The 72,089-nt window shown below is 38.2% G+C and overlaps 1 protein-coding gene across 2 annotated transcripts; it reads right to left on the bottom strand.

Annotated features, from left to right (window-relative positions):
• Positions 1 to 39,264: 39,264 nt before the first annotated feature.
• On the bottom strand, positions 39,265 to 57,818 carry LOC149848696 (OVARIAN TUMOR DOMAIN-containing deubiquitinating enzyme 6-like). 2 transcript variants are annotated; one of them, XM_090012189.1, is made up of 8 exons: positions 56,942 to 57,818; positions 56,515 to 56,676; positions 49,775 to 49,852; positions 49,176 to 49,254; positions 48,917 to 49,062; positions 43,650 to 43,715; positions 41,237 to 41,414; positions 39,265 to 39,646 (listed from the first exon to the last, which is right to left on the bottom strand). In XM_090012189.1, exons 1-8 carry the CDS (start codon positions 57,656 to 57,658, stop codon positions 39,405 to 39,407), a joined length of 1,668 nt encoding a protein of 555 aa, XP_089868315.1. In that variant the 5' UTR covers positions 57,659 to 57,818; the 3' UTR covers positions 39,265 to 39,404. The 2 variants fall into 2 exon arrangements, with proteins under 2 accessions (XP_089868315.1, XP_089868325.1); XM_090012199.1 differs by lacking the exon at positions 39,265 to 39,646 and adding an exon at positions 40,331 to 40,466.
• Positions 57,819 to 72,089: the final 14,271 nt, after the last annotated feature.

Below are 72,089 nucleotides of genomic sequence, written 5' to 3'. Positions count from 1 at the left end.
CAGTGACGTATGAGAAATTTCTGAAGCTTGACCCCCCGACCTTCGACGGCAAGCCCGACCCAGATATGGCTGATAACTGGGTGAAGTAGGTAGAACGAGTGTACGAGGTCTTGTCAGTACCCGATGACAAGAAGACGCTTTTCGGGACCTTCAGGCTGAAGGGGAATGCCCGCAGTTGGTGGGACATGGCGCGGGGTGTGCAGTTTTCGGGAATTTCGCCCATTCCTTGGGAAGCTTTCAGGAAGGCTTTCTTGGAGAACTACTTCCCACCTCACGCAAGGGAGAAGAAGAAGGTGGAGTTCTTGGAGCTCTGCCAGGGCAATTCGAGTTTGACGGATTACATCGCCAAATTCCAGAGTTTGGAACCCTACTGCCCTAACCTGTTCGCGGATGATCGCGAGCGAGCAGGAAAGTTTGTTCGGGGGCTGAAGGAGGGACTCATGCATCGGGTCCTAACGAGCATGCCCTCGACCTTCTCTGCGGCAGTTGCTGCCGCTACCGTTCTGAGTGAAGCATGGGAGCGCACTAAGAGTGCTCAGGGCAGGAGGCCACCCGCTACGGGTGGTGAGCCGAAGACACCTTCCGGCGACTCAGGCAAACGACCGTTCCTTCCTGTAAAGAGCGAAGGAGGAAGGAAACGATATCCTCCTTCGAAGCGTCAACGGCCACAGGGCAATCCTCCAGCCAGGCAGCAGGCTGGCAGCGTATGCCCCAGATGCCAGCGATCTCACTTTGGGCAGGCGTGCCCGCTCGACACAGGCGGATGCCTGTATTGTGGCAAGATGGGCCACTACGTCCGTGATTGCCGCAAAAAGGCGGCTGATGATTCCAGGCAGACCAGCGGAGCACCTTTGCTCCCTCGGCCACCACTGCCGCAACAGCAGTATCAGTCGCCACCACCACAGACGAGCGGTCAAAAGAGGGCGCCGGGACGTGTCTACTCAGCCAAGGCTGAGCAGTTGACCAAGGGCGACCTAGTGCAAGGTACCCTTTTTGTCGCTAACCAAGCGGCCTTTGTGCTTTTTGATTGTGGTGCCACACACTCTTTTATTTCGGTAAATTTTGCCGAGTGTTTGCACATACCTGTAAAACCCTTGCATAATACTCTTGAAGTGTATAACCCGATTGGGAAAAATACCATTTGTGCGGCCTACGTACCAGAGTTGGACGTAGTCTTAGCAGATCGGCATTTACCGGCTTGTGCTATCCTGCTAGTGATGACAGAATTTGACGTCATCCTAGGCATGGATTGGCTGCACAAGTACCATGCCAAGATTTTCTGCCGAGATAGTAGGATTGTTTTATCTCCACCAGGAATGCCCAAGATGGAATTCAAGATCCTGAAACCCGTTCGGGCGAGCAAGTTGATTTCGTCGTTGAAGGCGCAGAGCTACCTGAGGAAGGGATGCACTGCCTTTTTGGTCAGTGTCATCCAGTCCGGGCCGACGCAAGTCCCGATGGGAGACTTGGAGATTGTTCGAGATTTCCCAGACGTCTTCCCGGAGGAACTGCCAGGCCTTCCTCCACCTCGCGAGGTGCAGTTCAGCATCGAGTTGCTGCCGGGTACTGCGCCAATTTCTAAGGCTCCATATCGGATGGCGCCAGCCGAGCTCGCAGAGCTCAAGAAGCAGTTGCAGGAGTTGATGGATCAGGGATTCATTCGCCCCAGTGTCTCGCCCTGGGGAGCTCCCGTCTTGTTCGTGAAAAAGAAGGACGGATCATTGCGGTTGTGCATCGATTATCGGATGCTTAACCAGGCGACAATAAAGAATAAGTACCCGTTGCCGCGCATCGAGGATCTGTTCGATCAGTTGCAGAGGGCCAGGATCTTCTCAAAGATCGACCTTAGATCTGGGTACCATCAACTCAGAATTAAGGGAGATGATATCTCCAAGACGGCCTTCCGGACCAGGTATGGGCATTACGAATTTACGGTTATGCCCTTTGGACTCACTAACGCTCCTGCAGCGTTCATGGATCTCATGAATAGGGTGTTCAAACCCTTTTTGGACACCTTCGTGATCGTGTTCATCGACGACATCTTGGTGTATTCAGATAGCTGGGAGCAACATCGTGAGCACTTGAGAGTTATTCTCGAAACCTTGCGAAAGGAGCGGTTGTTCGCTAAGTACTCTAAGTGCGAGTTTTGGCTCGAGGAGATCATGTTTTTGGGACATGTCATCTCCAAGGAAGGTGTGTCCGTGGATCCAGCGAAAGTTGAGGTTGTACTCAGTTGGCAGCAACCGAGGAATATTCGTGACATTCGGAGTTTTCTTGGATTAGCTGGGTATTACCGAAGATTTATCCAGGACTTTTCTAAGATCTCTCTACCCTTGACGCAGCTCCTGAAGAAAGAAGCTAGGTTCGTGTGGGACGACATGTGTGAGAGCAGTTTTCAGAGGTTAAAGGAACGTCTTACGACTGCTCCCATTTTGGCCTTACCTTCGGGTCAAGGCGGCTTCGTGATTTACACAGACGCTTCCGGGACAGGTTTGGGTTGCGTCTTAATGCAGAACGATAGAGTGATCGCCTATGCATCGCGCCAACTTAAAATACATGAGAAGAATTACCCGACTCATGATTTGGAGTTAGCAGCGGTAGTCTTCGCATTGAAGATATGGCGGCATTATTTGTATGGGGAGCGGTTCGAGGCTTTTACAGATCATAAGAGCCTAAAATTTTTGTTCTCGCAGAAGGAGCTGAATATGAGGCAGCGACGTTGGCTGGAATTCCTCAAGGATTACGACTTTACCTTGTCCTACCACCCAGGAAAAGCGAACGTTGTGGCCGACGCTCTGAGCCGCAAGTCTCCCAGCGTTTCCGTAAATTTGTTGTTTGCGGGGTGGAAGCTGGTCGAGGATCTGATATCGTGGGAACCGTTTGTGGTCACTCCAGTTTCGATCAGTCTTTCCAGCATGGTAGCTCAGCCTGAGCTATTGTCAAAGATCTTTGTCAGTCAGAAGATCGATGCGCAGTATGATAAGCTGAAGGCTCTAGCGCAGCGGGCCGATACCCCCTTCCGACTGAGTGAGGAAGGAGGTGTATGGCGTAAGGATCGTCTCTGGGTGCCAGAAGATCCTTTTTTGAGAGATGAGATTCTCACTGAGGCCCACAAGTCCAAGTACACGATCCACCCGGGCGGCACAAAGATGTTCAAAGATTTGCAGCGCAGATATTGGTGGAACGGAATGAAGCGGGACGTAGCCGAGTACGTTTCGAAGTGCTTGACTTGCCAACAGGTTAAGATCGAGCACCAACGACCAGGCGGAGTGGTGCAGCAAATGGAGATTCCACAATGGAAGTGGGAGGACATCACGATGGACTTCATCGTCGGTTTGCCGAGGACGCGGAGGAAACACGATGCGATTTGGGTGATCGTAGATCGACTCACTAAATCGGCGCATTTCCTCCCTATACGGCTCAGTCAGTCACTGGATAGCTTGGCAGACCTCTATGTCAGGGAGATTGTGAGATTGCACGGTGTTCCTGTGTCAATCATCTCCGATCGTGACCCGAGGTTCACCTCCAGGTTTTGGGGGCAGCTGCAGTTGGCCTTGGGCACAAAGCTAAAATTCAGCACTGCCTTCCACCCTCAGACTGATGGACAATCTGAACGCACGATTCAGACTTTGGAAGACATGCTGCGAGCGTGCATGTTGGACTGGAGGGGAGAATGGGACTCTCATACTGGGTTGGCAGAATTCGCGTACAATAATAGTTACCATGCCAGTATCGGTATGGCCCCTTACGAAGCCTTGTACGGGAAGCCTTGTCGATCACCCGTTTACTGGGATGAGGTTGGTGAACGGATGCTAGATTCACCTATAGTGCTACAGCACTATACTCAGCAAGTGCAGATGATTAGGGAACGTCTGCGTACCGCGCAAAGTCGGCAGAAGTGTTACGCCGATCGTCGACGTAGAGAGCTCGTGTTCTCAACAGGAGATATGGTTTTTGTTAAGGTATCTCCTACCAAGAGCGTCTTCCGGTTCGGGAAAAAGGGGAAGCTGAGTCCGCGATTCGTCGGACCTTTTGAGATCCTGGATCGGATCGGCGAGGCGGCTTACCGCGTTGCGCTGCCTCCTCAGTACGCTCAGATTCACAACGTCTTTCACGTATCCATGCTGAGAAGATATGTTCACGACCCATCGCACATCATTCATTATGATGATGTGGATATCCATAAGGACTTGACGTTCGAGGAAAGACCAGTAGCAATCGTTGATCGTCGAGACCAAGTGCTCAGATCGAAGACGATTTCTCTTGTAAAAGTACGTTGGCAACACCATGGAATTAGTGAATGTACATGGGAGCTTGAGTCGGATATCAGGGATAAATACCCCGACTTGTATTTTGACCAATTTATGCTATAGAAATTTCGCGGACGAAATTATTTTAAGGAGGGTAGGATGTAATATCAAAAAAAAAAAAAAAAAATTTGGTTTGGGCCGGATCCGGATCCGACCCGGACCCGACCCGGGCCACCGCCCCTCGCTGTCATTAAAAGACAGCGAGGCAGGCGGGAGGAGGGTTACGAAACCCCCCTCACCGCCACTCGCTCTCTGTCTCTCTGTTTCCCTCTCTCGCTCGTCCACGGTCACCGACGCCGGCGACCCCCGACAGCCGCCGCCACCGACATCGGCGACCCCCCCCCCTTTTCCTTCCGGCGAGCTCCTCTTCGGCGAGTTCCTCCGAAAACCCCCTGGTACGCCATCGCTTCTTCTTTCTCCCTCTTTTCCCTCTCCGTCTCTTCTCTCTCTCTCCCTCATTTCTCTGTGTGGCCACGGGAGGGGTCAAACCCCCTCCCTTTGCCCCCTTTTAGCAGGGGAGGGGCACGACACCCCTCCCTGCTCTCCGTTTCGGTAGGGGAGGGGCCGAGCCCCTCCTCCCTGTTTTTTTTGCTACGGCAGGGGAGGGGCCGAGCCCCTCCTCCTTGCCCCTTTTTATTGTACCAGCAGGGGCCATCGGCCCCTGCCTTTTTATTATGCCAGCAGGGGCCGATGGCCCTTGCCTTTTGTTATGCCAGCAGGGGCCATCGGCCCCTGCCTTTTGTTTGTGCCAGCAGGGGCCCATGGCCCCTGCCTTTTTATTATGCCAGCAGGGGCCGATGGCCCTTGCCTTTTGTTATGCCAGCAGGGGCCGATGGCCCCTGCCTTTTTGTTGCCAGCAGGGGCCGATGGCCCCCTGCCCTTTGTGCGCAAGCCGATACCCTTGGCCGACAAGCCCGGGGAATCTTTGGAAGCTATATCGTGATGGGGACAGATCATTACAATTGTTGGTCTCCAACGAGGAATTCCTAGTAGCGTGAGTCATCTGTTCGCATTTGACTACACCCCTCTTTTGGCAGCTAGAGTCTTTTGATCCTGCCCCATCTTCTTTTCGAGTCAATTGGGACGGTTGGCCCCAACCCTATGTATCGGAAAAGTCGAGTCTTTGCCTTGCTTTTGCTTTTGTCAGAGTTTGCTTGTTAATATCGCATATTTGCAGCTACGACGGATCCCACTCGCGCTCCGCGACCCGAGCCGTCAATCGTGTACGTCCGCAGACGTCAGCAAGCTCGTAACCCTCCAAGGTAGGGGAAAATTGCACGGAAGACTTGGATATTTGAATTAAGTTCAATTGAACTAAAAGCGACCATTGAATATATATATATATATATATGTATATATTTATACGAGTATCCACTTCACTCAAGGATGCGGTTTCGCAAATCCTTGCCCTTTACCTTGCCGTCGCGCTCTGCGCCTAGCCTCTTGCTTTTGCATACGTGTTGGTATTGCCTGGCTGTTGCAGATGACGTGCAGGTTCTTGCTCTTTGCGGATGCCTTAAGGGCATCCTCGTGGAGGATGCAAGGAGCATTTACCACTCTCCCTCTTGCGACAAGAGTTTAGTCGGGAGCGAGCGAACTTCTTAGCGGGTGTTCTGTTGAGAAACCCGTATCTCGTCTATCGAGGCCGGTATCGAGTCATGCGAGACATGTAGATACCCCGATAGCGGATGTGATTCGAGATAATCACATGCATCATGTTGGCACAAGGTACTGCTGTTTCAAAAGATAGAGTAAAGTTGATAAACTTTACATCTTTGTGAAACACTCCTGTTGAGGCTTCTATTGAGGAGCTATACCCCCTTTATCGTAGAGTACTTATAGTCGTGCACGACACGTCTAGTACTGCGATGATCGGATGAGACGGTCGTGCGACCTCGAACAACGCTAAATGCAAACTGTTGTAATCACATAAATGGCCTCACATTCGCCTTCACAGGCAAGATGCTCGAGTGGTTTAAAGACCACAGCATAGAATGGGTCGTTAGTTAAGCAACCCCTAACGCACCCGTTCGCTTCTGGTTGTCTGTCAAGGGAGAGGACAGATCGGTACAAAAACTCCAATGGACAGGTTGTTAACAACCACCCCACGGGCAAAGATCCGGCCTCCCCAGTCATTGGAGTTAGGGGAAAGGGGCTACAATAGTTAGCTTAACACTTCTGCAGAAGTTGGATGCATCCGTGGCACTGCTTTTCAGCCTCTGGGGAATCCTCTCTCGGCTAAAGCCGTCCCCTTTGGAGCGGACTCAACTAGCTATTCGGGTTATTGAAAATACATAGAATAATAGACGCCCGAACTAGTCTCAGTTGTTTCTATGTTTTGCCTGCGCGTACCCGCAGGCCAGTAATATCGGAACATAAAGTCTGTTCACTTTGGTTGCTGGGCCGTGAGATTCGTTGCACTACTGATTCGCTGCACTACTGATTCGTTGCACTACTGATTCGCTGCACTACTGATTCGCTGCACTACTGACTCGCTTGCACTACTGATTCGCTGCACTACTGATTCGTTGCACTACTGATTCGCTGCACTACTGATTCGTTGCACTACTGACTCGCTTGCACCACCGACTTGCTTGCACTACTGATTCGTTGCACTACTTATTCACTTGCACTACGTATTCGCTTGCACTACTTACGCGTTTGCACTGGTTATCTGCATGCATTGCTTACATGTTTAACTGCATATTTGCTTTAAACTGTGTAACTTACTGAATTAAATTGCATAATTCAGATCCTTGTAGTCTCTCTTGTGCGCCTACTAGTTTTTCGTGAAACTAACCCATTCTATGGGTACAGGTGATGATTAGGTACACCACAGGCGATGGCGCGATGGCTAGATGGCTCCAAGACGTTCTTCTTCCTGCTCTTAGCTCGCGTCCTGTTGTTTGGGGTTTTGTAACGGATTTTCCTTGGGAGATCCTAATTTTGTACTATTTGGAGAACTTCTTAAATGAAAGTGGCTTTTCCAAGTGTCCGCAAGTAGCATGTGTTGTGCGTTTTGGTTCTTTTAGCTAACGCGCTCAAAGTTGTCAGCTTGCCTTTCTGAAATTAATAAAAGTATAGTCTTCCGCTGATTTCGTAAATCATCTCTGAGATGAAGAGATTCCTTTTTAGTCTCTTGTCTTTTTTTTTCTTTTCTTCTTTTTTTTCGAAAGGTTTGCAAGCTTGAAATTTTGGGGTGTTACAATAAGGCTTTGGGAAGTTGGTTTTTGAGAAAATAGATGTCTTTATCAAAAACGGCTTTACAAATGGGTAGAAATCAAATGCAAGCATGAAGTACGTTGTTCTACAACATGTATATAATTTTTATATGATTGTTATGATGAATCATATGTTAGATTAGATCTGAAAATCATATGTATAATGTTTGATTTGTTTCTTGCATGTTTAAGCTAGATTTGGGGTTTTGAGGATCCCTAATTGGAAAATGGATTTTTGGTTGGATGGATCAAATTTAATTCAAAACATGCTATTGTAAAAATTATTGTTTTTATGTTTTATGCATGCTAATTAGTGTATGAATGCACTTATATTTACGTTAATCATGATTTAAAGTAGATTTATACATTATTGGAGTTTATGTTTATGTGTTTGGAATATGACTGGATTCTGTCCACGTTTTTTAGCCTGTGTGGTTTTGAAAAAAATTATGTTTCTCCTAATTTCCCTAAACGATTGATAAAAAAAATAGTCTAATATTCTATACATCCGGGGCATGATTCTGGAACTTTATTTCGTTTAAAAAGAGTCTGTTTTGAAGGAGATATGGTCATTGCAACAGAGGCCAGAGTTTTTGCCCTGTCTGCAGACCAGATTTGACCCACGCTTTGAAAAAAATATGAAGTTAATAGGAAAACGATTTAATTGGTTTTAAAAAAATTTATGGTGATAGTTCTCATGTACGAGAACAATCCCCCAAAGGAGTTTCAGCAAAGGCGTTTTGACAGAATCGCTGCCGATAGGCCACAGAAATTCGTCGAAGTTGGACTAATTTTTGCAGTCCCCAAAATTTTGTTCTGCCATGACTCAGAACAGGGTACCAGTCTGATTTTTCTCAAATTTTAGAAAACAATTTTGAACCTGGCACTTGGGGGTCTGGTTCTAGACATGTCAGGACACCTTTAGAAAAATCGAAAAGTTTAAAACCCCTGATTTCGATTCTTAGTGATTGTTGCAAAACTGGACAAACTGAAACTTTGTGTTTGTAACCGGCTGATTGAATATGATGCATGTAAATGTACAAATTATGCTTGTTATGTTTGCCATTGCTATGAATGAATGCACATAAATGTTGATTAGGGCATATATGATATATGGGATGTATGAATGCATGCTCATGCCATATGGATACATGTATCTGATGTGAATGCATGCTCATGCCATATGGATACATGTATCTGATGCGAATGCATGCATACATTGTTGGTGACTTATGTGTAGTGCTACGTTAATTTTTTTCATGCGTAAGTAATGATGTGGACTGAATGGGTAGGGAGTCTAGGGACTAATCAAACTTATGAATGACTGTGCCACATTTATTTTATTGCCTATGAATCCTATGTGTGTGTGATTGTTTGGCATTAGCACTTTGATAAGGGAATTAAATAAAGAAAAATTGTGAATTTAATTCTCTTGTGGCTTGCCAAGAGAGGGCAAGCAGGTAATTCTAGCTCTGTAGGCATGTTTATCATTTTCGAGCACGGAAGATTGCTCTTATACTCTCCCTACGAAGATCGAAGGGAACTACCATGACTTGTCCGCGGTGTGGTAGGTAAGACTCATGAAGAAAAACCATGGTTGTTAATCGAGGAAGCGGGAAGCGATATGGGAAGCGGAAGTGGGAAGCGAGGGACTTTTAAAATTTTAGGAAACGGGAAGCGTGGGATGACTTAGGAGCGAATAAGGAAGCATCTCAGAAGCAACCTAGGAAGCGAGGGGGAAGTGAAAAAAGAGAAAAATAAATAAAAATAAATACAAAAAAAATGAAAAAAATGGGGGAAGCAAGGGGGGAGCTCTTCATTAATGGAGGTTCTCTCTCCAAAACGTGAGAGGGAGAGGTGTGAAGAATCCTTGCAAACAATCAAGTTTTCAAATAACTTGATACTTCAAATACTCAAGACACAAAATAAATGCACAATGTTTATAAGTTTTACACCACAAAAGAAGTGCAATAAATGCAGAGTGTTTATAAGCTTAAGGAGACAAAACTCCTTAATGTAATACATGTGTCCAATGGGCTCACATAGCCCTTATTTATAAGGCACACTTAAAGAGTCGTTGGGCTATTCCCAACGGCTCTTATTAGAGACGTTGTGAATCAGCCCAACGTCTCTCTTTTTAAACTGTGTACAACAGTCAGTGGCTGACTGTTGTACACTGTACACAGTTAACTACTGACTGTGTACATAAATATTACACAAAAAGAACAAAAATAAGAAATAAAAAATTACAAAAATAAGAAAAATTAAAAAGGAGGAATTACAATCATATTCAAAAACATGAATATGGGTAAAATATAGAAATGACTAAAATACCCCTACAACTAATACAAGAAAGAAATATATATTATATATATATATATATATATATAAGTAGATGGATACATGTATATATATATATGAAATATATATATGTATATGTATCTTCTTTTATATATATAAAATATATATAAAAAATACATTGTCTTATGAATTACAATTTAACACCCCCCCTCAAACTTAGGGCATAATGACCGAAAGTTTGCCAAGAAAAAAGTTGAATCGCGGAGAGCACAATGATTTGGTGAAGAAATCTGCCAGCTGATATTATGAAGTTACATATGAAAGATTTATAACTCCTTTCAGATATGCTTCTCGGACATAGTGGCAGTCCATCTCGATGTGTTTGGTCCGCTCATGAAATGTGTGGTTTTGGCAATATAAATTGCATTCTTATTATCACAGCATAGCTTGGTGGGCCCTTCTACATTAATCCACATATCTTCTAGTAGCGGATGAATCCATACAATCTTCATGGTAGTAGTTGTCATGGCTCGATATTCAGCTTCAGTAGAGAATAACAATATCTTTTGTCGTTTCTTACATCTCCATGAGATTAGTGAGTCTCCTAAAAACCTATAAAAGCCAGTGGTTGAGTGACGGATCACCTCCCCAATCAGAGTCAGTATAAGCTATTAAATTTAATTCAGAGGAAGAGGATAAAAATACTCCCTTATTCAACGATCCCTTTATGTATCTGATAATCCGTAGAATTGCACTCATATAAACGGATGTTGGTGCATGTTGAAATTGGCTGACAGTATGAACTGCATGTGAAATATCTGGTCTAGTAATACTCAAATACATCAAGGAGTCTAAAAGTTGTCTGTAGGAAGTGGGATCTTTAAGAAGAATTTCATCATCAATTTTCATTTTGGTTCTTACTATAGCAGGAGTTTCACAAATTTTATCATCTGTAATACCTGACCTGTCAAGAATCTCAGAAGCAAATTTAGTTTGAGATAAAAAAATAACCTCTATGTGAGTATGCAACTTTAATTCCCAAAAAGTAGGTCAGAAATCCAAAGTCAGACAATTCAAATTTGCCTTTTAAAATAGATTTTATGCTCTTAATTCCTTTAGAATCGCTTCCAGTTATTAGCATATCATCGACATATAGCAGCTATATTACTATTCCTGCGTTGGATTTTCTGACAAATAAAGCGGTGTCAGTAAAACATGAGGAGAAACCATTTTTCAACATTACAGAGTTAAATCTGTCATACCAAGCCTTGGGGGCTTGTTTTAGTCCATAAAGTGTTTTCTGGAGATGAAGTACTTTTCCTTTAGGAGTCTTCATTCCTAGAGGAGCATCCATATACACTTCTTCATTAAGATCGCCATTTAAAAACACATTTTTAACATTCATTTGATAGATGTTCTATTTTTCAATAGAAGTGATGGTAATAAGGCATCTGATAGTAATCATTCGTGCAACAGGGGCAAATGTTTCTTCATAGTCAATCTCGTATTCTTGACTATATCCTTTGGCTACTAGACGACCTTTATATCTTTCAAGAGATCCATCGCTCTTGGTTTTGACCTTAAACACTCATCTACACCCTATGGTTTTCTTACCCTTATGAAGATCTTGAAATTCTCAGGTCTTCGCTTTTCTAAGAGCTCTAAGTTCATTATTCATAGCTTCTATCCATTCAATACTTTTTTTGGCTTCTTCAAAGTTTTTAGGTTTCACATATGAGTGAATGGCACTAAGGCAAGCTGTATGTTTAGGTGTGAATGAATCATAAAAAATGAACCTAGAAGGGACTTTTCTATTTCTCCCAGTTCTTCGTGGATTTTTCTCATTTGAAGAGGTAGTTCCACTAGATTCGTTATATTTTTCTATTGTACTTCTAAAACTATTTTTATCTCTATGAGAATATGTGATAGGATCTCTAGATATTCCTTCATTAATATGTTGATAGGTAGGTGGGTGTAATAAAGAGTTATTTTCCTCAACTTCATTATCACTAGAGTCATTATGTGGGAACTCATCATCACTAGCATCATCATTTCTAGATAATAACTCAAATAAAAAGGAATAATCCATATTTTCTTTATAAGGTTCACATCTTTTAAAACCACTAACATTTTTTTAGAAAACTCACATTTCTGGACACATAATTTATCGTTTTTAATATCGTAACATCGAAACCCCTTTTGAGTTTTTGAGTAACCAAGAAAAGCACATGTAATAGCTTTTGGTGAAAGTTTGTCATTCTTGTTTGTAAGAACAAAACATTTGCATCCAAAAATTCTTAACCTATTATAATCAGGTTCTTTTGTGTACAACTTTTCAAAGGGAAAAATTTTGTTTAAATTTTTTAATGGAAGCCGATTTATGAGATAGACAAATGTGAGAGTTGTCTCAGCCCAAATTTTTTTTTTTATGTTTTGCGAAATGAGAAGGGTTCGAGTAGTTTCAATAATATGTTTATGTTTTCTTTTGGCTAATCCATTTTGTTGAGGTATTTTCAGAGAAGATTTTTGATGGAGAATATCATAACTCTCAAGATATCTTTTGAATTCATTTGATAGGTATTCTCCTCCAGAGTCAGTTCTAAGAATTTTCAAGTCACCATTAAATTAGTTTTTGATCATCATATGATATGTTTTGAATGTCGTAAATACTTCATGTTTGTGCTTAAGAAAAAACATCCAACAATATCTAGTGTAATCGTCAACAAAAATCACATAATACGAAAACCTTCCTTTTGATAAAACAGGTGTCGGTCCCCATACGTCAGAATGGACAATTTCAAATGGTCTTGTTGCAAACATAGATCTTTTATTAAAAGATAAACTTCTCATCTTTCCAAGAGTACAATCATTACAAGTGAAATCACTTTTACAAAGATGTTTAACAAGAGGTAAATAAGAAATTTTATCAATATTGGGATGTCCAAGCCTTATATGTCATACATTAATATCTTTATGTTGGACAATATTACAAAAAGGGTTTTTTGGAATTTGAAGGAAGTCGACATAGTATCGATCTCCCTTCCTAGAGCCTTCCCCAATCAACCTCCCGGACTGGCGATCCTATATCCAACATTTATCAAATGAGAATTTTATATCACATCCATGGTTCGAGAGTTGAGAGACTGAAAGCAAATTTAAGTTCAATTTTGGTATAAATCTAATTTTTGGGATAAAAAAACCTTGTTTTTCAAAATTCTCAATTCCTTTGATTTCAAGAGAAGTTTCATCCATGGTTGAAACAAAGGATGAAGATGAATTTTTTGAATATTCGGAAAAAGAACAAATACTTGGAGACATATGAAAGGAGGCACCCGAATCTAAGAGCCAAGAAGTCTTATCGGGAGGAGAGAAAGTTGACATGACGGCTCTAAAAATTGCCCCCTTGAGAAGAGGTTGAAGTGCTTCTACAATTTGATATAAAGAGAGAGGTTCATTGGAAGAAGATGAACTTTCTTCCTTTTTGGGTTGGGATGTGGTAGCCATGGCTAGCAACTTCTTCCATTTTGGACAAACCGGTTTGATGTGCCCCGGTTCCTTACAAAAGTGGCACACAATTTTGCTATAATCTTTTTTTCCGCCTTGCCCACTATTTTCTCTTGCTCCTTGATTTTGATTTTTGAAGTGGGGAGGTTCGTAGGTTCTCAAATTGTTTCCCGGTCTTGAAACGGCATTAACACCTTCACCTTCTTTTTGGTTGGAAGGTATAGCAAAAAAACTTGCATTATTTTTACTTATACCCATATGAGTCTCTTCCTCACTTAATTTAGTAATTACATCTTCAAGAGAAGAGGAAGTAAAGGCGGATAGAAGGGAGGATCGTATTTGTTCAAATTTGGGTCTAAGCCCATTTAGAAAGTTGAAAAAGTGATCATCTTCTAATTGTTTATGCCTAAGCTCAATGGCTTCACCACTCTATTTTGGCTCAAGCATGGCAAACTCATCCCAAATAGAGAATAACTCCGCAAAATACTCTGTAATAGTCATTTCGCCTTGTTGGAGGGTCAAGGCCCTTTTTTGAATATAGTACTTATGGGACAAGTCTCTTGAAGTGTATATTTTTTCAAGATATTAACATGCTTGAGAGGCTTTTTTGAATTTGATAATGTTGGCATTGATTCTTGTTTCAACGGATGAGAAGATCCATGATAGGATTTTAAAATTTCTCATCTCCCATTCCTCATGTTTCTTACTATAGTCTTCAAGCGCTTTGATTCTCTCTTCACCTTCAAGAATGTTTATTTCTCCTCTTTCTACCAAAGTAATCATTGGTTCCGGTTCCGGTTCCGGTTCCGGTTTCGGTATTGAGCCTTAGACATATCCCCAAAGCCCTTTACCCTTGATATGTGCTTCTATATTACCGACCCAAATATGATTATTTGAGCCATTGAGTTTGAACCCAAGAGAGAAGTGAGTCTTTTTCCCTCATTTTGAAAAGAAGGGAATATAGAGTGAAGAAGATCTTACCACAAGCGAGTCTTTAGAGCTTACTTGATATGTTATGATTCTTTCGATATATATTGCAAGTAGTCTACACGCCGAGGATCAAGAGAAAGGTAGGTGCATGCTTTTCGAAGCACACGATCTTCTTCAATAATCTTTACCACAAGCGAGTCTTTAGAGCTTACTTGATGTGGTATGATTCTTTCGACATATTTTGCAAGTAGTCTACACGTCAAGGATCAAGAGAAATGTAGGTGTACGCTTTTCGAGGCACATGATCTTCAATAATCACCTTCCTTCTTCACTAATTCCCAACGACTCTGATACCATGTGAAGAATCCTTGCAAACAATCAAATTTTTAAATAACTTGATACTTCAAATACTCAAGACACAAAATAAATGCACAGTATTTATAAGCTTTACACCACAAAAGAAGTGCAATAAATGCAGAGTGTTTATAAGATTTAGGAGACAAAACTCCTTATTGTAATACATGTGTTCAATGGGCTCACATAGCCCTTATTTATAAGGCACACTTAAAGAGTCATTGGGCTATTCCCAACAGCTACCCAACGGCTCTTATTAGAGACGTTGGGAATCAACCCGTCTCTCTTTTTAAACTATGTACAACAGTCAGTGGATGACGGTTGTATACCATACACAGTCAGCTACTGACTGTGTACAAAAATATTACATAAAAAGAATAAAAATAAGAAATAAAAAATTACAAAAATAAGAAAAATTAAAAAGGATGAATTACAATCATATTCAAAAACATGAATATGCGTAAAATATAGAAATGACTAAAATACCCCTACCGCTAATACAAGAAAGAAATATATATTTTATATATATAAGTAGATGGATACATGTACATATATATGAAATATATATATATATATATGTATATGTATCTTCTTTTGTATATATAATATATATATAAAAAATACATTGTCTTATGAATTACAATTTAACAAGAGGCACAAGGGAGAGTGAGATAAAGAGAGAGATGTGAGGGATATGAAAGGGAGGGTTGTGAGAGTGGAGTTATGTGGGAGAGTGGTTTTAATGAGAGAGATTTAAGAGAGAGGGTTTATAAGAGAGGGGGGTTACACCAAAATCGTGAGAGGGGGTTATGCAGCCTCCTCTTCTTAACTCACAAGAAAGACTCTTCTCATTCTCTGTTAAAATGTAAACTGCAATATATATATATATATATTATTTAATATTATTATATTTTCTTTTATTATTTTCTTTTTCTATTTTTTTATTTTCTTTTTTAGCATCTAGTTCAATAGAAACTAGATATTTTGATCCAGTCAAGTTCCTGTTGGAACTTGACTGTGCAAGTAGCTGTTGGACTGTAGTCCAACAGCTATAATAAATGTTGTTGGACTATAGTCCAACAGCTATAATAATAAATGATGTTGGACTGTAGTCCAACAGCTATATTAAGAGACGTTGGAATCCAACGTCTCTTTTTGGAGAGCTCAAAATGAGCTCTCCTCTCTCTCCCATTGTTTTGTATATATAGGGGTGAACCCCTTCAATGTAAATAACCATGCTTCTTAAGCATTTTGTTCATGAATAAAGTATTATTTATTTTTCAAGTGTTCTTCCCTTTATACCCTTTCAAGGGTCATGCTTGTAGTGTCTCCAATAGACACTTGTTTGTGAGTTATTTGTGCATTTGTTGAAGACCACCATTTTATTACATGGTATCAGAGCTACGAAATCCTTAGATCTTGAAGTGCTTCCGCCTCGATTTCCGTGCCACATTTACAAAAGGTGTTTCATCACCTTGTTCTTGGCTCAAGAAGATTTGTTTGAAGAAAGGCGAACTTGTGCTACAAAAAAATTTGGTTTTGTATCCTCTCTTATTCCTTTGTCTACTCTTTTTCTTTTCTTTTTATTTTTCTCTCTCTCTCCTCCTATTTATTCCTCTCTTACCCTTGTAAAAGATGGATGACAATGATAAGATCACCATCATTCCTATGAAGCTAAATGATACTAACTATGTAATGTGGGCTTCGATTATGAAGCACCACATTTGGGGAAAAGGTTTATGGGTATAGTGGATGGTTCCGATTTGGAACCTAAACTATCTCTTACCAAGAAAGAGGGTGATAAAGAGGTTCCTCTAACGGAAGAAGAGAAGAGTAAGGCGTTAGCCACTTATGAAAAGAAATGGAAAGAATGGAGGATAGGGCATGCAAAAATTATGTCATGGCTCATCAATAGCATAGACATTAAAAAATGCTCTAGTCTAGCTAAGTTTGAGCATGCTCGTACTTACAAGCCGCCTCATTTTGGAAGGCAAAACGACGACTTTGATAAAAGAAAAGTTATTTTTCATCATTGTCATGAACCGGGGCACTATAGGCCTCAATGTCCAAAGTTAAAAAGAAGAGAAGAAAAAAGAGTTGCATCTGTTGAATCTGAGTCAAAAGATCAAGATGCACCTGTGTCTATGGCTCAACTGATGGAAATCCTTCAACCTCTTCTCAAAGGGGTATCCTCCTCAACCGAAGCCTCAACTGGAGCGGCAGTTGCATCTTTCTCCGGTCCAGGTAACTTTCCTTGGCTTTTAGATTCTGGTGCTTCTTTTCATATGACCCCAAATGTTAATAGTCTATCCAAATGTCTTAAAAATGACTCAAGTGTGTCAAAGGTTTTTACAGCCGATGGCACATCTCTCGAAGTAAAAGGAATAGGATGTTTTGAAAATCTTCAAAAATCCAAAAGATTTTTTATCCCAGAAGTTAGATATATCCCTAAACTTAATTTGAATCTCTTATCTGTCTCGCAAATATCTGATTATGGATGTAATATCTCCTTCTCTTCTCATGGTTGTTGGGTACAGGATCGTCAGTCAGGGAAGCTGATTGGGGAAGGCCATAGAGAAGGAAGACTTTATTACATGGACTTTTTGGAATTACCCAAGAATGCATTTTGTTATAATATTCAGAAATTAGAATTGGATTTATGGCACAAAAGGCTTGGCCATCCTCATATGTCTAAAATTCAATATTTTCCAAGTTTGGAAAAATTTTGTAATTCTGAAAATTTTTCTTGTAAAGACTGCATTCTTGGCAAAATGAAAAGGTTACCATTTCTTAGTAGAACTTTTGTTTCCTCACGGCCACTTGAGTTAATACATTCGGATGTTTGGGGCCCCACACCAGTTATTTCCAAAGGTGGTTATACATATTATGTCATTTTTGTTGATGACTTTTCTAGACATACTTGGATTTATTTTCTTAAACATAAATCTGATGTCTTTGCTAACTTCCAAATATTTCATAAAATGGTTAAAAATAAGTTTCAAAATGATATTTCTGTTTTTCGCACTGATTCAGGGGGAGAATTTATGTCCAACGAATTCAAAGACTATCTCAATTTACATGGTATTACACATCAAAGATCATGTCCACACACTCCACAACAGAATGGCCTAGCCGAACGCAAACATCGGCACATTATGGAAACTACTAGGACATTGTTAATTGCAAATCAAGTTCCAAAAAGTTTTTGGGCTGAAGCGGTCCTAACTGCCACCTACCTCATTAATAGGATGCCATCTTCCTCATTAAAGAATACAACTCCAATAGAAAAGCTTGTTAATTTAACTCCAGATTATTCTAGATTAAGAGTCTTTGGATGCAAATGTTTTGTTTTCACCAACAGAAATGATAAACTCTCTCCTCGTGCAATCCCATGTGCCTTTTTAGGATATGCTGATAATAAAAAAGGCTACAGGTGTTTCGATTTTCAAAATGACAAATTATATGTGTCAAGAAATGTATCTTTTTTGGAAAAAGAAAGCTTCTTTGAATTTGAAAAATCCAAGGATGTCACTAAATACTCGTTTTTAATTGATCCAACTTCAAAATCCAATGAATGTGATGTTGGATATGACCTTGACAATGATCAAAGTCCTATTGTTGTTGAAAATGATGATAATGAAGAGCAAATCCATAGGGATGTTAGTCTACAATATTCAAGACGTAGAGAGCAAAATCTTCCATGTGCATTACAAAAATACTCTGAAGTCCCACCTAGAAGAACGTCTAGAATCTCTAAACCTCCAGAAAAATTTGTGTCTTATGAATCTTTTTCACCCACGTATAGGGCCGTCATTACATTAATACAATCATATGTTGAACCATCATCCTATTCTCAAGCAAAAAATCATATAGAATGGATAGAAGCCATGAAAATAGAATTGGATGCACTAGAAAAGGCCAATACTTGGACGATACAAGATATTCCTCCGGGTAAGAGACCTATAGGTTGTAGGTGGGTATACAAAGTCAAAACCAAAAGTGATGGGACCCTGAAAAGATATAAGGCCCGTTTAGTAGCAAAAGGATATGCCCAAGAGTACGGCATCGAATTATGAAGAAACATTTGCTCCTGTGGCCCGTATGACCACTGTTAGAACTTTAATAGCCTTGGCCTCCATTAGAACATGGCCTATCTTTCAATTAGATGTCAAAAATGCTTTCCTGAATGGGAATCTCGTTGAAGAAGTATACATGGAAGCCCCACCTGGTATTAGTATCCCTAAGGGTAAAGCTCTTCGTCTAGAAAAAGCTCTTTATGGTCTTAAACAGGCTCCAAAAGCCTGGTATGACCGATTTAGTCATGTTATGCTTGATATTGGTTTTCAACCTTGTTTAACTGACACTGCTTTGTTTGTTAAGAAATCTGATGCAGGCATCATTATTCTTCTTCTCTATGTGGACGATATGATCATCACCGGAGGCGACAAACAGGGAGTTGCAAATATCAAATCTCTTCTTAAAACTCACTTTGAAATGACTGACTTAGGTTTATTAAGATATTTTTTAGGCATTGAAGTTGCTTATTCCCGTCGGGGGTATTTGATATCTCAATCTAAATTTGCTCTTGATATCGTTTCCAGGTCTGGAATTACAGATGATAAGAAAGTAGACACTCCAGAAGTTGTCAATGTTAAAATGAAAATTGATGATGGAGAACTTCTTGATGATCCTACTCCTTATAGACAACTTGTTGGAGCTCTTTCTTATCTTTCCATTACTAGGCCAGATATAACTCATGCGGTTCATACAGTTAGTCAGTTTCAGCATGCTCCCACCTCCGTGCACATGGGAGCGATTTTGCGTATTATTAGATACTTAAAATCCTCTCTTTCACGAGGACTCTTCTTGTCTGCTTCATCTTCATTAAATTTAATTGCATATACTGATGCTGACTGGGGAGGTGATCCCAATAATAGACACTCAACTACTGGTTTTTGTGTGTTCCTAGGTGAAACCTTAATCTCGTGGAGGTGCAAGAAGCAGCAGGAAGTCTCTCTTTCCTCCACCGAAGCTGAATACAGAGCCATGGCAACCACCACTATGGAGGTTGTTTGGCTCAGACGATTGCTAGCAGATATGGGAGCTAAAGCAACGCAAGCTTCAAAGATGTGCTGTGACAACAAAAGTGCGATCTACATTGCAAGCAACCGGACATTCCATGAGCGCACTAAACACATTGAGATGGACTGTCACTATGTCAGAGAGGAATACTTACATGGAACCATTGATCTGCCATATGTTACATCAGAATATCAATTAGCAGACTTCTTCACCAAGCCTCTCGCTACTCCCAGATTTCACTTCCTCTTAGATAAACTTTCGCTCATTATACCGTAAGTTTGAAGGGGAGTGTTAAAATGTAAACTGCAATATATATATATATATATATATATATTATTTAATATTATTATATTTTCTTTTATTATTTTCTTTTTCTATTTTTTTATTTTCTTTTTTAGCATCTAGTTCAATAGAAACTAGATATTTTGATCCAGTCAAGTTCCTGTTGGAACTTGACTGTGCAAGTAGCTGTTGGACTGTAGTCCAACAGCTATAATAAATGTTGTTGGACTATAGTCCAACAGCTATAATAATAAATGCTGTTGGACTGTAGTCCAACAGCTATATTAAGAGACGTTGGAATCCAACGTCTCTTTTTGGAGAGCTCAAAATGAGCTCTCCTCTCTCTCCCATTGTTTTGTATATATAGGGGTGAACCCCTTCAATGTAAATAACCATGCTTCTTAAGCATTTTGTTCATGAATAAAGTATTATTTATTTTTCAAGTGTTCTTCCCTTTATACCCTTTCAAGGGTCATGCTTGTAGTGTCTCCAATAGACACTTGTTTGTGAGTTATTTGTGCATTTGTTGAAGAGCACCATTTCATTACATTCTCCTCTTAAATGGTTTTTAAAAACTAATTTTTCTTTTTCAAGCTTATTTTCATTATATTTTTAATTTCACCTTATATGAATATATTTATACCTAAATAGATATATTCCAAATATATATATATATATATATATATGTATACATTCCTTGTGAAATTAATTTAAATCTAGTGTCAAATTATAGATCTAAATAAATCTACCTAATTCACAGTTAAAGATCCAATTTGGATCCAAATCTCCATTTCTACTTAAATGTTAACGTCTTTCCACTTATTTTCTTAACTAAATCTCCAGATGAATTATTATTATTATGGATTTCCAGTCCAATTGAGATCCAAATCTAAATAAACTTCCCAATTTATCAATCACAGACATAAAAATTCACCTTCTCGAATTTTTAAATAGCAGAGAAAAATTGCCGATATTACATTTACGAAGGACAAAAATCAAGGATTTACATATACAACGTGGGTTAGAGTGCAAGAAGTGTATGGAAATGTTTGGTTTTCATGATAACAAATCAATGCTTGGGATCATTCTCCGTGTAATGAAGAAGCACTTTCAGATAATGCAAGGAATCATGAATGCTGGTGGATATCAAACTAATTTGGATATGAAGACTGAAGTTGGCATCTTAGTTTGTTTTTTAGAATGTCAACTATTATGTCTTGAATAGCATTTAAGTGACAATCCAGTCACTTTAAGATCACCCCCCATTTTCAATAGATTAAGAAACAAGAAGCATACTCTCCAAATGTTTTTGCATGAACATGGATTTGGATAAGTACATGAAATGACAATTAGATCATATCTGAATCTACATGAGAATCCCATCTCATGGCACCTTTTGGCACTTGCCGACAGTGCTGCCAACAGGTCAGAGCTAGGGTCAGGTACCCAACCAACCGTAGTCCAAAATTGTGTGTCTGCATGGTGTCAATGAGTCAAAACTCATACACGCGAGTCATTTCGTCTCAGTCTGACACTGTAGAGCGATCTACATGTTTTATTTAGTGAGGATCAGCCCCTGGATCACAGGATTCTATTGTGTGAACAGGTTTTCCGGTAATTGAAAAACCCAACGACTAAAAGTGTTTCAACTCAAAAAGATCTATTCTTTTGTCAAAAAAACATCCAAGAGCCGATCCTTGGCAATTTGACCATGTTGAACACATCTATGGGTCAGATTGAATTGAAATGACTTGCACGTATGAGTTTTGACTCATTGACACTGTGTTGGATATGTATATAATGAGATTCAATCTGGGCCTTATTATACGCAAGTAATCATTGCACCATGTACTCATCGGCAAAGACAGTTAAAAAGTTTGTATGACTGCTGGTAAGAAATTAAAAAGTGTAATTAACTAATGCTGCATGACTACTTAGTCTTTAACTTGATCCCCTAGTTCTGGCTGGTAAAGTAGGGTTTGGGCTGGGTTGATAAGATAGAAGCAGGTGAGGTCCACAGTTCGACCCAGAACATATTTATATATTGGTAACAAATACAAAATCAGGATTTTTGGAAAAAAGAATATGGATGGGAATGATTTTTCCTATAACTGACTTTACTGTTTGCTGAATCTGAACCCAGCCACATCTACTGTAAAGCCACTACTCTAGTGACAATGTCCTAAACTGCTAAACATGTAATAGATGTGATAATTGCACAAAAAATCGAATGCCGGAGTGATGTAATGAAGCAAGGAACAACAATAGAATATCCTGAAGAAATGCTTCACTTGATCTCAGTTACACAGGCTGATCAACTATAAATATTCATGGCAGAAATAAAAAGGACATAATAGAGACTATCAAGAGAGGATGGCGCTTTGGGATGATAGAATATGTACCACTTGCAACTAGAATGTTGTGCATAAAATAAGCTGGAACCATTGGAAATATTATATATGCCATGAATTAAAGATCGCCACAACCAACATCAAAATTATTAATGCAACCTCTACAAAAAAACGTCTCACTGCAACTAAGACATCAGGAGCATACCTCTAAAGATTGTTTCTTATTACGTAGATTATTGTGAGCCTTAGTCAAATCAAGAAGCAATCTCTCCTGTCATAACCAAGTGAAGTTCAACTTATGTAAGAATAAAAAGTAAATTAAGAAAAACCAAGTCATTGTAACCGTTGATCTCCAAAGGAAAATGATGATCCAAGTAAAAGGCATACTTCCACACAGAGAGCACTCCGAAGATCTAAGAGTTCACCATTTTTTGAAGAAAGGGTGTTGTTACAGATGGCTAATTGTTTATTAAGGTCCTCAATAGTGTTATTGCACCTTCGAAGTTCATCATTGTGAATCCTTTGAGCCTCCTCAAGGGAACTTTCCAGCTGTGTAATTCTACTTTCATATTCATATTTTTCTTGGAGTTCCTCAATTAGATTGCTGTAAGCACCCTTCACTGATCTTTCAAAATGCTAAATAATTGCCATAACAAAAGAAACCAGCATTAAGTTTGTCAAACAATATTCAAAAAAATGAAAAAGAACAAAATGAAAATATGTGAAAGTTTGATCAACTTCTAAAAACCAAGATGGCAGTTACATCATTTAATGAACAAGAAATCAAAGTTATGAACCGACATAAAGAGTAAGTACGTATGCAGGAACACAAACACACACAGACAATATATATATATATATATATATATATATATAGAGAGAGAGAGAGAGAGAGAGAGAGAGAGTACGGTGTAGCTGCCTACACCGATCCGTGCCTACATCCATCATACAGGGCATTTGGGTTTTTTTTCATGTTTTTCTCAAATCTGCACAAATGTGTTTCTATTGCTTGATTGTATAGGAACCGACTCTTGGATCGTCTAATTCCAACACCAGGGTAAGTTTTTATAGGTTTGAAAATCAACAGTCTAAAACTTTCATAAATATTCAAGGTTTAAAAACATGTTTTTTTATCAAAAAACATGATCCAAGTGTTATTTACTAGCAAATCAACCATACCAAACACATAACATGATTCAAGTGCCATTTCCTAGCAAATCAACCATACCAAACACATATGCAGGGTCAGATTTGCGAAAAACATCTTCAAGAACTCCCTTTCGCTCACCGTAGGTGCCTAACTTTTGTTAGCACCAACTCTCTCTCTCTCTCTCTCTCTCTCTCTCTCTCTCTCTCTCTATCTCTCTCTATCTCTCTCTATCTATCTATCTATCTATCTATCTATCTATCTATCTATCTATCTATCTATCTATCTATCTATATATATATATATATATATATATATATATATATATATGGGTTAATGTTTGCTACAGTCGATTGTATTTACAATCGACTAAGCAAACAGCATTTTTTTTTGGTTTTTTCCACATCTAACACCATAGATGTGATCTATATGTTTTTATTTGTGGGAACCAGCTTTTATATCGCCAGAATCCGACTTGTAGACAGGTTTTCCCAGCGATCCAAAAATCAACGGTTATGAATGCACGGATTCTTTTCAACTCATAAAAACATGTTTGTTTGTTTTTTTGACAAAAAAACATGATCCAAGTGTCAACTAGATCGAGCATGCTGAACACATCAATGAGGTTAGATTGAGTCAAAACAACTTGCATCATGAGATCCCAACTAGATTGTGGGTACAATCGATTGTAGCAAATTTATATAATCAAGTAAAAAGTTCTAAACAGCAAAATGGATATAAGAATTGCTACTTCATCTAGCAAATATTTCCTCACTATGGAAACCTCTTGCAATGTTTTGTTCCATTCCTGGTGAACTTCATTGAGCTTTTATTTCAAATGGAGTTTTACTTTTGATGCCTCTTCTTTTTCAAGTGGAACTGTGGATAATTGGTCCTAAAATTTATAGAAGTAAACATCATTAGCTCATATGATATGAGAATCAAAACAATATCAGGAAAAGCCAATGACAAAAATTAAAAGGGAAAGCCTTATCGTTAAGTTTCAGATAAAAAATAGTTAACTTCTGTGAAGAAGTATATTTTAATATATTCTAAGGATAGATTATCTAAGGGGACTATAGCAATTAGCATTGAATATGTTTAATATGATAAACAAACAAGATCTATTCTTGGTTGAGAAGTAGAGAGAAGATTCCCTCCAGCAACACATGATAGACACCCATGATCGAGGACACTGCATGGTGTTTGTATGTGTGCCATATATGTGTGTGTGTGCAACTGTTTAGATGTGTTTCAAGCGAATAAGCATGAGTTTCAAAAGTTCAAGCTACAACTTAAATGGAAATTCCACATAAATTAAAGGAATGAAGACCCTCATCATCCTGTAAGGATTGCCTTGCAGGCCCATACTAATGGAATGTCAGTGGTTCAAATTTGTGCACCTTTTCAAGAATGAGAGTTTTACATTGATTTTAGAGAAAAAATAACGACCAGCAGGTATTGTCTTATCTGCTCAGACATGGGTTTATCACAGACTAAAAATCCACTGTCATGAAAACAACTCTCTTAAGCCAAACTTTGCCTAAAATGCTGATCTTAGCCATCAAATTTAGGCAATTCTTGTGTCATGGTAATTTTATTTACTAGTGCATGAGATCATCCAATTAAAAAAAAAGTCAACATTAACTCAAGTTTTACATACAAGATGGAGCCAGACTAAGCCTTGGAACTTGCACACGCGTTTGCACAAGCTAATACATGCATTTCAGGTTCACTTTTTTTTACATGAGGAATTGCTGGGGGAAGGCCCCTTACCCTTATTAATATATACAGTGATACACAAAATTTACATCAGAAAATCTGTATCATGGGTTACATCCCAGTCTGCCAGCATATCATGCCAAAAAATCCAGTCCTCTATACCAACACTGAAATGTAGTATGAGACAGAACACAGACGGGTTACCTTATAGGACCAGACACTTTGAGGCCATGTTCACGAGATGAATATGCTCTCAATTGGGAGATTGTCTGCTGGATATGATAGCTCTTAACCAGGTCCTGCTCATGTTATGGAGCAGGAGATCGACATTAGCTCCTCTCGAGTACAAATTTTTGACAAGATTTCATCAAGGATAGTCACTTGTGAAATTAGATCTGTGTTTCTCAAGGTCACCCCAGCTAGAATGTGCCTCCCCAAACTGTCCTGGATGCTAAAGGCTAAGCACAAGCTCCCTCCTATACGTGCAACTGCTATTTGGATGGCACGCTCTTGAGCACGATCTGGTGGCAGATGCTATTTGGGTTCATTTGATTGTATAACTTTTATGAAGAAAAATCACCTTGCCTATGGCACAAGAGCCAAGTGTTTCTCCATGATTTTTTGGAAAATAGCAGACGCATCTTATCCTTTCATAATCTGGGTACATGACCTTTGTTAAACAGCTTGGTAAATTTTAATTTGCAGTTCCATATTGATGGTTTTCAAGTCTAAAATAAATTTTAAGAACCCATTTCAAACTACGTTGAGTCGTTGACTTCAGCCTTAAACTCTTGAAATAATTGCAACAATATAATGGAATGATAAAATTTTCATAATAGATGTTTCCCAGATTAATGCTGCAAGAACACTCATAAATCCGACAATTTCCTTAGTGACAGACTTGTCTAAAATTAGATTATCATGTTCAGAGATAGTATATGAAATGATAGGAGAAGCTCAGAAAAGCATAGTATTGTCTTAAGCTGAACAACATCAAGCCAATTGATAGCAATAAGGTCAAACAGGAAACAAAAGACATCCACGGGAGGAATATGGGCTTTGGAACTAAAACTATCTGCAATTATAATGACAAAATATTTAATTTATAATTTCTGCAACCCAGATAAAACTCAAAGAAAAATTTAGCAACTAAAGTTCCAGAAAGAGCATACCCTTAGTGACTGACACATACGAGATAGATCTTCTTTAGCAGCAGACAGATCACCAACTAGTTGCTCCTATCATTTAGACAAAAGAGATGTTTAAGGAAAAATATTCTGAAAGTAATGAAAACAGAAACATTCACAGAGATTTTACCTTTGCTTCACTTTCAGCATGTTATTGAGAGCTTAACGTTCTTTGCATCTATTGTGTTGAGGCAGTTTAGTAATTTTTCATCAAGGACCTTAATAATGTCATTGCACTTCTGAAGTTCTTCACTATTGGTCTTAGCCTCTTCTTGGCATAAAATTGCTTGCTTCAAAGAATTTTCCAGTTGAAGTATTCTAGTTTTCTGAAATTTAAAATTTGCTTGAAGCTCTTCAATAAGTTTTGTATCAGGGCGCATCTTCTCCACTTCTTCAAAATACTTGAAATTTAACAGCAGAACTAGCTTGAATTTCAGCTCATGAGTGCAATCAACTTTACAAAATTAAGTGTCTTTGACAAGTTAAGATTAATGAAAAAAGATTAGTAAATCTACAGTAAGTAGCATAGTATAAAAATTTTAACATCAAGAGAAGTTAAATGACCACATCTGGTATGTACTCACAGAAACCAATACATTTATGTCTATGTGATGAAGATACAACTTTAGGGACTAGTTACAACACAGCTAGGTTGGTATGATGAGAAGCATGTGTGCAAAATAATCCACAAGTATAATTTTATTTGAAACATTTCTGTTATGTTGTATAATTGAAGATTCTTTGTACTGCAATTATATCTTGGAGCCATATATAGCTTTCACTTAGTTCTACATGCACTGTTGTGATAACTGTCACTATCTCTACTAGGGTAATACACCCTTATTCACAAACTATGGTAGGCTAAAATGTTTCAGTCATCAGTTCCTCTCATATGGTAGTAGGATGCTAGTTTTATCATTTTATCCTTCAAATCTCGTTCTTTTTTTCCGTGGCACATCAGCCTCGTAACATTTTTAATTACGTGCTTGTCCTTCCGAAACAATCTCTAGAAGATACAGAACTGTCACATAGGTATGGGTGCAGGTACATAAGACACGTAAATTTCATAAAGCATATTGAAATGGCTTTTCATGTCAGATCAGAGTTCTTAGCAGGTTCAGTATCTTTTTTTGTATCTTCACAAGTAAAAAGTAAAATCATGGTTTTCACCAATTCTCACTGACATCCCAGTTGAACTTAGTTTAGTCCAGACTTCCAAATTCTCCAAATTTCTCCTAAAACATGTAGGGAGTTTGTGGAAGCAATGTATACATGTGCTTATGAGGATAAGCTTGGTTTGCAAGTGTAGGTGTCCAATGATGCTGTATTCACTATGACATTCATCCAAAATGAACATGGCAGGGATAAGACTGTCCTTGCAAGTGGCGTAGCTAGGATTCATGTGAGGGGGGCGGGGGGGCAAACAGGGGTGTAGCAAAAACAAAATATTTGTGTGATAGTTGGGGGTTCGGGGGCAGCGCCACCAAAAAAAATTTTTTGAGATAAAATAAAAAATGGCTACAATTATTAATAAAAATCTATTTCATATGGACAAATCAAACTATTTGCTGCAGTCAGGGCTGGGCTGGGCAACAAAAATGGATAAAAATCTATTTCATATGAAATCAGGGCTGGGCTAGGACTGGGCTTTTATATATATAAAAAAAAAAAAAATTAACTGTTTCGGGAGGCAGGACTGGGCTACAGCCCAGTCCTGCCCCCCCCCTAGCTACGCCTTGCAACATGGTTTCACGTAAATCAAGTTGTCCATTATATTATCAAGCACAAACTTGCAACACACACACAGGAACTGTACCTTATCCACGAAATGTTTCTGCAACTGAGAAACCTCTTGCAAGGCTTCATCCCATTCATGGCAGACATCACTGAAGCTTTGTTCCATACGGAGCCTTCGTATTGCTGCATCCGTTTTCTCAAACATAGCTTTGAATAATTGGACCTGGATTATGTGAAACAAGAAAAAGTGGATTATAAGAGACTCAATCAAATATAATAAAATCATATAAGAAGCTGCTAAATGAAAACTCTAACACCAAATAAAAATGTCTCAAAAGCTAAATATTGCAGTTGCAGTACACATCATTAGGTGATTGTCATCAAAACTTACAAAGCATAACCGCTATGTCCATCCAAAAAATGAGAGGTGAGTTTGGCACAAGCCACCTCAGCAAGTCCTTGCCAAGATACTATGAACTAGCAATGAAGAACCATGATCCTCCAAACAAATGCTTGTGAGTGAACAAAAAATTTCTAACTATTCATGGTGCAAGAAAGACAAGGAGGGAAAAGGAATGGAACAATAGTGGGTGAAAAAGACAATGAGGAATTTCCCTCCATGAAACATGGGCGCATCATGTGATTGAACATAACTTCATATAAGAACCTCCTAGTTTCCTGTGAAATTGCATCTTGACATAGTTGAGCAGAGAGCATGAGAGGCATGTCAGCCAGTCACTAACCCCTTTAGTTGGTCCCACAATCTGCTGCATTTTCTCCAAATGTACAAGGCATAAGAAAAAGAAAGAAATAGGCCATATAACATGTACATCCGCAAAATGGCAAGGATTTCTAAAAATAGCTAAATAGCTTTTGTTCTTCTCTTTTTTCTTGGTTATTTTGATGAAGTCTTCATGGGGGGGGGGGGGGGGGGTATCTTACATATCCATGAGTCAAATAATAAAGAAAAATTATGGATGTTGAAGAGGCAAGGTAAAGTAGCAGAAACAAGAGAGCATTGTATGACTAACATAAAAAGGCAATTGCACTCTTCCGATTCATACATGAAGTCGAGGAATTTCTTTATATTTTAATCGCTATTAATATTGTTTGCTACTTCCTCACTCAAATCATTGTTGAAATCTCCTCCTTCACATGAGGGCATATTATTAGTATTTCAACCAAATTACCAACCTATGAAAAAGTGGTAGGAAGAGAATTTCCAAACACGTGATGCATGGGCACTTCCTCAGGCAATTCCCAAGGTAGTGTTAGATATTCTTGGAATTCCAATTCCCAGCCAGCTTGCTGCTCCATTCTGAATTGACTCAAAAGAATCTAAAAACATTCAACCCAGAAATTTCCAAGAAATGTCCAACTTCCCTATTTAACTCCCACCAAAATAGGTCGGAATTACACATCCAGGACTTCGTTTTCCATATGAAAAACTCCCTGAATCTAACCAGCCTCACCTAGACATCCACCCTTTCAACACAACCACGTACTTCCTCGTATATGTGCTCGTAGTGTCTAATTCCTAGTCCCATTGGAAAATAAACACTGTCAGAAATCCGACTTTTGGGAATTTAATGGGTTAGGAAATTCCAATTACAGGAAACGCAAACCAATGCATTAAAAGAAAAAAAACATTGATTTGATTGTTCTCCTTCATTTTACCTGCTAATAACCATCTTAACAATCTTTTGTTTGTTTTAACAAAATCTTTACCAAATAGAAAGAAATTTACAGAGCAATTTTTAGGAAAAATGTGGGAGAAGAAGTTTGGTTAAGAATCCAAATTTTAGAAAAGGTGATAGCTCTCCAAAAGTGAATGTAAATAAAATATAGGGAAAAAAATAGGTGATAAAGAGAAGCATGAAAGTTGGAATTGAGATCAGGTGCAATGTGAGTGCACACTTTAAGTATTCTGCTGCACCTGAATCACCCACCATGTGGCCCACAGCTGACAGACTGTATCTCAAAGGTGGCGGGTGATCAGGTGCACCCACACATTAAAAGTATGTCATCACATTGCACCTGAGGGCTCTTTTCATTTCGTAGGGCTATTTGTGAATGTCAGCAGAAAGGACGTTGTGAGTTTGAACCCACCGGTGTGTCCCTTGCCACAAGGCTCAAGCTGGGTGTATTTCCTGTAGACAAAGGTTTGAGAGGCAATTCTGATTAATCAATAAAAATACGTTCAAATACCGTCATTTTTACACCCCCGAGTGACTGAGGTGGTTTTTCCTGGATCATTTAAAAGAAAAATACATGAAAGTTTTAATGGGTGACAAAATTACATTGGTTAATGTGGTTTCGACCAAATTAAATGAATATTGTTCAAGTTAACGCTAGCTTTAATAGTGTTTTAAAATCACAAAAACAATTTCAAAACTTTGGTCAGCAGGATCCTGTGTCAAGCTGAAGACCCAGATTGAATTCCGGTGGTGCATGGGGCTGCTGTTACTTGATCACAGTTGGGGCACATAAGGCTGAACGGTCATGTCCACAACCCCAGAGTTTTACCTCATAGGAAGGTGGACTCATTAAATGACCCAGTTATTTGTGATGTTTTTTGTCATCAAAAACAATTTTAAAGGAAAAACCAAACACACAAATGATCATGATCAAGGAGCATGAACTGAGCCACAAATATTGTTAAGGTCGAACCCGTGGTGGAACCGATTTTTCAACTAATCGACTCATCCAATCGGATCGCTTCAGGTATATATATTTGAGAAATTTTGCAGAGAAAACAAACCTAAACATATGAGAAATACCTCAATAACAAAGAATGATATTAACCATGAATGGAAACATTTGCTTCTTTTTTCTTCTTTTAATGAATCCTTTTGCATTAAAAGCTCGATCAATGAGAAAGGCAGAGAAGAAACTCACGCATGAAGATCGCGAATCCGATGATGATGGGGATGGTTGGAAACGGATAACTGATCCGATACGAGGAGACTCAGTTACTGGAAAGCCGTCGCCGATGCAGACGGGCCTGCTTGAGGGCACGACCATCGACGACGACTACAGCATTCATCATCCCGAGGGAACTAGTTGGCTTGCTCGACGTCATGGCTGCTGCCTGCTGCAGTGTTGCACCACAATCTCAACTAATGACCCTATTCCTCACATATAACCATTGGGTTTAGGGGTGGAATGAATTATATTGGGTTTGATCGTATAACGAACAAGATCTCATGCATTATTTTCTAGAGATAACTTTATTAAATAAGTTCCCATTGTACCTAGGAGTGCAAATAAATTCTTGAAATTCACGTCTCTCTATGTCATTAAGCACGTGTGCATGCATGTGTGCGATAACTTATGAAGGTTGTGAATGTCACCAAGTTGATGGGACGTCACAAGTTCAAAACCCAAGGGCAGCATCTCTTGCTGCAAAGTCGAAGCTGGGTGTACTCCTTAGTGGGGAGGGGGACCTCAAGAGTTTTAGGTGATTGGGGATTTTCCCTTAGACTATCCAAAAGAAAAAAAATGTAAGGAGCTTGTTCAAAGTTCAAATTTACAAAATAGACTTTGCAAGCCAAACACTAGGTGTTCAATTCAGCTTGGATTAGCTGGTATAAGCCTAAAACAAATGGTCATGTGTTTATGCACATATGGCCTTTTGGATGTGAACTACATGTTTGGATCTTGCTTTTTTCAACTTATATGTTGGGTTTTTAAATTGTTGAAAAATCAACAGCCGGCAATGTATCAAAATTTTCAACTTTCAAAAAGTCACATTTTTATGTTGAAAAAAATATGATTTAAGGGTTTCATTCATACTATGTCGACCATGTTGACACACCGATAGGTCAGATTTGGCCAAAACAACCTCTCTTTATGAGTTCCAACGAAGGAGTTCCTTACCAAGGTGGGTAGCACATCCTTTCTCTCTCTCTGTCTATATAAATATATCTTAATTCTTAATACTTCTTAAAGGTGAATCATGGGCAGTCTTGCACAAATTATTCAAAGCAGGTTATATGTTACCCCCCCCCGAACAGGGCATCTCATGCTCGGGGGTCCCAAAAAACACCACGTATTTAAGCATTTGCATCTCGTATCCCCATGTTTGTCAGCATTAATTAGCGTTGGAGTTTGATGCGATTGCAAAGACTTAAGTATCCTCTCCTCCATTGGTGCAAAAAAAATGATGATTCTAGAAAAGAAGTGGTTGTAAAGACTTAAGTGTCCCGAAGATGATTATTTAAGACTCAGTCTCTGCACTGCAGGATTATCCGAGAAAGAAATCTCCCCTAGAGGAGGCCATGAACATCAACCCTCTATCTCTCTCTCTCTCTCCCTTCTCTTTCTGCTTCTGTGCACATCCAGCATAAGATCCTACATTGCTCCATCAAGCACCGACTGACCTGCACATTGACTGTTGTGGAGCCTGATTCAGAGTTTTTACCCTTACAGGAGGAGGGTTTGGGGGCTCCTCCCAGCGTGAGTTGTGGATCCTGATTTATAGTTTTTACCCTTACAGGAGAGGGGTCTGTGGGCTCCTCGCAGCGTGGGTAGCATCATTCAATTTGAAGAGTTGTGGAACATGATTCAGAGTTTTTACTCTTACAGAAGAGGGGTCTGAGAGCTCCTCCCAGCGTGGGTAGCATCATTCAACTTGAAGAGTTGTGGAGCCTGGTTCAGAGTTTTTACCCTTACAGAAGAGGGGTCTGAGGGCTCCTCCCAGTGTGGGTAGCATCATTCAACTTGAAGAGTTGTGGAGTCTGATTCAGAGTTTTTACCCTTACAGAAAAGAGGTCTGAGGGCTCCTCCCAACGTGGGTAGCATTATTCAACTTGATGAGTTATGGAACTTGATTCAGAGTTTTTGCCATTACAGGAAGAGGGTTTGGGGGCTCCTCCTAGCGTGGACAGCATCATTCAACTTGATGAGTTGTAGAGCCTGATTCAGAGTTTTTGCCCTTACAAGAGGGGGGTTTGGGGGATCCTCCCAGTGTGGATAGCATCGAAACGAACCTTAGTCGTTTCGCCGATGGTGATTCAGCGAAACGATGGTGAGCCGGCGATCTGATGGTGAGCCGGCGATCCGATGGTCATCCGGCGAAATGAACATGAGTCATCAAAAATGTTTGTTTAAACTTTTCATCATCATCTTCTTCTTCCTTCTCTGTAAAACACTATAAAATCCTCTTTCTCTCTAGAGAAGAAATCAAGGGAGGCAAAGAGTTCCCCCTGGAAAAGGCCATGAACATCAACCCTCTCACTCTCTCTCCCTTCTCTTTCTACTTCTGTGCACATCCAGCGATTTGAAATATGACCTTCGGTTAAGGAGATATGGCCATGACAAGTTGGTCCTAATTTGGGTAGCGATTTACAGCGATTTGCTTACTGAATAACACTACAAATCGCTATAGTGATTTGCGAAAGACACTACAAATCGCTATAGTGAGATCCAACAATACTATAAATCGTTGTGGGGCTCGATGAAGACCCAAAAACACTACAAATCACTATAGTGATTTGCGGAAGACATTATAAATCGCTATTGGAAGACCGAATAACACTATAATTCGCTGTGAGGCTTATTGAAGACCCCAAAACACTACAAATCGCTGTAGGAAGGCTTGAAAATACTACAAATCGCTGTTGGAAGGCCGGATAACACTATAAATCGTTATTGGGCTTGTTGGAGACCCGAAAACACTATAAATCGTTATAGGAAGGCCCGACAATACTACAAATCGTTGTTGGAAGACCGGACAACACTATAAATTATTGTGGAGCTCGTTGGAGACCTGACAACACTAAAAGTCGCTGTAGGGGAGTCATTGAAAAAATCATGGGAAAGAAACAGAAAAAAAAATAAAAAAATCGTGGGAAGGGGTGTTACGAAAACCTCAAGCAAGAAACAACCGAAGGAAACATGCGCCCCACGATTAAACAAAACACTTTATTGCTCTTTTTCGATAGTTAAAAGAGGGGAAAAAATAAAAAAATTATACAAGGCCCCAAAAAAATTGGTCTGGGGGGCGCTGCCCCCCAAGCCCCCTGCCAAGGGCGCCCCACCCCTGGACCCCCGCCCGCTGACCGCGCAACGGGATCCGCGTTGGGGGGGGGAGCCCCCGTACCCCCCTCCTGTAAGGGCAAAAACTCTAAATCAGGCTCCACAACTCATCAATTTGAATGGTGTTACCCACGCTGGGAGGACCCCCCAAACCCCCTCCTGTAAGGGCAAAAACTATGAAACAGGCTCCACAACTCATCAAGTTGAACGATGCTATAGTCAGTATGCAGGTCAGTCAGTGTTTGATGAAGTAATGTAGGATCATCTGTTGGATGTGCATAGAAGTAGAGAGAGAAAGGATAGAGAGTGAGAGGGTTGATGTTCATGGCCTTCTCCAGGGGGAACTCTTTGCCTCCTTTGATTTCTTCTCTAGAGAGAGAGATGGTTTTACAGTGTTTTACGGATAAGGAAGAAGAAGAAGATGACGAAGAAAAGTTCAAACATACATTTTTGATGACTCAGGTTTGTTTCGCTGGATGACCATCGGATCGTCGGCTCACCATCGGATCATCGGCTCACCATCGTTTCGCCGGATCACCATCGGCGAAACGATTAAGGTTCGTTTTGCTGTGTAGATTTTGAAGAGTCAACATCATCATCGACTTTCTGGATAGAAGACATGTTTGTCTTTTTTTTGAACCGTTTGTTTTTTTTAATGAAGGGCATTTTTATCATTTTCTCAAACTGTCGTTTTATGAGAAGAATAACAAGAAAAGGTACTTAAGTCTTTGCAACCACACCAGACTTCAATGCTAAGTGATGTCAACATACACGGGAATACGAGCCCCATGTGCTTGTATACGTGGTGTTCATTCAGACCCCCGAACACAGACATACAAACGTGGGATTCAGTGAATCATCGGGGGAAAACATACACCACCCTCTCCAAATTATTGACAGAGTTATACCTTTTTTTTAAATGACATGGGATATATTTTGGTATACACATGTTAATTACAAATTCGAGAGAGAGAGAGAAACCATGCAAGCACGTGTGTATGTGTGTACGAGAGAGAGAGACCACCTAGGAGGATCCTGTAATGATGAGGAAGTTGGTTTGATATTAAATTAACATAAAATAGAATAAAAGAAAGGGGGGAAAGAGACACATAATAAATTTAAAAATGTGTGTTAATTAAGTGCATGTATGTAACCCGTTTGTAAGAACGGGCTGTTCTCTAGTGTATATATATGTGCCATTTGTTCTTGGGATAGTGACTCAAGAATCAACGGGGTTCACTCCTTCAAGTGTGTCGTCCTTATTCGTGCATCCCTCATCTTTTTTTTTCTTCATCCACTTTTTTCTTCTCACCTCTATGGCTGACAAAAAGGTTGTCATCATCGTCCTCATTCAGGTTCGATGAGAACAGCTACAATAGAAGGTTCACGATGATAAATTATGGGAAGTTTTGGACTGTTCAACTTCGGGATCCCAACTTGTACTTACAAAAAATGTAAATGGAGTGGAGGAAGCATTATAAGATAATGAAAGAGAGAAGGCTATATATATAAGACGTGCACATAACATGATGTATTTGCTTGAATTCAATGAAAAATTATAATTTTATAAGCCTTGAAAGTCTATAAAAGTTTTAGACCACGGGTTTCTGAAGCCTTAGAAAAGCTTGCTCAAATGACATAATTGAATAATCCAAGAGTTAATTCCTACTAAAAGGATGATCTAGATCACATTTGTAAGGTTAGACTAGAAAAAAACAATAAGAAAGTGAAATTATTGAAAAATCAAAATCATCCATTCCCTCTTACTCGGGTAGTAAGAACCAATATATATATATATATATATATATATATATATATATATATATATATATATATATATATATATATATATATATATATATATATAGAGAGAGAGAGAGAGAGAGAGAGAGAGAGAGAGAACTAATGTGTGAACCACGTTTTTTTATGGATTTTTTGTTCTTTTCTCTTGAATCTAACGGTATCGATGTTATCTACATGCTTGATTTTATATGGACCCCCTCTTGAATCATCCTATTTTGATGCATAAATGAGATTTTTTTAAGGCTTTAAAATCAATGGCTCATAATCTTTATAAATATTCAAGCATTCAAAAATCACATTCTTTCAATATCGAAAATACACATGATCCAATGGTTAATTCCTAGCAAATTCACCATGCCAAGTACATCCACGTGGTTGGATTTGCAAAAAAAGTGTTGAAATGGCCATAATTCTAGTTCTCATATTTCAGTTCTCATATTCTAGTGATTATATATATATCAAAAAGAGAAGAAGTAAACACAATAGGTTATACTTGTTTTTTTTTTCTCCTTGGACTTTCCTTTGGTTTTTTGAGTGATATCTGTGACCATGGTTGTGACAACATGGCAATAGGGGTATAGGATTTCATCTTTGTGTTCGTGGGGATGCATGCCATCCATCCGATGAGTCATCTATGTCCTATGATACTTGTTGAGGTTGGTACGTAGCAACAATGGAAGATGTTGCCAATTTTAACTCAAGAAAACACCACTTATATCAGCCTATGAGACACTCAAAGTTTTACTTTTGCTCCTAGTAAAATCACCAACGACGTAAGTTTGGGTGGTAAATCATGTATACAAGCAATGGTATTTTAAGCTGATGTTTAAGGTAATTTTTTTTCTTTGTTGATGGTTAAAGTATGTTTTTCCTTGCCAGTGAAAAAAAAAATGTTCTACACAGGCAGCTTGTTAATTTCTAGATCTTGATCTCACCATTTCGAACTTGGGATGAGATACTAAGAACATGTCACACCCATAAACCTATCACCACCTCTTTCATGCTACTCTAGTTTTTGGCAACATACACCAAACACAGTGACGAATTAGGAGTTGAAGGCTTGAATCCTTGAAGTTGTTACTTATGCTTCCAAACAGTAGCAGGAGTCCACAAGGAACACAATTTTCTTGCAGAATAATGCACCCTAATACCCACCAATTCTCGCTAGTTCAACACGGAGCCGTTTGATTGCTTAGGACAAGGAGAAAGTTATCTTGGACAATTTTCCTTTTTACACATTTTGTTGTAGAGTGGGCGTAGCTGCCTGCTCGAATAGCCATCAAACAGGTGTTTTCATGGGTTTTTTATTTCTTTCTTTTTTTAAATTTGTTTATACAAATTTAATACCCTGACTCTTGGATCGTCCGATTCTAACATGAGTACGTTTATAAAATGTTTGAAAACCAATGTTCTTAAATTTTCATAAATATTCTAGGTCCAAAACACATAATTTTCATCCCAAAAAATAACCCAAGTGTTGGTCATTAATAAATCGACCGTGCCCAGCACATCTACAAAGTCACATTTGCGAAAAACACCTAGAAACTCCATTTGATAGCTGTTCACACTTGGGCCTCGTTTGGATTACAGAGCAAAACATCAATTTCTAAAACCACAAAGTTTTGCTTAAAATCAGGTTTATGGAAAACCCAATTTGCCAAAAAACTTGGTTATTTTATTGTTTGGATGACCAAAAGCAAAAAAAACTTAGTTTTTGGTTGTCCAAAAATGAAAATGGTGAAAAAAAAAGATTTGACCATTTCCCAGCCAGCGACCGACCCACTGGAAGGAAGTGGACTGGGTCGGCACCATCCAACATGGTCTACACCAAAACGGCTGTTTTCCAGCCAGTGACTGGCTGTAAAATGGCCAGATAAAAAAGGAAAATTGACCAGCCAGCCACTAGCCCAAAAACAGCAGGTCTAGTGCCTTCATGCATAGTGGGCACAAGACTAGCCGTTTTTTTGCCAGACAAGCGCCAGTCTGGTGTCATCCATGCCACCAAACTATACCAGACCAACCACTTTTCAACTAGTGAATGGCAAAAAAACAGCCGACCAATGGATGTTTTGCGAAAAATAAAAAAATAAAAAGAAACTGTCCGACCATTTTCCAGCGAGCCACTGACCAGAAAGTGACCGGGGCTGCTGCTGTCTGTCATAAACAGCACCAGCCTGGACACTTTCCAGCTGGTGGCTGGCCCGGAAGTAGCTGGACAAAAGTGGTGGGATAATAAGTTAATTGAAGGGAGCCGGATGCATAAGGGTTGAGAGGGGCACGTTATACAAGGGCCAATTATACCTGGGTTTCCAATGAAAAAAACACGTCGAGTTGGTTTTCCGTAAACCAGGTTTTGTCTCCCAAACATATACAAAGCTTACTCGGTTTCTAAACTTTTTTCAGGTTATGGTTTTTGGTTGTCATCCAAACAAGGCATTAACTCTCTCTCTCTCTCTCTCTCTCTCTCTAGGTTTTGGGTGTCATCCAAACACGGCATTAACTCTCTTTTATATATATGCACACGATTGGTCATAATAGTGGATGCCCAACCGCCAGACACAGTTGAACGCACGTCCAGCGTCAGATTACGAGAATTAGCGGCGGTCATGACATGACCACCACTAAAAGTCGCTTAACTAAACAAAAGCCCACCCCTGATTGTGCATGCGATCAGCAGCAAGCACTCGTCCGACAACAGTAGACAAAATGTTTCGTCCTCTGTTACGCCCGCTCCCTCTCTCTACAAAAAATTGGAAATTTTTGGAGTGATTTATACTCATTAGTTCCTCACCTAGCCAATATATATCCATATAAGAATGCATTCCTTAATCCCTTTTTTTCATTAGGCCTCTTTAGGACTATTAAAAAATCTTAGTTTTAAGTATTTTTTTCTAAGGTCTAACACCATAGATGTGATCTATAGGCTTTGTTTAGTAGGAACCCGCTTTTAGATCCACCAAAATCTGACCTGAATACAAATTTTTTTGGTGATCCAAAATCAATGGCTATGAAGGTACCAGTTTTTCCCTGCTCAAAAAAATGTTTTTTCATTGAAAAAACATGATTCAAGAGTCCATTCCCACTAAATAGAGCTAAAGACATCTAATGGTTCAGATCTATCATAAAACACCTAAAACCTATGAGGCAGAATGGGGCAGAATGAGAAATGGGGCCTAATATGTTCAGCTCTCTCTCTCTCTCTCTCTCTCTCTCTCTCTCTCTCTCTCTCTCTATATATATATATATATATATATATATATATATATATATATATCAGCCCATCAGTTTGGAAGGTAAACCCTAAATCTATCAATATTAATTATAAACCATTACACTGGCATGATAAAAAGGTGCCTTTTTAGCTTCCAAGGAGGCGGTTATTCATGTGATGGCTCATGCATCAAGCAGCAGCCACCATCACAAAGTGCAATTCATCATTCAGTTGCCTTCCCTTTACGCCTGTTTTTACTGCCGACAGTGGGACTGCTACCTCCCATCTCCAGCATGTAACATACCATAGAATCCACATCGTCACCAAATATGCTGTAAGCTTCAATAGCCTGCAAATAACTGAATCCCATGGACAACACCATCTGGATGCTGCCGCTGAGCATGGTATCATGAAAGATTCTGCTATCAATCCCACTCTCCAACTTGGACTCTTCAAGAAGTGGCCCTGTTGCAGGCATCATGTCAGTGGACTCATTCTATCATGTGTAGTTGCAGAATCGGAATGAAGAAACAGAAACGCTTAATTCATACAAAAAACTCAGGCAAAAAATACACTACACATTTGATCCTTATTCTAGTAAAAAAATATTGTTTTCATAATTAAGCCGTTGAATTTGAAAACAATCCTTGATAACCCCACTGCTGCCTCCTCAGAAGGAACTGTTTTTCTTCCCCAAAACTCTCCATCACTTTGTAAATGGCTAAAACACCACCATTTTTGTGCAAGTGGCAGAATTGGCCTTGGTTTTAGCTCTCTCATCTTCCATATCCCAAACCAAAGAAATAGCAAAAGGAAAAATAGTGTGCTCAATGGGCCACCCAGAAAATGGGAAGGGTGCATTTGAATGCCTCAATTCTCAAATCCAAGGGATCAGATTTCAGAATCAAGGACATGAGATTCCTCTCCTCTGGCCTAATATCTATGAACCTCAGTTGAAAAATGAATCTCAGATCCTCAAAAGATGAGGATCCAAGATTCAACGGTTGAATCGGCCCCACGCCAAATACAATCCCTCAGATCTAAAATTCAAGGATTTAAACAAGGAAAAAAGAAGAGGCCAATCATCAACAAAACAAAATGTCAAGTTGGTAACTAAATGCAAGTCCACATTGGACTCATTAGTATAAGATCAGTCCCTTCACATTAAACTCAGATCCCTTTACAAAGACAAACCAAATCCACTAAAGACTTTGGCTCCGAGAAAATCCTTCAACTTGCTGCATCCCTGAATCACCACTATTCTCCGTTTATGACTTGTCACAAGCTTACCAGCCAATGAAAAGACTAAGTTAACAAAGCATCCACACAAATTACCAAGACAATGGGTGAATACAAGACCTAATCCACTTCACACATAAGGCAGCCTATCATATCCTCTCTGAATCTCATTTAAGTCCAAAAAACATATGATCAAACTCACTAAATGTCCACCTAAGTCACACGGACTCTCGTAAAAGGTTGACGCACCCACGTCGACGCGCCCCGACACGGGTGCGGCTTCGGACACAAGGTGGACACGGTCAACTAAGTGTCAGACTCGGTCAACACACCGGGGCCGAGTCCATCCACACTCTGTCAACTTTGACCAACTCTATTTTTGTCCATTTATTTTGGTAAGTTTGTGTTGTTACTTCAATAGAATTACTTTTTTAGTTTTGCTTTAAAATTTACAATCTTATATATATATATATATATATATATATATATATATATATATATATATAGCCGTGTCCCCGTGTCCAAAATTTTTGAAATTGCTCCACACGTGTCGCACCCGTACCCGCACCCATGTGACATAGATGTCCACTAGATGGACACTCACTTCTTGCTTATAGTCATTTCTACAAGCTAGAAGCCCTCGTGTGAATTTTCAAAGAGAAACAGTTTCAAACAAAATCTGTGATGTAAAAAGTGTGGAGGGTTTGTTGTATAGAATCTATAGATGAGTATTTGAGATCATAAACCCTAAAATTTCAGTCTAAACATATTGCAGAACCATTTTTTTGTTATCGTATAAGTGTGAAGAGGACTTACTTGCCCCTGATGATGATGGTTCGGCACCAGAAGATGTGGAAGATTCTCTACTAGCATGCTGTTGTTTGAACTTATCATTAGCTAGATATTCAGCTCGTGAAGCTTCCATTACCATGTGTTCAATTTCCTTCTCTGTAAGCTCAAGATCCGAGTAAAATCGACCTTCAGCCAAAAGTGCCTGCCATTGGAACCATAAAAGATGATATCATAATCGAAAGATTGCCATACATATCACAACCGAAAGATTGTCATACATATCACAACCAAAGAAACTGATTGAAGAAAATGTTTATTCATGTGTTAATCTGGAATAAGCACTAAAAGCTAAAAAGCCAAGGTCCCTAGCTCTCTATGATGCTCAGATACCACATAATTCTATGAGATACAACATATTAATAGGAATAATTCACAATTAAAAATAAAGCACTTTAGTTTTGACTGTCAGCAACTAATGGAAATCGGCAAATCTTCCCGTAGGCTTCAAAAGAAGAATCCTACAAACAACAATTTCCAAAACTTGTGATATGTTCCTGCTAGGATGACAATTAATTATATGTTAACCATAACTTTCAGTCAACAGATTACAATGTGATACCAGAAAACTATTAATCTGTATGCATAGAGAGAGAGAGAGAGAGAGAGTTGAGGACTCGCTGGGCAGCTGAAGTATCAAATAAGCATTCAAGGTAAAACTAAGAGCTAGTTCAAGCCTTAGCACATATCGCTCCCATAAGCATACCAAAAGTAAAACAACAATAATGTTCAAAATAGGTGCATAAGAACATCTGCATAAAAAATCCTGTAAAAGTAAATACTCTACATGCTCATCTAACAAAAACTCCACTTACATACTGTTTCCAATTCATAAGAATAACCTTTGTCATTCATCAAAACTTAACTGCAAAGAAAATCTCTGCAATCAAGATCCTGATTCTTAGTACCTCAGCAACAGGCAGCGATTTATACAGTTCAAAAGATTCTATGTCATAAACCTAAAATCAGCCAATGATTGTCTTGCCCTTAAGAGTGGCTAAAGTATACCCGCATACATATGGTACAGTATATCTCAAAGAAGATCCAGGCACAAGGAGTGTACAATAACTAAGAAAGGAAAGTGCTTGATGAAAACAATCCAGGACATAAAACAACTATGGGAATAAGTACGTTTTACAGAACTGGATGCTTCAGACTTAACGCTCTTAAACCATCTCATTAAGTTCATTGTGCATAGAAAATTTCTAGATAGAAATCCTCAATATAAAATTCTCCATAGTGTGTTTTAGGCTTTCTGATTTAAGAGATCTCTCAAGATATTTCCCAGGACTAAAACTCTCTGAACTCCTCAATCTTTATCAGTCCTAACCAATTCAAGAAATACCACTTGAAGAGATCTCATTCACCACCGTAAGGCCTGGTCTACAAAGAGGGGAAATGTGCTTGTCAGCAAACCATCTCCAAGAGTTGTAATCTCCTTCCAGGTAATCATACACTACTTGTTTTATGTTGGAAAATTAGAAACTCCTATTTAATATATGTGAAAGCGCTCCTTGGCTAAGTAGGTTATTCACTAGGGATATTCTGGTTTTGGAGGTGCTAGACAAGCCATTTGAGTTACAACTCCATAACAGCTTCAAAAACAAGGTTAAACAGAAAACAGAAATGATCAAGATATTGCATTATGCTCCATAATGAAGCATCCCAACTTGTCCCAATTTTTCGGATTGAGGGTGAATCCAAACATCCTCTTAGGAGTCAAAATGTTGCCATGAGAGGTCATTGAGGTGATGCAAATGACAAGCAGGCTGGTCTAGTCAAGTAGAAGAAGGATGAACCTGATGGACATGCCACTCAAGCTATGTATCAGCAGGTTCAAGATTGCCCAGCAGATTGTGACGAGCAGTTAGAAAACTTCAAGCATGCTTGTGTTACATGTTCAGCTTTACAACTTGATGAAGTGAGGAGAAAGTAATGCAAAGATTTTGAACAGCTAAAAGTCAAGCATGTAATCTCAATTGGAGACTGTGAATACTGAATAAAGTAGGCATGAGATGGCCAAGAATATACCCTACAACCAAGCACTACCCCATCAGGCAACTAAAATAGTAGTAGAACAAGGAAATGAAGTTTTGCAGCATTTTTTCATTGACAAATGATAGAAATGACGTTCACTTTCACAGTAACTTTATTCTTCCAATAATGAAAAAGATGTCTGAAAGCTTCCAAAGTTCAATGTGTTAAGAGTTTTGTTGCGCTCACTTTAGATGAGTAGAAGATAGGGCAAAAAATAGTCTTATATTAAAACTGAGAACTAAATCAGTGAACCATACGTTCAAGAGATGCATTTCAGCCATGACTCAACCGTAAGGATGCAGTAGCAAAAAGATAGCATTAGCCAAGGTTTAAGAGATCTTACATTCTCAATTTGTTGGTCCTGCTGAGCTCTTATGGCAGCTTTTATCTGATCCTTGTCAATATTTGACTACAAAGTGCACAAACCGATGAGAAGGAAATAGTTAACCTCAAGGCACAGAGACAAAAAGGAAAACAGGGGATCAGATTAGTTCTTGCCAGAACAAAGAAACTGGACATGAAAACAGAAAGCAATGTTGTGAAAAGCGTTGAGGCGTAGCAAAGCACTCCACCAAAAATGAAGCGAGGCGTAAAGGGTAAGCCTCAAAAATGTATTTTTAAAAACTTCTAAAAAAAATTAAAAATTATCTAAAAATACAAATAAATAAAAAATGCTTTATTCATGAAGCAACAACCAATATAAAATAAGAAATACAAAATAAATACTGAAAATATGAATGTAACATGTAAAACAGTAAAAGCAACATTAACACAACAACTTGATCTACATAAGTATCTAACAAATAAAATATGAGCATTCAGTGAAAATTTAACAAAATCACCAACAATCAAATTCCTAAACATAATCATATAATGCACACAAATTCGTCTAAAGTTCTAAACAAACATTAAACTTATTTTTCATTAATGCTTGTTTGAAAAATTAGCACTATCAAACTACTAAAATCACACATAATAATCATATCTACAGTCTCACAAACAAAAAAACAAACATCTTCATTTAACAAAACAATATTTTTAATTTCCACGATCTAACAATCAATTATAAGTACATACACAGTCACATGAATGTTCGCAAATAATTACACAAATGAAAGTAACAATTTCACATGTACGATTTTTATATAAACAAACTAAAGTATAAACTAACAAAATTGACATATACAATTTTTATATACAGTCAATTAATTGAAAAAAAAAATCCAGCCATTAAGAAGGGAAGAAGGAAAAAAAAGAGGGAAGAAAAAGAAAGATGGAAGAAGAAGATGATGACAGAAGGATGAGAAGAACGGAAGGAGGAGAAGGAGAACGGAAGAAGGAGAACGGAAGAAGAAGAACAGAAGAAGAAAAGGAAGGAGGGAAGAAAAAGAAGAAGAAAGTAGAGAGGAAGAAGAAGCAGAAGAACGAGACAAGAGAGAGATAGGGGGATGATACATACCTCTTCTTCTTTTTCTTCATCGTCTTCTTCTTTCGGCAGGAAAGAGAGAGAGAGGGGGGAGTGCTCTAACCCAGCGGGCCGCCCCACTTTTCTTTTCTTTTCTTTTTTTACGTATTAGATTTGGGTCAAACGGGGGCTTTGACCCACATTTGACCTAATCAGTTTGAGGCATGCACCTCAAGCCTGAGGCACGCCTCACCTCGAGGCTGAAAAGAAGTGTTTTCTCTAGTTATGGGTCATGGATCTCCAGATCCAGACCCGTGACATACACCTTTCATTAATGGCATTGTGTAATATATTTTATTGTAATGAGGGTATTTTAGTACCCTAATTTTGTAATAACAGGTTAATATAAAGGAGCATACACAGCAGCCGACCCTAATACAACAGGGTATCGGTTTTTTCCCCAACCTCTCTCTCCCTTTCTCTATCTCTCTCTGTTTCACAACTCTCGCGTGGAACGACCTGCAGGTTGTAAATCTATCATGGTATCAGAGCTACGCTTCAGTTGAAACTGAAATCGATCCAAAAAGGTACGTCTGAAGATCTATTCCTTCTTCTAAAGTCTGAAGATCCAAAAAGGTACGTCTGTTTCTCAATTTTTTTTGGGTTCACGACTGACCCAGCCAGTCTCATTCTTTCCTTTTTCTCCCTACAGTTTCATTTCTGTTTCTTGAACTTGATCAGATCTGACATTAATCAGATCTGATCAAACTATCTCACCCAGCCAGTCTCATTCTTTCCTCTTTCTGAGTCAACTCAGAGAGGACTAAGTGACTCAGCCCAGATTTTCGACCCAAATCCTTGTTGAAAATATCTTTTCCTGTCATTAATATGCCCTGTTCATCTTTCTTGATCACAGCGTGAGCTAATCACGCAATCAGGCTCTAATTTAATTCAGCTGCATCACCATCTTCTATTTTCTCTCTCATTTCTTCTATTTTCTCTCCTTTAGCTTGGAAGCATTGTGTCAATATCAAGTGGGAATCCATATTCACGATTTTTTTGTGTGTTATTTTCATACCCAATATTCTATCCCTATACAAATCAGAAATCTGGTAGATATTAAATTTCTGTTTCAAATCAGCAATCTGATAGCCATTGATCTGATTTAGTTTCTGCAAAAAAAAAAAGGTTACAGAAACTGTAGGTAGATTGTGCTGAACCCACTCTTAACACTGTGACACATGGATTCCCTTCCTAGCCAGTCGGTTCTTTCTTCAAGTTTCCTCAGCCAACTCGTGTCTGAAAAATTAAATAATGGTAACTTCTTGACTTGGAAGAGTCAAATCATACCTTTCATTAGGAGTCAGGATCTTTCTGGACATCTGGATGGATCTACTCCAGTTCCTCCTGAGTTCATATCACGAGAAGAAAGGGCGATATACGGATTGAAGCAGGCATCTCGATCTTGGTTCGACAGCTTTTCTCTTGAAATACAAAAATATGGTTTTAAGAAATCTCTTCTTGACCACTCCTTATTTATATTTAAGAACCAAGACACAATTACTCTGTTGTTGATATATGTGGATGATATCATCATCACGGGTAATTCCAATGAGCACAATGAAGAAGTCAAACATCTCTTGAATCAGAGGTTCAAAATGAAGGACCTTGGCAAACTACGATACTTTCTTGGAGTTGAAGTCGACAGTACTTCTGAAGAGATGACTCTCACTCAACATAAGTATACCATTGATGTTCTCAATAAAGCGGGTATGAAAGACCGTAAGCCCTTGAGCACTCCTAGTGTTCTTCATCAAAGGCTTAGCTCTCAAGACGGAGATCCATTTGATAATCCCACACAGTACCGTAGCATAGTGGGTATGTTACAATACCTCACTTTTACTCGCCCTGATATAGTCTACTCGGTGAATCAAGTTTCTCAGTTTATGCATGCACCATGTGAAAGACATATGGAAGCAGTTAAACGGATACTACGGTATCTGAAGGGAACGGTTGGGGATGGTCTCATATATAAGCGAAAGACAAATGGGCAAAATGCACATGAGATCACTATTTATTCTGATGCGGACTGGGCGGGAGATCCAGATGAACGCAGATCAGTATCCGGCTATTGTGTATTTGTTGGGATGAATTTGGTTTCTTGGAGTAGTAAGAAACAAAAGGTTGTTGCCAGATCCAGTACAGAGGCTGAATACAGGTCAATGGCAGCCGCCACTGCTGAGGCTACTTGGATTAGACATCTACTGACAGAAGTCGGAGAATCGATCTCTTGATCACTTCTTTTGTGTGACAACCAGAGTGCTATCAGTATGTCCTTTAATCCAATCCATCACAGCCGTGCCAAACATATTGAGATAGACCAACATTTTGTGAGACAGAAGGTAGAAGAGAAAGAGATTGAGCCTGAATTTGTTCGAACTACAGATCAAGTGGCGGATATATTTACAAAAGGATTGACAAAAGACATATTTTGGATGTTAAAAGGCAAGTTGTTCATGGTTCAAGATCATGCACAACTTGAGGGAGGGTGAAAAGAAGTGTTTTCTCTAGTTACGGGTCATAGATCTCCAGATCCAGACCCGTGACATACACCTTTCATTAATGACATTGTGTAATATATTTTATTGTAATGAGAGTATTTTAGTACCCTAATTTTGTAATAGCAGGTTAATATAAAGGAGCATACACAGCAGCCGACCCTAACACAACAGGGTATCGGTTTTTTCCCCAACCTCTCTCTTCCTTTCTCTATCTCTCTCTGTTTCGCAGCTCTCTCGCGTGGAACGACCTGCAGGTTGTAAATCTATCAGAGGCATACGCCTCAAGGCCTATGAGAAGCATGCCCCGGACCTTTTGTGCTATACATGCATGCCTCAAGGCACAAAGGGCCTTGCCTTGTGGCGAGACACGCTTTTTGCACATTGAGGCACATTTTTAACAACAGAAAGCAAAAAATCTTACAAGTCAAGCCATGTGATTAAGAAATACCATCTCCATGTCTACCATGAGAGTTCAGACCCATTTCTCAAAGAATTTAGCAAAATCTTCTTAGTGTTCGAATCAACCAAATTAAAATATTCCAAAGCCACGGCCTCTTCACACGCACATCACCCACCCCCCCAACCCACCTACACACACAAAGAATGATATTTCCACTCTCCAGATCCATCTAAACTCTAATTAAGAGTCACCAGATTTTCCATGTCACAGCTTCCAAGTTCAAACCAATAACATATGATGAAATCTTAAAATACAATGACTTCCATGAGAACAAGGAATATTGGTCATGACATTCTACTGATATCAAATTTTCAAGATAACAGCCAAAATGATAGATAAACCAAAAATGTGAAGTGATTAGCAAGAGAACCTATGTCACACAGACTCGGCTAGGGAGGCGCCGCACCCGAGTCGACACGACACGGCCCGGACTCGGTCAACGCCAAGTCGGACTTGGTCAATGAGTCGAGGCCGAGTCCGTCCTTGTTTTGGACTCGGTCAACATTGACTGAATCCAAAAATGTCCATTTTTAGGGCAAAAAATAAAAATTTTTATTTTTTATATATATATTTTAAAAATATATATATAACCAGACTGTGCAATGCAGTTGCACAGTCACACTGTGCAACTGCACAGTCCCGCATTGCACAGTTACAGACTGCATTGCACAGTCTGTGCAACTGTTAACGTATACAGCAAGAAATTACTGAGAACGATATTTGTGGCAATGATTTTCATAGCAACAAAACATGATAATGAGGAAAAGAAGAACGATACAGCAAGAAACAAACAATTAGTATATGTAAGCCATTAGTGCCCTGCTCTCTATACAATTTTTTGTTTTAAAGGCCTATGCTGCTTGTTATAGCCGACTAACTAGCTCTGAAATATAAGCATCCTGAAAGCAAAATGAAAGAGCTAAACTAAAAGTTCTATTGGTGATAGAATGATATTTGGCACTCACTTGGAATGTTATCAACATCAAGATGCATGATCTTAGCCGTGTCCCCTAATGGGCTATAGCCGACTTATTATATATATATATATATACCGTGTCCAAAATTTTTGAAATTGCGCCGCACCCGCACCCATGTGACATAGAAGAGAACTTATACAAGGCTTTCTATCACAGAAAACCATAAAATACATGCCATAAAAATACATATTATTTGACATGACTCACCCCCTGAAGACTGCTAAATCCAAGGCCTGCTCCAATTGTTAACCGACGTGGATCAACAAGAGAGTTGTAGTGATTTCCATGATGGTAACTCAATCGTATTGGTGGTGTATCAGTGTTGTAGCTTCCATGAAAAATGTTTATCGGTTCTGAGTTCCAAAATCATCAAACTGTTAAGTAATTTGCCATATATTTTGAAACTCGGCAAAGTTGTACAGTAACAGCTAAATGAATATCACTGAATTCTGGAGAATAATGGCACCTGTACTGTAGCAATATATATGGATAGGACGATTATACATCTCTGATAAAGCCTGAATTTCCACATTGTTGCCATAGACCTGTTTTCAAAAAACAAATCAGCGATTTGAATCAACTACAGTGAAGATGTGCATGCATGAACACCAGACACAGACACAAGCAAGTGAACACATGAGAACTGATCTAAACACAGTTTCAATGTAACAAACTTTGACTTCACAAAAAAAACACTAAAGATGAAACTCGACACAAATAGTGAGTCATTAATTTCATTCTTCAGCTTAGAATAACTTACACCACTCAAATGTTAACTACTTCAGCAAATACTACATCAAGTTATTTGTTTAGAATAAAAAAAATTCTTGTCCATATAAGAACCTAATGCATATAATCCAATACTAGAAGAAAAAACACATGCAAAAAGTTTCCCAATTCCAATGCACAACAAGCAACAAGAAAAGTAACTGCTAGAATACAACTTGAATAATAGAAATTACTGAAGCATACAAAAAACAATGAAGAACATGTGGTTTACTAACTCTTGAGGTTCATAGAACAAAAGTCTAGATGATGTCTTCAAAACTTTGTGGATGTGTATACCTTGTCCCTCCTCTTTCTCTTACAATACGATGTGAATCCTTCTGTAATAAACTGAGAAAAGTGATCCCTTTCCCTCTCCTGAAGAAACAGAAGTAGTTAATCATTAACATAGCTCTCTCAAAAGGAAAAAGGTAAATAACAAAAATGCCCATCACTTGTACTAAAAAGATTCTCAAACAATTCAGCATGCCAAAACTACAGATGCGGCATACAATCCAAACCCACCCAACCCAAACCCCAAGCTGTCCGCACAGCATAAAAATCAAACACTGGACACAATGAACACAGCTTCTTGTTCAGTTGAACAAACACAGGATGTAGTACAATTATTACAGAACATGCGTTTTGTTTGTTATGTTCTGTTGTTCAATTCAATCTTGGACGCACCAGCAAACACACCCTAAAAGTACAAATTTTCAAAACAGAACATATTTCTAAAGGGGATTAACATATAGTGGCACTAACATCCTGCAGAAAGCATTTCATCACTTAAGTTGCAAAAGGCATAACACCTTTTCATATTCTAAGAACCAATGATGTTTGGCCATGACAATAAAGGTTTAAGGTCATTAAAAAAGAAAGCAATCTACGAAGCTACTGTGTCACGTGACAACCAATTGCAGTAGGCTTCATCTTTTTTCTTTTTTTTTGTGATTGAGAAAACTCACTTCATGTGCACACACATGCACGGCACCTCCCCCGAATCACACATTCACTCGGCATCAATGACAGCACACACACTAGCAAGCTAGCAAATAGTATTTCTTTCAGGCATGCTTGAAATGGATACATGGGCTACAATTATGTGTTTCCAGCAAAAAGAACCCACACAAGATACCAATTTGTAACATTTTAACATGATAATTATTGAGAAAAATCAAGTCTACTAAATGATGTAATATTGCAATTGAAGATAATTAAATAGTTTCACTAAAGAAACCAAATTTGAATTTTCACTTAAACAAAAGGGATCAACGAAAATGGAAACAAACTTTATGTAAATGGAGAATGAAAGATCATCATGATAACTACTTGACAGTTATCATGAGTTTACCACAGACAATCAAGAAGTTTGTATTGGAAGCTATGCATAGTGGCCATTTTAAGTTTTCAAAACTTGCTGCAGATAAGGATCAGATTTTCTAGATACATCTTATGTCCAAGAGTTTCTTAAAGCTTTTGTAAGAATATCTTGACTAGTGGTGGTTGCAAAAATATAAAACTACTTTTATTTCTTGACTATTTCAGACAGGGATTCTGGATGCTGTAGCAGGAAAATGATTGAAGACGAAGCATCTAATTTTTGTAACGAAATATACGGAAAAACAAAACAAAAGCCTCTAAGGGCTTACAAGAACATAAATACAAAGTGCACATGCACAAGTCTACTAAGGGACAATACAAAGTGCCAACATAGGCAATACAAACAGCCACTATGGGCAATACCATGCAAGAACAACAATCATAAAAAATAATAATATTTCACTCATAATAAAACTCACAAAGGAGTTAGAATGCTTAGAAAAACATTAGTTACAAGGTAGAGAAGAACCCTATTTATAAGCAACAAAGGAGAGCAAAGGGGCAACCCAGCTAGAGGTTGGACTAGCCCCCAACGGTCATAAATATGACCATTGGGAATAGCTCAACGTCTAGTTGGGCTGTCCCAACAGTCATACTTTAAATAAAACATAAAAAAGAAAGAAAAAAATACAGAAAAATATATTCAGCCCCAAATGGGCCAACCCCTATTACAATGTGAAATGACTGAAATACCCTTGATGATTATTTCTGTTTACATACAAAATGAATATATATATATATATATATATATATATATATATATATATATATATATATATATATATATATTAACACTTTCCCTCAAACTTACGGTGTGATATACCGAAAGTTTGAAAACAAAAAGAAACATAGGGAAGGATCCAAGTCTTCAATGATAATCTTTTCCAAATGCGGGCATCAGCTACCTCCATCTTTATGATGCATCAACAATAGAATTATTTTCTAAACCCATAGTATCTTTACAAACCTACAGAGAAAGAGAACAAAACAAATGTTCCAACTACACAACAGAAGATATCCTAACCAAATATTTATAAAATTTCAAAATAAATATATATATTTTGAACAAGAACTAACACTCAAATAGTATTTTCAAACAACGTAGCAATAATTTTAAGATTTTAGAAACATTAGACAATCATTAAGAAAGATAAGAGGAGCATACCTCAAAGATAAATTTTTATGAAATTAAATTTAGACAGTCATAAACCCGAAATTAATATATTTTTCAAGAAAACATAAATATTGATCATAAGAGAATTTGATCACTAAAGGACATATAAATTATCAAGAAGAGATGCATAAATAATATCCCAAAGTTATAGAAAAGCACTTCAAATGAAATAACAAATCATCATTTATACTAAGTGAACATGACAACATACATATAAAATATAACAATTCAAAAGAGCCCTCAAGAAAAGAGAAGTTAATTAAATTCATGCATACAACAATGTGAACAAGATAATCAATATGAAACATATATATCCAACATGCAATTAAAGCATATTTAATGCACATAATAATGAATGAGAGCAATCTCATAAATCACACAAAGCAAACCCCAATAGAGTTCACTCTTAAAAAACAAAAGGATTACTGACGCAACCCAAAATGGGTTCAAGCACAAAGGGCCACTAACGGGCCAAACAACAATCTTAAAAATAACTATTTTTATCAATAAAATACACATAAACAAGGTGTACAAGATTCACAAAACAATGCCACTAAAGGGCTACAAGATGCACAATCACAAAAGCCACTTATGGGCACAATACACAAAGGGCTAACACAAGAGATAAAAATATAATCTTTATTGGGCGTGAATGCACACAAAATGCATGAAATTTAATCAATAAACATGTTTTCATACAAGGGAAAACGAGTAGTAAAAGTTTAGAAATTTCATAGAAAGATTTTAAAAATTCAACATAACAAAATGAATGATATTTGCAAATCTCAACACCAATTTGAGCACCACAAGCAACTACCTCTTTGACCTCCAACTCAAAATCCTCAAATGTATTAGCACATAGGACAAGAGATCAATCACAAATGTCAGCAATAACCATTCCAATGACCATGCACCAACAATACTGGTTATCTGACAATACAAACCACCTACAACCACAAGAGGTGCACATCCCTCACCTTATAAATGATTGTAAAACCACAAATAATATCAGTTACAACGGGTGCACATAACTTACCACAACCATGATTGTAAAACTGATAAGCAAAAATCTCTTATCCATAAAAAAAACACTCAAAAAAGAGGGAAAAGTGGATAAAGCAAGATAGGCAAATATATTGTAATGAAGACAAAATAATGTCAATAAGCAAGAAGATTTGAAAACAATATTCGAATCAAAGCAATAAATTTTGCAAAAAAATGAGATTTGATCTATAAGGACCAAAGATAGTCACAGGGAATAACAATAGAGCCATTACTAACAAAAATCAATACGAGCATCCAATAAACAATAAAGACCAAATAAACAAATGAGTGATACAACTCACTCATAGAACCAAAGACCAATAAACTGTCAATCAAAGTCAAGACAAGTGTCAATACAACATCCATAAACTTGGCAATCTATAGTGACCCGAAGATAGAGGTGCACACATAACCCACCTCAACAACTAACTCTGGCTCCACAACATCGAGGTGCACAAAAAACAAATGAGTGATACAACACACTCATAGAACCAGAGGTCAATCAATTGTCAGTAAAAGCCAAAACATTTGACAATCTAGACTGACAAGAAGACAAAGATGCACACAATACCCACCTTAACCACTCTGGTTTCACAACACAGAAGTGCAAACAACTCACCCCAATAAGGCCAAACAAAAACTAATGGATGTATCGAAAGAAGAGTGATGAACTAACAAAGCCATAAAAAGAGGCAAATAGGAAAACCTTGAAAAACACATTCCAAGGAACAAGAACAGATTTGACAAAAAATTTAAATCAAGTGAAACCCTCAAATAAATTTAGAAAAGAACATGCAATAAATGCAATCATATGACAAGATAAAATGGCCACCAATGAGAGACTTTAACATGAATATCCATCAATAGATACAAAATGGACAAGGACAAAAGTGAACCACAAAGGGTACAGTTACAAAAGATCCAATGAGCCTTCAATCACGAACCAAAATGTCCACCAATATTAAGTGGACAAACACAAAAAAAATGTTCTCTAAGGAGCACACTCACAGGACCCACCAAGAGATACACACAAGAAGGCTCACAATTTTAAAAATAATAATTTATTGAATATCACAAGTATACAAAAAGCATAACACTTAAGACTCATGTGAGGTAACATGATGTAGAAAAACATGTAAGATAGCGTTCATCAAAGAGCCATGAGTTTAAGAATTATCATAATCACAAGGCACAACAAAAGAACACATAATAACATAAATATTTTTAATAATTTTAAAAACACACACTTAAAAGGCATTCATAAACCTTCAACATAAATTCCACAAGAATGAGTGGATAATTCTCATAAAAGAACAAGTTTTTCTCCTTATGCAGGAATAGACAAACTCATTCATCAATATGTATGTAAGACAATCACAAGTACACAAGGATCATATATTAATATGAAAAATCATTTATTTAAATAAGATATCCATGATCACTAAGACCCCAACCACATATAATCTTTAAGAATACATCAAAGAAAAAAGAAAGAAATTCAAACACAAGTTTAAGCAAATCTCATAAAATCATACTTGTGAATGACACATAAAACCATTTTAAAGTAAATATTTCAACTCATTTTAAAAACTTTAACAATATTAAAGAAGAAAAAGTCCAATATAACAAAAAACACAATAAATTTGAAATCATATGTAAGAACATGTTTTGACATTTATAGCCATGAAGTGCTCGAATAAAGCATAAGTGCCAAAAACACATGCTCAAGAATATTAGATTATATATGTATATTAAATAAAGACAGTTTAAGAAACCTAAGATTCAAATTAGATTTCATAAAAACATACACATATATAAATATCATTCCACAAAAGCAAATAAATATTATAAATCTTATAAAACAATTAATAAAAATAAATCCAACAATGAATTTGAAAAGTATTTAAAGATTTAGTTTTAATAAAAAAATAACAAATAATTTATCAAAGATAAGAAAAATGAGTGCTTTCTCATGCATAATGCATGAGATAGACAACACAAGAAAAAAGTTTTAAGATAGATACCGGGTCAGGATCAAAGTTACCGAAAATGCCTAGGTAATTGGGGAAGCGTGCTTTTTTTGGGGGAAGCGTGCTTCCCCCTTGCTTCCCCCCATTTTTTTGTATTTTTATTTTTGTTTTTGTTTTTGTTTTTGTTTTTGTTTTTTCTCTTTTTTTGCTTCCCCCTCGCTTCCTAGGTCGCTTCCGGTTCACTTCCTAGGTCGCTTCCGAGATGCTTCCTGATTCGCTCCTAAGTCGTCCCACGCTTTCCGCTTCCTAAAATTTTGAAAGTGCCTCGCTTCCCGCTTCCCGCTTCCGCTTCTCGCTTCCTCAACTGACAACCTTGGTCAGCATCTCCCTTTAATCCAAGTCATACACGGATCATCACGAAGCACGAACTCGAACCAAAGAATCCCAAGACCCAAAAATACTAAGAAAAATTTCTTGACTCTGAAACCATGTAATGAAATATGCGAAAAAACAAAACAATAGCCTCCAAAGGCTTACAAGAACATAAATACAAAGTGTACATGCACAAGTCCACTAAGGGACAATACAAAGAGTCACTATGGGCACTACCATGCATTAAGGCACAAGAGCAAGAACAACAATCATAAAAATAATAACATTTCATTCATAATAAAACTCACAAAGGAGTTATAATGCTTAGAAAAGCATTGGTTACAAGGTAGGGAAGAACCCTATTTATAAGGAACAAAGGAGAGCAAAGGGGGCAACCCAACTAGAGGTTGGGCTAGCTCCCAGTAGTCATAAATATGACCGTTGGGACTAGCCCAACGTCTAGTTGGGCTGTCCCAACAGTCATACTTTAAATAAAACATAAAAAAAGAAAGAAAAAAATACAGAAAAAAAATATATTCAGCCCCTAATGGGCAGATCCCTATTACAATGTGAAATGACTGGCATACCCTTGATAGGTATTTCAGTTTACATACAACATATATATACACAATACATTTTAACAATTTCAACCTTCCACATCCTGCTTATTTATACCAAATGTAGGTATCAGATGATCCATATTATCGCAGGCTTCTCCTCTCTACTTGTTGCATATGCCACTTCTATTTTCCTAGTGAAATATTTTACCCTTTCGGTAAAAGCAACATAAAATTTGGAAAAGAACACTAATCAGTAATTACATTTGACTGGCATGATTGTTAAATCCCAGCAGCATGGAACCAAAATGATTAAACTTCATTTAAAGGTGGGCTTACTGAATTTTATACCCGAAGCTAAACTGACAGTAATGCTAAGAGAAGCATAAAAGGAAATAATATCAAGTCACTTCTCAAAAGACCATCAATTCTACTAAGTCATTTAAAGCAACAGGTTTAACTATTTGTCAAAATGAGTTCACTTTTAAGGGACTATATCGTACTCAAGACTAAAAGTTTCAAAGAGAAATATGTACTTACCATGTAATCGATGCACATTTGCCTAGTAAGATCATATACTTCAGCATCCCCATAAACTTGATCAGAAACAGCGCGAAAAAGACAGTTTCCATCCTCTACCATTCTCCTCACTTCCAGGCCCTTTACTCTTCTAATTTCCAACTCAAATTGGCGCTCTCTTTCCTGAAATTTTGTTGAACCCTAGTGTTATATTCAAATTTTGAAGCGAATTGCAGGCAACATCAATTTAGAGAATCCACTGCAATTTTTTTTCAGAAGTACTGAAACAGTAAAATGATTAATTTTATGCCAAGGAACAAATTCTCACAGGCTCTGAAAAAGTTTCCAAAATCAACTAAACAAACATCTATATGGTACACAGCAACAAAATCCAGAGAAATACTACCAATAAAATTAATATCAAAATAGAAAAAATGGGAACTTTTACCGCATCATCATAGGAGGTGCCAAAACAAGTGCCTTGTTCATCTGAGCTGTTATAACCTTCGTTATCAACGTGACCCCTTGGAGAAGTCGGCCGGGACCCTGAAGGTGAGGTCCTCGCCGGCACAACTGGCCAACCTGAGGACCTCCTAGAAGAACCAAACCTCACAAAACCACCTGAACTTGTCCTCCTTGCACCAAAACTTGCAGAAGGCTTGGGGGGTGGGAGAGGTGGGGGTGGGACAGGCGGGGGCGGCGGATATGAGCTTCCTTGAACAAGTTGCGACGAACCAACACCTCCAGAAAAGGAATCTTCATTCAATTCAGACATTTCGGCAGCAATCTGAACCCCAGCAAAATCCTTCATCGCCTGCCCCAAATTGAACTCTGAACTAGCACTTGCATCTTCATCTGATTTCTCCGAACCCACCACCAAAATTTCATCTCCTGCACCCTCAGCTCTGTTTCCATGACTACCATCTTGCAAGAAATCACTGATCTTCTGAGCTTTCTCATCTCCGCTGCCACCACCATCGCCGACCTCATCCGACGGCGTCCTCACTTCACAAACCTCCTTCCCCGGCTCGTCTTCCTTAACAGGGCCAGACGGAGACGAGAGCGCCAAAGGCAGGGGCGGCGTGGGAGCAGAAGCAGCAGAGGAACTGCCGGGCACCGAGGACCGGTTCGAAGAAGAACCGCGCTGAACCAATATACGAGTCATCCTGACCTAAACCCCAACCTCACGCGTGCACTAGGTCACCAATCACACGTTTGTCGCGGGTTCGGACCTTCCGAGCGGTGATGCCGATCCCTCGGTAGACCGATTTCTCACAGCCCGGCAAATCCTGATCACCAATTACCCATTTCTGCATCCCCCTATCAATTCTCATGAGATCACAATATAAGAAAAACCCCGAATTCCTGATCAAAAAACACCGAAGCCCTAATCTAAAATTCACCTCGGAAATCCTTCCCGCTATCCTAAATCATCTATCCTCATGGAAATTAGGCCTACAAAGTTCGGCTGTTTGACGAAATATCATAACTTTCAGAGGAATGCAAAAGAAACACCCCTAAGTTTTCCCTCTAATGGTTTACCTAAGCAGGATTGGAACCGAAAAATTCCCTCCCCTTGGGACGTCAGAAAACAGAAATCTAGGGTTTCTCTCAGAGCAGAGAGGAGGTCCGTTTTGGGCAGAAAAGATGGGGACTCGTGCTTTTCTGGCGTGGCGGACGCTACTGGTTCTGCGGGAATCTACCACAATGCCACTACTTTTTTTCTATGACAAAACTGCCCCTCGACGTGTCCACTAAGAAATAAATGGATCGGACCCAGTGAGTCCGGGTTGTGGGTCTCATTACCTACGATTGTCGTGTCGGCTGCGTAAATCTCTGAGGGACCCCTGCCCCCTCGGAGGCTACGAATCTTATTACCTAATAACCTTAAAACTAGGGTTAGTATACTAAAGCAGCTTATTATGTGCCTGTATCCGGGTTCTCGCCCTGGCTCTGTGGTGTGTTTGGATCAGGAATTGGAATCCGACTCTAATAAGGCTCTGTTTGAGAGAGCCTTGAATCCGAGATGTGTCAACGTTTCCCCCGATGCACTCTGTTGTTTGAGAGTAGTGGTGTTGCCAAAACACTGTATTCAAAATGGAGTTGTGATACAATTCACAAAAAAAATGCTTCTAGCAACTCTATCTTCAACACAACACAGGGGTGGCTGTTGGTCCCTCTAACCCTAGCTTGTCTTTCGCCATATTTCCATAACTCATGGAGATCAGTGTTATTAAAAACGTGCTTTGAAGGACAAAAAGGCGGGCTCATTGCCTTGAAGGCGAGGCTCTTTGCACCTTAAGGCACCAACATGAAGCCTGAACAACAACATCAAGAAGATGAATAAGAAGTTATGTTTATTTGTTATTGACTTATTGAGAGATATAAAAAGAGGAACAAAGATTTGCATATGATTTTTATTTATTTGGAGAATGCATATGATAGAGTACATAAGGACGTTCTTTGGTGGACAATGATGAAGAAAGGTGTTTCTCTCAAGTACATTAGTATAATTAAAGATATGTATAAAGGAGTAGTAATCAATGTTCGCACTTGTGAAAGGGTGACAACCAATTTTCCTATAACGGTTGGGTTACATCAAGGATCTGCTTTAAGCTCTTTCCTATTTGCTATAGTGATGGATGAGCTTACGAGATCAATTTAAGAAAATGTGTCGTGGTGTATGTTGTTTGCTGATGATATTATTTTGATTGATGAGTCTAGAGCTGGGGTTAATGCTAAGTTAGAATTATGGAGACAGACATTGGAAGCAAGAGGTTTTAAGTTGAGTAAGAGTAAGACATAATATATGGAATGTCGGTATAGTAAGCAACGAAGTAGTGATGGGAGTGTAGTGAAGCTTGGTGAGCAAGAAATACCGATGGATGATTATTTCAAATATTTGGGATCTATCATTCAAAAGTATGGAAAAATTGATGGAGATGTAAATCATAGGATAAAGGTTGGGTGGATGAAATGGAAAAGTGCAACTGGAGTGTTGTGCGATCGCAGAATGCCATTGCGGTTGAAGGGAAAGTTTTATAGGATGACTATTAAGCCCGCTTTGCTATATGGTACGGAATGTTAGGCTGCCAAGAGACATCATATTAAAAAAATGAGTATAACTGAGATGCGTATCTTAGATGGATGTGTGAAAATACAATAAAAGATAAGATTCAGAACGAGGAGATACGCAAGAAGGTAGGCGTTGCACCCATTGAAAATAAGATGAGAGAGAATCATTTGCGGTGGTTTGGACATATTCGGCGAAGGCCTAATGATGCTCCAGTTAGAAGGATGGAGAAATGGGAAAACATATTAGTTAAAAGAGCTTGGGGTAGGCCTAAGAAGACTTGGATGGAGATGATAGGAAAGGATATGAATGCTTTGAATCTCACCGAAGACATGGCATTGGATAGAAATGATTGGAGGAGAATCATTCATGTGGAAGACCCAGACTGATTTTCTTTTTTGGTTCATATCGTCGACCCCAATTGTTTTTTGATGAAGGCGTAGTAGTTGTTGTTGTTGTCTATTTGTTATTGGTTGTTGCTTCATAGGACAATATATTTTTCAGTTATAGAGTTTTTTTAGCTGCTTTTATATGTTAATCTTATATTTTTTAGTATTTATTTAAGATTTTTTATTGCTTATTGGTTGTTACTTTATCAAAAAAGTTTTTTTATTTATTCATGTTTTTAGATATTTTTTATGGTTTTCTTAAAATTTATTTTTCTTTTAAAATTGAGGCTTACCTTTTACACCCTAAGGCTTATGCCTCGCCTCTTTACGCCTCAAGGCTTTTCACAACACTGTTTTTTATTCAATAAAAAGGTTCTTTAACAGAACCTAAATTCCTTTGGCTATTTTTCAGCTACAAATGGAAAAACTCATTGAAATTGATTCCGATTCTTCTGGATTTTATACATCCAAACACATCCTTTGCCTTAATGGAATCGGTGAAGAGTGTTGTTCTCACGAAGTTATGTCATAAATTATTAGCTTAGATAAAATCTCAGCAAGCGTCATGTTATCGTCAGAACAGCACTGTTCAAGAGCTATTGACCACGGCCTCCGTCCTTCTTGTCCACGCTCGGTAGTGACCCTGACTTCCCCAAGGTCGATCCACTGCTTAATTATAGATGGCAAGCCCAACAGCAACTCAGGTGTGCTTGCAAACAGTCCTTCGTTGACTGTCCATATGAATTAGTTATGTTATAATTATAAATCCCCTTATAGTGGTTCTGAGTTTCACTGATCTGACCCTGATCCAATGGTGGTTCTCAAACTGCTAGATTGGTTTATGTGGTAGTTTTCCATTTGGCTCATGCGTTAAACTAACCATGGTCGGACGTCAGCCATGGTTAACTGTCATGAAAAACTAGGGGTGCTAATGTGCTGGGTTTGACCTGGACCCAACCGGTACCAAACCCCTATAGGATAATGGTTTGGTCATAAATAAGAAGGCCCCATTATAATCTAGATTGAACAGGTCCAGTTAATATATGGCGCTTTATGAAATTTCATACCAAGCCTGAGCTCAACCCGAGTTCTGATTAAGATCTGCAATTTACATTGTAAAAATGACAAAATATTATTTTATTGGGTATAGTCTGGGTATGGTTCATATAATTCTTATAGGAATCGGGTATGGTTTCTCTTATAATGGGTTTGATTAGATTCTTGACACCCTTAATGAAAAATGACTTTTACACTCTTGTCCCTTGTTCCACAACCTGTTTACCCTCAACTCTCTCTTATGCTCACACCCTTTAAAGAGAAAACAAAAAATAGTCAAAAGAGAAAAGCAATGACAAAATATTATTTTATTAGGTGTAATCTGGGTGTCTCGAGTCAAACTTTTGAAATGGGGCATGCACAGTGCGAAGCTCTATTGAGTGAAAAATGTATCGAGTGTAACAATGTGCGGTATGTATTACTTGATCGGTGATGTGTAGTGGTAGCATGACACACGATAGGCAATGGTATCGTTGTTAGTGCATCATTGTATGGTGACACATACGTAGAGCGTTGTTTTGTTAAGTAATGTCAACAGATAAGAGGATGTTGCTTTTGAAGATTTGATTAAGCACTTCTTGACTTACAAGAAGGTTTCACGCATAGCGGTTGGATGCACGAAGGTGTGTATGGGTTTGGGCTAATTCTTTCAAGAATCATCTTAAGTGATTCCAACCGAGTATGGTGACTTAGGGTTAGACGAGTGAATGCCTTGGCACCGACGAATGAGTTTGAGTGATGTGTAAGGCCAATAAAATGATTTAGCACATGAAAAAGTGTTAGTATATGGCATTTAGTTGTTAGGCTAGTTAGATTGGACAGTCACCAAATTAGTTTCAAAGTGAGCGCCTAAAAGGCTTAGGATGATAAAGAAGAACCGTCGCATGCACTACACTAGCTTATTAAAAAAATAAGCCCATGACACTGGGTTTGGTTCATATAAATTCTTATAGGAATGAGGTATAGTTTCTTTTATAATAGGTTTGATTAGATTCTTATTTGGTACCAACATTTCAAATCAAGTTTAGGTCTGATTTTACATATTGTTAAAAAGATCCTTCTCTCTCAACCCAATACTTTAAAGACTCCAATGTACCAAATAGTCTTGGAAAGCTACAAGTGAATATGACAGTAACAACACAAGAGTTGAGTGCCTTAAGGCCAAAGCAGCAGGCTCCTTGGTGGACAATGGTGGCAACCTAATAGTTTTTAACCTTTTTAGAAATGGGCCATACCACAAAGAGTTTTTCCTGAGTTGAGCCATGATTTTTCCTTGATAAAAACATAAAAAAATTAAGGCAAAAGACGTAACCATCCGAGTAGGTAGTCTGTTATTGGCGTTGAAGTGGCCATCTTTTGTTTCTTTCGGTTATTACATGAAAAAAACACCGTCAAGAGTGAAGACTTGCCGCGTTGGTCCTAGCTTGCCAAACCTACGGTCGTTATAGTAGTGATGTATTGAAGTGGCCATCTACTTATCTACTTTATGTTGGTCAAGTAAATAAATTTATTATTTTTTATTGTTTTTTGCTTTTATGGCATGTTTGAAAGAGAGAAAAACTTGAAAAAAAATGTTTTGCCTAGAAGAGTTTTCGACATGAGAAGTTTAAAAAAAAAAAGTTTTTTTTTGCTTCTCTGAGTAGCATGAGAAAAATAAAGTGAAAAAATGTGAAAAAGTGAGAGAGAGGAGGGTGGTGGGTGGCGGTGAGATGGGTAGTGGGGAGTGTAAAAATAAATTTTCTCTTGGTAAAAAGCATTCCTCCGCCGAGGTTAAGGTCCTAGGCATATTTCATTGGAGGCCCATTTTTTTTTGAACTCATGACATCTTATTAACTCGGTGACATTCACAAATCGCCCTTATCAGATCAGCGGAGCCCTTGTGGGCTAAATTTATAGAGTTAATAAAACAGAATAAAAATGATAATAATAGATCATGGAGTAAAGGTATATCAGCTCAGTTTGACCTCAGAAATTAATAAGTTCACCATAGTCGGTTTGCTATGGGATACATCACGTTTGTGTTTTTGCCAATATGAAAAAGGTGGTTTTGAGCATTAAAATTTTTTAAACACTGTAAGCTGTTAAATTTTCAGCTTTACGAAAACCCGCTTAAAATCTTACTACATGAACATTGTAGATCTAGGCAGGGGCGTAGCTAGGATTCATGTGAGGCGGGGGGCAAACAGGGGTGTAGCAAAAAAAAAATTATTTGTGCGATAGTCGGGGGCAGCGCCCCTGAATTTTTTTTTTGAGATAAAATAAAAAATGGCTACAATTATTAATAAAAATTTATTTCATATGGACAAATCAAACTATTTGCTGCAGTCAGGGCTGGGCTAGGACTTGGCTTTAAAAAAAACAACAAAAAAAATTAACTGTTTCGGGAGGCAGGACTGGGCTACAGCCCAGTCCTGCCCCCCCTAGCTACGCCCTTGGATCTAGGGATGGTAGTAGACTGGGGCGGGTGTAGGGGACAAGGTCTTCACCCCCGTATCATCTCAAAATTTTGCCCTCCGTCCTCGGTTCTTGTGGCGGAAAGAACTTTGGACCTCCACCCCTACCCTGTCTCAAAATAACCATTCCCATCCCGGCTCCTGTCCTCATCCCCATCTTTGAGTGAGTTTGGTCATGCAATGCTTGAAAAAAGAATTTTAAATGAACAATTCACAAAAAACAAACATCTTTATGGTAAAAGTGAAAATTTTGTTAAGTTTTTAAGAGGAACAAGAAGAAAATGAGAGAGAGAGAAAATAAAGGGTTTAGTGTTAAGAATATATATATATATAGAGATTTTATAATATGTATAAAAGTATATTAGTAATTTCATTAACAAAGATCCGAGATGAGGCAGGACAGGAGCAAGAGTAAGTCCATCCTTGTACGGGTTTTGATTTTCACCTTGTCCATCCCCAGTTCAAACAAGTCCAGGGATGCACCGTTTTCCTCCTGTTCAAAATCATATTTTGCCTCATATTTGTAGGATCTTATTTGTCAAGAAAAAAATTGAATAGAAAATGATATTTCCTTCTCATTAATGGTGCCTTGGTAAATCGATTTGGCCAACGATTCAGGTGAATCGGCCAATACCAATTCTCAAGCGAATCGTTTTAAATCGGCTAAAAAATATTTTGTGTCAATCAGAACGCGACATGGGCTAAAACTATTAAAATAATATTAAAAAAATTAATTTTAAGCACTTTTACATTTATTAATTCAGATTAGTATAAAGCAAATATTGTTCACATCATATGGTTCTTTGTTAATTTACCCAAGGTTTCGGCCTGTGCATTTTTGCTTCAAAACCCAAACCCCAAGTATTCTGCCTTATAGCTGCTGGAGAATATGAAAAAACAAGCCATTACATGTATCTATTTCCACATGTAAATAGGGGTTGGCCATCGGGTCGGACCGGCCCAGCCTGACCCGTATTCTGGTCCGAGCTCAGCCTGACCCAGTTATAATCAGACTTGAGTCAATCTCAGGCTAAGCCCTTTAGCCCACCTAGTTAATGGACCGTGCTTATTGGGCCTTGTGAATTTTGCACATGAGCCCAACCTGTTTTGAGCCCGATCTGCTCAATAGTGATAGTTTTCCATTTGGCTCATGCGTTAAACTAACCATGGTCGGACGTCAGCCATGGTTAGCGGTCATGAAAAAATAGGGGTGCTAATGTGCTGGGTTTGACCTGGACCCAACCGGTACCAAACCCTATAGGATAATGGTTTGGTCATAAATAAGAAGGCCCCATTATAATCTAGATTGAACAGGTCCGATTAATATATGGCGCTTTATGAAATTTCATACCGAGTTTTGATTAAGATCTGCAATTTACATTGTAAAAATGATAAAATATTATTTTATTGGGTATAGTCTGGGTCTGGTTCATATAATTTTTATAGGAATCGGGTATGGTTTCTCTTATGGTGGGTTTGATTAGATTCTTGACACCCTTAATGAAAAATGACTTTTACACTCTTGTCCCTTGTTTTACAACCTGTTTACCCTCAACTCTCTCTTATGCTCACACCCTTTAGAGAGCGAGAGAGAGAGCAAAGAATAATCAAAAGAGAAAAGCAGACGTCCACCGACCTTAAAAGCGACAAAATATTAGTGTACTGGGTATAATCTGGGTGTCCTGAGTCGAACCTTTGGAATGGGGCATGCACAGTGTGAAGCTCTACTGAGTGGAAAATGTATCGAGTGTAGGAACATGCAGTATGCGTTAGTTTGATCGGTGATGTGTAGTAGTAGCATGGCACACGATAGGCAACAATATCGTTGTTTGACGGCACATACGTGGAATGTTGTTTTGTTAAGTAGTGTCAGTAGATCAGAGGATGTTGTCTTCAGATATTTGGTTAAGCACCTCTCAGCTTGCAGGAAGGTTCCACGTGTAGCGGTTGGACGCACGAAGGTGTGTGTGGGTTAGGGCTAATTCTTCCAGAAATCATCTTAAGTGATTCCAATCGAGTATGGTGACTTAGGGCTAAGCGAGTGAATGCCTAGGCACTGGTGAATGAGTTTGGGTAGTGCTCTTCGCTATGGTGTTCAATCATCAACTAGTTTCTGGACTGAGGGCTGTAAGGTCTTGTTTTTTCAATGGTGAGATTTTGTTGTAGCGTGCGTATGAAGTTGCAATATGCTCTATGTCACGCGAGGCTAAAGCAAGTTTGTGCTCTTTTTGAAAGCGATAGCTAGTATGAGATGATTATGTACTAAGTGACATGGATTATATAGAATACACATTTGGAGATACGCTTGATCAGCCTCTGCTAGGCAACTTCACATGAGGTGGTGTGTAGGGCCAATGAAATGATTCAACACATAAAAGTATAAGTACACGACATTTGGCCGTTAGGCTAGTCAGACTGGACAGTCTATCGCACTACGGGTTTTCAAAGCATTCTATGCCTGTGACAAAATTAGTTTCAAAGTGAGCGACTAGAAGGCTTGCGATGGTAAGAAAAGACTGTCGCACCACACTAGCTTATTGAAAAAATAGGCCCATGACACTGGGTCTGGTTCATATAATTCTTATAGGAATGATGTATGGTTTCTCTTATGGTGGGTTTGATTAGATTCTTGTTCAGACCCGGTACCAACATCTCAAATCAAGTTTAGGTCTAATTTTACTTGGGTCCAAATCAAACCAGACAATAAAAAATGACTTTCACACCCTTACCCCTTGATTCCACAACAGGAACCTGTTTTCCCTCAACCCTCTCTCTTATGCTCACACCCTCTGTAGAGAGAGAGAGAGAGAGAGAGAGAGAGAGAGAGAGCAAAGAATAACCACAAGAGAAAAGCAGATGTCCACCGTCATTTTTGTCTTATTGTTAAAAAGAGTTTTCTCTCTCAACCCAATACTTCAAAGGCTCCAATGTACCAAATAGTCTTGGAAAGCTACAAGTGAATATGATAGTAACAACACAAGACTTCAGTGCCTTAATGCCAAAGCAGCAGGCTCCTTGGTAGACAATGGTGGCATCCAAATAGTTTTTAACCTTTTTAGAAATGGGTCATACCACAAAGAGTTTTTTCTGAGTTGAACCATGATTTTTCCTTGATAACAAATATAAAAAAATAAAGCAAAAGACATAACCATCCAAGTAAGTAGTCTGTTATTGGAGTTGAAGTTGCCATCTTTTGTTTCTTTCGTTTATTACATGGGAAAAACACATTTATTACATGTTTGTAACACCCCAATTTTTATAACCCGAAAAATGGTGGGTTTTTTTTTGAAATACATTTAAATCTTTTAGCAGTTAACAACGAAAAAACATATTGGGCATAAAACTTGGCGTACTACTTTATATGAACGCTTGAAAACATATAATTATGGAATTTGAAATTTAACAACTAATTAACCATGCATGAAATAAAATCAAAGTTCCACAATATCCAAAATTAATCACATTTGTCCTTGAATTGAATTAAAATAAAATTAGAGTTCAAAATTCATGAAGCAGAGGAAAGGTAGGCTCAGTCCCCATCGCAACCTTCCGCCTTCGCACGTAAGTACCTACTTTTCACCTGAGAAATATTAAACCATATAGGGTCAGACACACATGTCTCAGTAGAGTGAAATATGCTAAGCTTATAAGACAAAATTACAAAGCAAGAATTTCAATAGAGATTTCATAGTTTAGCACTAAAATTAACTGAAACAATCATACAACTAATCATGCATGTTTAGAATTTACATATTTAATAAAAAGACATTAATTCATATATTCAAAATATAAAATGCATGAGCAGTTAATATGCATGACTTACCATATGCAGGAGCCCTTCAATGCATGCATATTTTCTTATCTTTAATTATATTTTCTTACTTAGATGATGTATGCGATGCCAAATTAATGCACACACAATTTAAGTTATCACTTCTTAGCCCTGCTGATACGTCATAGGCAGACATTCTCAGATTAGGACCATGACTCAAGATGTGTTTTACATACAAGGGTAGCTTTAGTCTGGCCAGGTTTATTCACTAAGACGGGGTGATGAACGTTAATACGAGAGAGATTTCCAACACCTATCAACCCGATGCACTAGTTTTTTCTCATGAGTACTAAAACCTCTACGCTGCAGTCTAATGCAGAGGTTTTCCCCATAAAATCGTGGGAGGGGAGGAGCAACATTTTGTGCCTGTAACAGACTTGCCCCATGAAGTTTTATATCACTTGCTACTCTCCAAGCAAATATCTTGAGTTTTAATGTCACATGATTACTTGATTACAATCTTACTTTTCATGCAACATCAACTTAAACTACCTTTAGCGACATGGGTGGGACAATACAAAACCTTTACATGTGTCACATGATTTAATTTTTATTTGGTGACATAATTAGTCACAAAACACAACATTTCTAGGATATTATTGCAAGTAACCTCTGCCTATCCATCAATTTCTTTTTTGCTCGCCAAAGGATTCTCAAACATGTCAACACTACCATAGTGACAAAAGTTTAAAACGATAATTTCTCGATAGTGAATTTCTCGGGAGATTTTCAACTTGTTGAATATTTCTCAAGTTTTTTTTGGCAAAATCTTGGGAAAAATTTAAAAATTAAATAAATTCTCAAAATATCTAAAAAATAAAAAAAAATCAAATAAAATAAACTAATTTAATTTTACATGAAAAAAAAGTATAAAATGCACTTTCATTCACTATGGATGGCACAAATTGAACTAAAAAGTATTTTTACTTTCATTCAAATGAATTACTAAAAAGTATAAATGCAAATGCACTTTCATTCACTATAAATTGCCGTTTTAAACTTTTGTCACTATGGATGACACCATATGCATCACTCATGCAAATACACTTAGTAGATAGATCATCAGAAGGAACCATTTTCATCAGGTCATGGTTCCCAACCAGAATAGAATAAACTGAAGAACATCAACAACATATTCAAATTCTAGCCCTTGATATCCCCCACAAACATGAATCAATCTCACTGAATGAAATGGAATAATATATCCTGAAAAGGCATTTCTACATTCAATAACCTGGAGAAAGGAGAACCACACCTCACCTTAGAAATGAGATGTTGGACATGAAAAGCGTAAATTTTAGAACAAGAAAGCTAATTATAATTAATAACCACATAATGCTAAGAAAAAAGCTCCTTGTATGGTGCAAGAATCCAGCATGGAGCCTACAAACTGCAACAAACAAGCAAGGATTTTGTCTCTCAGTGCTCTCACAGAACCTGGCTGTTGCAAACTTGCAGTCGGGTTGCCTCTCAGTGCTCTCACAGGCAGAGCCGCAAACAGTTTTTGTGTTTTTAGCAAACAAGCAAGGAGTCTGGGGACTCACCTAGGGTTTCAAGTGGGAAAAAAAAATTGTGACAAACAATATCGCGATATTATCTCGAGATTTAGTAAATCTTGAGATAATATCGCAAGATTTTGTCACAAAACAAAAATATTGCGAGATTTTGTAAATCTCGCAATATTTAACTGTTTAAAACATTTACAATACATATCTCGTGATATTTGTCACAATGAACACTACCAACATCATACTCATCTCAAAAGTTGAAGGGGCAGACAGATTGATGCACTTTCACCCATCAACTTGTGCAATGTCTCCTCCATAATTGTCAATTGGATGCAGAGAATTCTTCGACGCATTATCTCTCAGAACATGCATTCTTATGAGGAATAACCATCCAAGTAAGCATCTTTCTGACACACAAGCTGGTAGATTTTCTATCCCATAGCAGGAAGAAAGTCACTATTTTCAAAACCAACATTGCCAAAGCATACAACAGAGTTGACTGGAGGTTAATGGAAGAGTCGATGAAGGTTTTTGCATTTCCTTGGTGATGGCATGCATGTCCTCGACCTTATATTCATTTGTTACAAACAGAGAGCGAGACAATAGTTCTCAAGCAGTCGGGATATTTGCCATGGTGACCCTTTTTTCACCTTGCCTTTTCCTCATGGTGATGGGAAGGCTGAGTAGGAGATTGTTGGTATAGTAAAAGCATCCCTTACAACATCAATGGTTTTTCTTAGTCATTCTTTCTTAATAGGCGATGCTCTCTTTTTCCTTGAAGGCAAAGAAGGATCAATTGGAGCGTTTGTGCAACTTCTTAATGAGCCTATTCATAAGTAGAGAAAAACCAACCTTCATGGCCTTCAACCTTCCTCTGTGTAGAATCAATGTAATTGAGACTAAAACGGGTTGAAAACGGGTGGATCTTTTTGCCAAGTATCTCAACCTCCCTCTCTTTAAGGTTTCCAAGGAACCAAGTCATTGAGAAGGGCTTAGACCTAAACTTCATTCTCACTTGTGCAATTGGTATAGCATAAAGATTCCTAGAACGGGATGACCTACTTTAATGAGACCCAACAAGTCCTATGCAAAATAGAGAGAATTATGTGTGACTTCTTGTTAAGGGCATAGCCACGTTAAGAGGAGGGTGGGCATGTGCCCACCCTGACCCATAGAAACCCCACATGGGGGTATGTCATGGTGGGCCCACCTTGACCCGTAGGGAACATGGGCAATGCCCACCCTTATCAGGACAGGGTGGCACTAGTGCCCAACCCAAAGGGAGCTGATGGGCCTACTGGCCCTGCCCTTTCCCAAATTGATCCCCATTCCCCCCTCTCTCCACGACCCCATTGTGGCCCCTCTCTTCTCTCCCCACGACCCCACTGTGGCCCCCTCTCTATGGCTCTACCTCTGCCCGTGACCCCACAGTTGGCCTCCTACTTTGTCTCTATTTATTCTCAGCTTTCGTGGCTTCACCCTCCCCGTGACCCCACTTGTGAGTCGTGCCCTCTCTTTGCATCTCTGCCCCTACTCGTGACGGCATAACTGACCCCCACACACTCTCTCTCTCTCTCTCTCAATTTGATTCCAGCCTCCACAGCTCTGCCCTCCATGCGACCTCACCTGTGGGCCCCTCTAGACTTTTTGTGTGGCTCCCTCTCCCGATAGCTCGATCCCACAACGACATAGCTGTCTGATGCACTCTGCATGCCTCTGCCACAACGTGCACAAGATGAGGTTTTTAATGAGATAGATATTAATTAGGGTTTTAATTAACGTTTAAGTTTAGGCCTTTTTTGTATTTTTTTCAATTAGTATTTAGGTTTTTAATGAGATAGATATTAATTAGTTATTTTTGCATTTTTTTAATCAACATAATACATTATCCACGAGCTTGTTTTTAGTTACAAATTTTGGGGTTTTGTTATTTTTTATTTCAGTTAGTTTATGTATGAAAACTATGAATGATGTTTTTTATGATTAAGGTTTTCATTTAGTTTTTTTTTAAATAGAATGAATATTTAATTGGATTTTAGAGTTTTTTGTGTTTTTCCTGAATAGCATTTAGATTTTTAGTTTATTTTTAAATAAGATAAATATTTAATTTAGATATTTTTAATTTTATTTAATATTAAACATGATTCTACATGCTTGAATAGCATAAATGCATAATTAATGATGCAAGAATTAGGATTTCGATTTTGTATTTGTTTAAATGACATGAATTTTAGATTATGCTTTTAGGGTGTTATGTATTTTTTTAATACTTGACTTTGGTTAGAACTTAGAATTTTAGTATTTTTTTTTCAATTAGCATAGATAAGAATTTTAGTTTTTTTTTCAATTAGCATGTATTTATCTCAATTAACATGTATTTGTTTTTTTATTTTAATTAACATGTATTTATTCCAATTAATTCAGTTCTTATTCACTTAATAAATACATTTTTACTTGTTAGTAATCATTAGTATACAATTTTGTTATAAGATACTTAAAAAAATTTAGTTGGTTAATGATGTCCATTGTAGGTTTTTGAAAGATTAACTGATTAATTGACTTTTTATTTGTAGGATGTTTGTGTTTCTTTGTTACATCTTGTTGAATGCATTTCAAGATCGAAGCTTGAACTTAGTCGCATTGCATTATTCGTGAAAGGTACTTTTTTTAACCAAATGAGTTTGTATTTGAATGATATATGTTTGTGTTTGAACTTTGAATGTTTGAAAAAAATTATGAGAAATAAATAAATTTATATTTTTGAATGAATTGATGAGTAGGTTATAAAGTTACATATTTGAATGTTTAATGGGAATGTTAAAATGTGTTTAAATGAATTTATGTTTGTATTTACATGTTACAAGGAATTTATATTTGTGTTTGACTGATATATGTTTGTGTTTAAACTTTGAATGTTAGAAGGAATTTATGTTTATTTTTTACTAATATATGTTTGTATTTGAACTTTGAATGTTAAAAGGAATTTATGTTTGTGTTTAACTGATACATGTTTATGTTTAAACTTTGAATGTTTGAAAGGATTTATGAGCAATGAATATATTTATAGTTTTGAATGAATTGATGGGCATGTTATGAAGTTACATGTTTGAATGTTTGATAGGAATGTTAAAATGTATTTGAATGAATTTATGAATGTTAAAAGCAAGACCCCAAGTTAGAATAAGTTCTTTGGATGTTGTTAAATTTCTTATGTGAACTTTATTATATAATCTATAGTTGGAGACACTAGTTTAGTTATTCAGGACTTCAATTTTTTGTTAATAA

The sequence above is a fragment of the Nuphar pumila genome, chromosome 1 (assembly GCF_984573655.1).
Source record: "Nuphar pumila chromosome 1, dmNupPumi1.hap1.1, whole genome shotgun sequence".
NCBI lineage: Eukaryota > Viridiplantae > Streptophyta > Magnoliopsida > Nymphaeales > Nymphaeaceae > Nuphar > Nuphar pumila.
This window is presented reverse-complemented; position numbering and strand designations above follow the sequence as displayed.

Bases quoted from the DNA above. Each gene is read 5' to 3' on its own strand.
- LOC149848696 (XM_090012189.1), bottom strand. From the start codon at position 57,658: ATGACTCGTATATTGGTTCAGCGCGGTTCTTCTTCGAACCGGTCCTCG. The intron at 49,853-56,514 runs GTAAGTACATAT...CTGTTTCTTCAG, and splicing joins AAATGTGCATCGATTACATG to GAGAGGGAAAGGGATCACTT. The intron at 49,255-49,774 runs GTATACACATCC...TTTTGAAAACAG, and splicing joins AGAGAAAGAGGAGGGACAAG to GTCTATGGCAACAATGTGGA.